Here is a 71934-nt window from a genome sequence, read left to right as displayed (position 1 = left end):
ACAGACAAATTCTATCAAATATTTAGAGATGAGCTAGCACCTATCCTTCTCAAACTCTTCCAAAAAATTGCAGAGGGAGAAACACTCCCAAATTCATTCTATGAAGCCACCATCACCCTGATACCAAAACGAGAAAAAGTTATCACAAAAAAAGAAAATTATAGACCAATATAACTGATGAACACAGATGCAAAAATCCTGAACAAAATACTAGCATACAGAGTCCAACAGCACATTAAAAGGATCATACAGGGCTTCTCTGGTGGCACAGTGGTTGAGAGCCCGCCTGCTGATGCAGGGGACACGGGTTCGTGCCCCGGTCCGGGAAGATCCCACATGCCACGGAGCGGCTGGCCCCGTGAGCCATGGCCGCTGAGCCTGCACGTCCAGAGCCTGTGCTTCGCAATGGGAGAGGCCACACCAGTGAGAGGCCCGCGTACCGCAAAAAAAAAAAAAAAAAAAGAGGATCATACAGCATGATCAAGTGGGATTTATCCCAGGGATGCAAGGATTCTTCAATATACAAAAATCAATCAATGTGATACACCACATTAACAAATTAAGGAATAAAAACTATATGATCATCTCAATAGATGCAGAAAAAGCTTCTGACAAAATTCAACACCCATTTATGATAAAAAAAAAAAACTCTCCAGAAAATGGGCATAGAGGGAATCTACCTCAACATAATAAAGGCCATATATGACAAACCCACAGCAAGCATCATACTCGATGGTGAAAAACTGAAAGTATCTCCACTAAGATCAGGAACAAGACAAGGATGTCCACTCTTATTCAACGTAGTTTTGGAAGTCCTAGCCACAGCAATCAGAAAAGAAAAAGAAATAAAAGGAATACAATTTGGAAAAGAAGAAGTAAAGCTGTCACTGTTTGCCGATGACATGATACTATACATAGAAAATCCTAAAGATGCCACAAGAAAACTACTAGAACTAATCAATGAATTTGGTAAGGTTGCAGGGTACAAAAGGAAGAAATCAGGAGCCTGCCTGCTCTGTTGGATGGTTCCAAATGAGACAGACACCTACACCTGGAAAATTCTAAGGAAGACATACACATGGTCAAGAGGCACATGAAAAGATGCTTAACATCACTAATTACTAAAGAAATGCAAATCAAAACTACAATGAGTATCACTTCACACTGGTCAGAATGGCCATTATCAAAAAATCTGGAAACAGTAAATGCTGGAAAGGGTGTGGTGAAAAGGGAACCCTCCTGCACTGTTGATGGGAATGTAAATTGATATAACCACTATGAAGAACAGTATGGAGGTTCCTTAAAAAACTAAAAATAGAGCTACCATATGACCCAGCAATCCCACTACTGGGCATATACCCTTAGAAAATCATAATTCAAAATGAGACATGTACCACAATGTTCATTGCAGCACTGTTTACAATAGCCAGGACATGGAACCAATGTAAATGTCCATTGACAGATGAATGGATAAAGAAGATGTGGCACATATATACAATGGAATATTACTCAGCCATGAAAAGAAACGAAAATGAGTTATTTGTAGTGAGGTGGATGGACTTAGAGTCTGTCATACAGAGTGAAGTAAGTCAGAAAGAGAAAAATAAATACTGTATGCTAACGCATATATGTGTAATCTAAAAAACAAACAAACAAAAAGGTGCTGATGAACCTAGTTGCAGGGCAGGAATAAAGAGGTAGACATAGAGAATGGACTTGAGGATGTGGGGTGGGAGGGTGAAGCTGGGGCAATGTGAGAATAGCCTTGACATATATACACTACCGACTGTAAAATAGTTGGCTGGTGGGAAGCAGCAGCATAGCACAGGGAGATCGGCTCAGTGCTTTGTGATGACTTGGCAGGGTGGGATAGGGAGGTTGGGAGGGAGTCTCAAGAAGGAGGGGATATGGGGACATGTGTATCCATATAGCTGATTCACTTTGTTGTGCGACGAAAACTAACACGGTATTGTGAAGCAATTATACTCCAATAAAGATCAATTAAAAAGAAATGAATTAGGAAGTTGGCTAAGTAAAGCAACATCATAGTCATCATCATCATCATCATGGGTATCACCTTAAAAATTATAGAATATATATTATGTAATGAAGCAAGAATCTCAAGGAGAAAAATCATTTGGGAGTTTTTTCAGAATGTGTGATAACATGAATCAGTATGCTAACACTGTCTAAAATAGCATGCATGCACTGAATGCACAGATCATTTAGTAGGAAGAAATGAATTTGATGTTTCCTCAAAATGGAAAAAAGTATGTCTTGGAAATTAAATTAATGGACACGGGCTTCCCTGGTGGCGCAGTGGTTGAGAGTCCACCTGCCGATGCGGGGGACACGGATTCGTGCCCCGGTCCGGGAGGATCCCACATGCCGCGGAGCGGCTGGGCCCGTGGCTGCTGAGCCTGCACGTCTGGAGCCTGTGCTCCGCAGCGGAAGAGGCCACAACAGTGAGAGGCCCACGTACCGGAAAAAAAAAAAAAAAAAATTAATGGACACAGCAAAATATCAGGATAAATTCAATCAACTCTAAATTGTTAGATCCAAAGGCGAAAGGAGAGCTTGGCCATTTTCAAGTCATAAATAATCCCCAAGTCTTATTTTAGGCCAGAAACTTACTAACCTTTTGTAAGTGCACAATTCTGTCCTTGGTCTAAGTTTCATACCCCAATCCTCTCCTCTCTCCCCTCTCCCTTACTCGCTCTTCCTACCTTCCCTCTCTCCTCCCCAACTATTAAGCTCTTACTCCAAAAGGAAGCTGACAAACTCATTAACTTTGAAATGTATGCAACTCACACTAGTATCTGGGATTCCTGCTTCCAAGGGGATTTAAGCTTTAATGGGAGCCAGGAACCACACTGTTTTTAGCATAGTATGGTGCTTTTTTTATATTGAAGTATAGTTGAGTTACAATATTATATTAGTTTCAGGTGTATAACATAGTGATTCAATATTCTAATAGATTACACTCCACTTAAAGTTATAGAATAATGGCTCTACATAAAAAAAGAGCGAAATAATGCCATTTGCAGCAACATGGATGCAAATAGAAATTATCATACTAAGTGAAGTAAGTCAGAAAGAGAAAGACAAATACCATATGATATCACTTCTATGTGGAATCTAAAATATGACACAAATGAACCTAACTAGGAAACAGAAACAGAATCACAGACATAGAGAACAGACTGGTGGGTGCCGGGGGGAGGGGGTTGGGGGAGGGATGGAGTGGGAGGTTAGGGTTAGTAGATGCAAGCTTTTATATATAGAATGGATAAACAACAAGGTCCTACTGTATATAGCACAGGGAACTATATTCAATATCCTATGATAAACCATAATGGAAAAGAATATTTAAAAAGAATGTATATATATATATATGTATAACTGTTTAACTTTGCTGTACAGCAGAAATTAATACAGCATTGTAAATCAACTATATTTCAATTTTTAAAAGTTAAAAAAATTTAGTGACTCTATTTCCTTGTGCTGTACAATATATCCTTGTTGCTAAGAACCACATTTGTAAGTGAGCATTTTCAAAGTATATCAAGTCAGGTAGGAGACCCATATTGCGGGTATATTTTCCCCTGTGTCCCTGAAATTGCTCCTACCCAACTCACATTCTTTGCAGGGTCCCCAGCCTCTCAGGAGAAACAGCACCAGCCAGGACCTGAGACCAAGCTGCCCCAGTGTCCTGCCCTGGAGACTGGCAGGCCCCGGTCTCTGACCTTTAACCTACTACCCCCAGTGCCCAGGGATCCAGATTCCAATGGGACCTTCCTCCTCCACGTTGTAAAGTTTTCAGGAAGGACAACAAACTTTGACTTGAGAAATGACTCTTGGTAAGAGCTAGCAGGACTTATCTCTGCCCACAGCTAATCATCTAACAGTGGGCAGAACATCAAAATGAACAGGAGGGCCGTCCGCCCATCCAACTTGCTGACACTTACTCTTTTCCAACATTTCTCCATCATTTCCTCACTTGGTCCTCCCAACAGCCATAAGTATCTTAAGCCCCAGTGTTCAGAGAAGAAGAACACTGGCCCAGAGAGGTCGTGTGACTAGCCTTAGACCACGCAGCCCAGGCATTGTAGACTGTGGCAGGGAGTGTGGGGCAGCCTCAGACTATCTGCCTGGAAGCCTGCCTGCTCTGTTGGATGGTTCCAAATGAGAGAGGCACCTACACCTGGAAAATTCTAAGCAGGTCAACAGCCCAACAATTTGCCCAGCTGGTTTGTAAAGGTTGCCCCAGCCTGGAACGTGGTGAATATCTACACACATATACACATCTCAGAAGTAGACTGTTGACCAGAGTAATCCAGGCACAAACCAGCACATGGCACTGCCTTATGTGTGGTTTTGAATTTCAAGAGGTTATTGTTCTTTGGTCCCATATAAATCAACATTGTTAATTAGATAAGATCTGAGGATGATTCTCGGACAGCTCAGATAAAGGTTAATTCAGGACGGCATGCCCAGACTGGATCTTCTCTCTTTTCCCATCCAAAGGCTCCTGATGACAGTGTTTTTACCTCATCAAAGTTTAAGCAAACAAGCAGTGAGGTAGAGATGGTGGAAACCAGTGTAGGTAAGCTACATGGAACCTGCCTTGGGAAGATCTGAATTCTAGCCCTAGTCCTGCCTTGAAACCACCAGTAAGACCTTGGGAAAGTCCTTCCTTTCTCCAGGCTTCAATCTCCCGAAGAATGAAGTAATAAAATTGGAGTTGATAACCCCTGAATTTCCTTCTGGCTCAGACATTTTGTGCTTCTGAGATCTGAAAAGGAGGAAACTGTAACCCAGCACACTGGGATGTACCCCAGGAACATGCTCTGGACTCCAGGTAAGAGGAGTCGTGAGTTCACTCACTGACTTGCTGTTGCCTTAGGCATGTCCCCTTCCCCCTGGTAATGTCACCCTCTGACCCAAATACAAACACCATCATAGGGTAAACCTCATCTCAAAGACTCCCTGGGATTCCCTAAGAGCTCTGAGAAGTAGGAAATAAACAGGCCTTCTCCAGACTAAGTAAATACCAGAGTTGAGGAAATTTCCTGGTAAGTTTCCCTGTGAAGAGAGCATCTGAGGGTTAACACACCCCCATGAATCTTCAGATCAGTCAGGAGCTGTGTTCAGGGCTGGAGAGAACAGACCAGAACTCGAAGACACGTCTCTGTTCTAATGGAGGCTACCGTTGATTAGAGAGAGGGAAATGACCTCCACCCACTTCCCAGTGAGACTTTATCAATAAATCTGCAGCAGCTGTAGCTGTTGAGAAGTTGTTGCATATGGGGACTGACATTCGGGATAACCGGGTCTACCAGATAGCTGAGGGGCAGCCCAGCGCCTGGTACAGTGCCTGACTCACAGTGGACCCTCAGTGATATCTGTGGAGTGAATGAATGAGTAAGCCCTTTAGGAAATATGATTTTAATTTAACACATTTTAATGCGGACTTTCCTATAGTGATACTTCTTTGCAGATAGCGTTTTATAGAAAGATCTGGCTCCAGGGAACACGGTAGCTTTTAGTCTATGACCTTGTGCAAGGTGCATGACTTCCTCTGCAGACCAAAGATATAATAATCTGTATCTCACAGGGTTGTGATGAGAAGGAAATGAGGCAATTATGCAGAAGCTCTTTGCAAACTGAAAAGTACTATGTACAGTTGCCATCCTATCCTCCTCTGTACAGGATCAACACAGAAGACAATCTGTTCCTGATCATTTAAGACCATTGTTGCAAGCATCAACCATCACAGTGTTCTTTCGCTACAGCTGCAAGTGGACATGTGGACAATGTCCTGTGTAGCAGAAATGCCCTAACCCCAAACCACTCACTCCACAGAGATTCAATGGGTCAGTGTGTTGGGGCACAACCCAGGCATCATCTGAGTAAAACACCCTGGGTGATTCTGATGTTTCAAGAAGCTATACTTATATAACGAAATCAAACATATTTCTCCCCTTGCCCAGGTGAGGAGCAGCATGGGCAGCTGTTCATCCCTCTTCTCTCCAAATCAGTGGAGTCAGGATGTTTTCTGTTTCATGATCACCATGTACCATCAACTTCACCTTGGGACTGTTTGCTGCTCACCACCCAAGCACCAGACTCCTTGCTGCTTCTGCTGATAACCTCAATTGTTCTCATCCCTCTGTGCTCACACCTTTGCCCCACCCTCTTTTTCTCTAGGTCCTGTGGCTTTTCCTTCACTCCATGACTTTTGTATGTGAAGATTGGCCTTTGGTAAATCTCACCAACCTATCTCAATGCCCTTCTGCTTCTGTCTGCTGAGCAACCCCATCTCAGCCTGGGCCAGTCTGGCTCAATGGATCTCCTTCCAGTACCTGGCGGGTGAGGTGTTGTTTGTTTGTGTCGTGGCCTGAATGTTTGTGTCCCCTGAAAATTCATGTGTTGAAATCCTAACCCCCAGTGTAATAGTATCAGAAGGTGGGGCTTTGGGAGGTGATAAGGTCATGAAGGCGGAGCCTTCATGAATGGGATTAGTGCCCTTATAAAAGGGAATCTCAGCCCTCCTACCGTGTGAGGACACACTGAGAAGTCAGCAGTGTGCCACCTGGAAGCAGGTTCTCACCAGATCTCAACCAGTCTGGCATGCCGACCTCAGATGCCCAGCCTCTGCTCTTGATAAGCTACTTGGTCAGTGATGTTCTGTCACAGCAGCCCGAGCTGACCAAGACTATTTGACAGGTTGGCTTTTTCTGGAAGGCTTTGAAACAAACAGTACATGAGTGCGAATGAGTGCCTGAGAGACCCAGAGGAAAGAACTGATTAATGTTTGTAGGCGTTTATCGAGAGAGAAGCCCGCTAGGGCTTCCACAGATGGAGCTTGAATGGTTAACCTGACAAATGTGGCCCCACTTCCTCAAGGAAAAATGCAAAAGGACTCCCAGCTGATGTCGACAACCCTCCACTAATTCATGATAAGAATAGAAGAGTCACGTTTACAGATGCAAACTTTGCTTCTTTCATAATTTAGCTGTCTTCTTCCTTCCCAGTTTTTGCCACAAAGACAAACAACCCAAAGCAGACAAAGCTGTTGTTAAGAGCAGAGCAGGTCCCAGAGAGCAAAGGCGAGAAGCACCCAGAGACGGGACAGAAAGCAGGCTTCCTAAGATGCAACTGCCCTGCTGCCCACTCCTGGTTTCCCTGTGGGGCTCCTGCTGGCGGTGGGGCACTGTGCCCTCTCAGTGCTGCCGCCCAAATCACTGGTGGCTTCACTGAGGGGGGACTTTCTTGCAGCAGGACTGTCTTGGGATACTTTGGACTTGCAGATCAGGTCAGTCACTGCTTCACGGAACACATGGAAAATGCAGTCTCTTTGTCTTCTAAATGTGTTAGTTTGCCACAGCTGCCATTTCAAAGCACCACAAACCGGGTGGCTTAAACAACAGAAGTGTAGTCTCTCATGGTTCTGGGAGCTACAAGTCTGAGATTGCCAGCAGGGCCGGTTACTTCTGAGGGCTGTGAGCGAAATTCTGTCCCGGGCCTCTCCTCTGGCTTCTGGTGGTTTGCTGGCTCTCTTTGCTGTTCCTTGGCTTGTGGAAGCATCACCCCGAAGTCTGCGTTCATCTTCACATGGCGTTCTCCCTGTGTACGGGTGTGCCTGTGTCCAAATGTCCCTTTTCTTTGTAACAACACCAGTCATATTAGGTTAGGGCCCCACTTACTGCAGTATGACCTCATCTTAATTGAACTACTTATATCTCTAATGATCATACTTCCAAATCAGGTCACATTTTGAGGTATTGGGGGTTAGGACTTCAATGTATGAATTGAGGAGGGGCACAGTTTAACCCGGAACACTATAGTATAGTTGATCTGGTCCTCTTCATGAACTCAAATTTTCTTCATAGTGTGTGGTGTGGAGGGGCAGGGGGATATTAGAGGCATATATATAGTGCAATCCAGTAAAAGAATTCAAACGACCTCTCCAGAAATGTGTACCTCTCTAGAAAAAAGAAAATGACTGTGTCTCTGAAGTCACTCCTCCCTGCCCCATCCTAAGGTGACAGATGGGTTTGTGGCAGAGGAAGGTGCTTAAGCCACCTTATGGCTGCAGGAAGAGTCACATCTTCTGGCATGATGGCCTAAGTTACTTTCCCTTCAAGGCAATGTCCCCCCTCTTCCTGATTCTGCTTGTCCGGCTGGCATCTGAGGCTTCGGGCAGCAGCTGGTAGAGCTCAGTGTCCGTCTCCTTAGCTCTCAGGGTCCAGGTGGTACACCCCACTCTCGTCTTCTCCGCCGTCTCTTCCTGGAGCTACAGATGCTCTAAGGTCGGGCTGCAGCTCCCTCTGGTACTTGACCCAGATGATCTATCCAGGGACCCAGACCTACAGGACCACTTGCCCATCCCCTTCTCCACCTGAACTTGTTTTTCAAAAATGTGTTCTTTTATTTTTAAATAATATTGAAAATCTTTATAATCAGGTCAGGAGCCATGTTTTTAGTTCACCACCCAGTCACATTCAAGGGGAGGATATATCAGACCCTGGAGGTTACAATACTCCAGGAAAGATCTAGTACTCTCCCCAAAACCTGGAGGAATTCTGAGAGAAAACTTACCAAGAGCTGGAAATGGCCTGTGCTTTCTTTGGGGGGCACTAAAGCAGCTCGGCCCTTCTCTTTCCCTTCTTCTTTCATCATTGAACCACTTTTGCTACCTGCTGCCCCTTCTGGTTCAGTTTACCTTCCCTATTACCCATGTGGCCAAGCTCATGTGGCCACTACTGGTTGCCGGGGAGGGGGGACAGCCAGAAAGGCAGGAAGAGAGGCAGAGATGAAGTTTCTGATCCTCAGGGCCCCACATTCACGTCTGCTATGGCCCCTGGTATCTCTAACTGGGGCAGTAACTGCAAAAAACCTAATGTTTGTTGAACCAAGGATTTACAGTATCAACCAGAAAATCAAAATATCATGTGTGCACGTGGCCTGAGGCACAAATGCAGCACTCCATCAAACTTCAAAGGGGGATTAATCAAGGCATCCAAGAGGCAGGAATGAAACCACAGAGGCAGGAGGGAACAAGTGTGTTCACTCACTGCTCATCTCCCACAATCCGGCTCTCTAGCCCCATCCACCAGCAGCCCGCAAAACTGTTGCCTAGGGACTTCCCTGGTGGTCCAGTGGTAAAGAATCCGCCTTCCAATGCAGGGGACGGGGGTTCAATCCCTGGTCAGGGAACTAAGATCCCACATGCCACGTGGCAGCTAAGCCCGCTTACCACAACTACTGAGCTCACGCGCGTCAACTAGAGCCTGCGTGCCGCAAACTACAGAGCCCACACGCCCTGGAGCCAGTGCGTCACAACTAGAGAAGAGAAAAAAACCCCGCACGCCACTAGAGAGAAGCCCGTGTGCTGCAACGAAGACTCTGTGTGTTGCAACAGAAGATCCCGCATGCCTCAACAATGATCCCACGTGCCACAGCTAAGACCTGACGCAGCCAAATAAATAAATAATAAATATTTTTTTAAAACTGCTGCCTAGGTTGGACCTGTATAGGACAAATCCCATGACCACATCTCCATTGTACTTTCCCTTGAATTCTTTGAAAGACTGAACGCTCTTGGTTACACTCATACTAGCTAACATTTATCCTAAGTTTATTACACTAGGCAGCCTTCCAAGGTCTTTTCAGTTTTTATCTCAATGTATCATCAAAAGAACCCTATGAGGAAGGTGCTGTTATTTGCCCAAACTTAACAAAGGAGGAAATGGAGGCACAGAGAGGCTGAGAATCTTGCCCAAGGGCACACAGGATGTGGTGGAGCTAGAAATTAGACTTGGGCATTTACCTCCAGAGAGGTATGTTCTCCTTGACCTTGACCTAAATGTTCTCCTTGACCTTCCCAGAAAGAGGGAAATGTATTTAGGTCTTTGATGCAGACTTTGAAAGGCAAGTTTTGTTGGGATTGACATATATACACTAATATGTATAAAATGGATAACTAATAAGAACCTGCTGTATAAAAAAATAAATAAAATCCTAAAATTAAAAAAAAAAAAGAAAGGCAAGTTTTTGGGGGGTGAGGGTGGCGTAATGTGTGTCCACATGTGCAAGGCTGATATTTTTTTAAAGAGTTTCTTGGTGGATCTTGGTTCATTTCATGGTGGGATGAAATGTATGACTCATGAGGCCATGTCCTCCCTTCTAGTAAAAAAAATCTTCATCCTGGAGTCCTGGTCTTCCCTTCCCTTTCTCAGTTCACTGAGAGTCCTTAGGACTCTATTTGCTAAGTATGGCTTTGGAGGCCACTATGGGCAAATGCTACTGTAATTCTCTTCTCCACTGAGACCCATGCTCTCTGAAGTCCTTGCTTCCCTAACACCTGAACCAGGGTGTCAGTGTCCCCTGCCTGATGTCATCATGTTGCTGTGCAGACAACCCCTGGGGCAGGGGTAAGGTGAGGCAAAGCTTTACTGCAAAGGACTTGAAAATCCATATGTAAACCTGGTTCTACTATTCAATGTATAAATCCTTGAACCATAATTCTTACAAACTAAATAAATAGTATATCTCACACATATATTTTAAATGTATAGAGATATTGCTGTCATCAAAAGGCAAATTCATTGAAAAACCTGGGTGATTTTTGGTGATAATAATATTTTCATAGCATTTACTCTTTACCGGGCTCTATCCTAAGCACTTTACATGTATCAACTCATTTAATCCTCACAATAGCCTAGGAGAAAAGGACAATTATTATAATTATCCCTATTTTATTTATGAGGAAACTGAGACACAGAGAGGCTAAGTAACTTGCCCAAGGCCACATAGTTAATGAGTGGCACAGTCAGGACTTGACCACAGTATATGTGCTCTGAACCATTGCACCATGCTGCTCTGTGCTCAACCAATGGATACTACAAACATTCATCTCATCCCATTATCATGTGGATGGGAAAAAGCCCCCAAACCTAAAAAGTTCCAAAACCTTAGCTCTATGGTAGATGTCCTATTTTTCTTAATAAAACGCTTTTGTTTGGGAATTGTATTAGATTTACAGAAGGGTGCAAAGATAGTACAAACAGTTCCTGCACACTCCTCATAGTTTTAGTTCTCCCTGGTGTTATCATCTTCCACGGATACATTTGTCAAAACTAAGAAACAAACATTGGTACGTTATTATTAACTAAACTCCAAATTTTGCTTGGAATCTTCCAGTTTTCCAATCAGTGTTCTTCTTTTGTGTTCCAGGACCCTATCCAAGACCTCACATTCCATTTAGTCCTCATGTCTCCTTAGCCTCCTCTGAGCTGAGACGGTTTCTCAGATTTTCCTTGTTTTTTGTGACCTTGACAGTCTTAAAGAGTGCTGTTCAGGTTTTTGGCAGAATGCCCTCAGTTTGGGATTTTGTCTGATGTTTTTTCATGATTAGACATGAGGTTACAGACCTTCTGAAAAGAATATCATGGAAATGAAGTGTCCTCATCACATATCAGGTGTGATGGTTAATTTTTTGCGTCAACTTGACTTGGCTCAGCGATGCTCAGATAGCTGGTAAAGCATTGCTTCTGTGTATTTCCAGAAGAGACAAGTATTTGAATCTGTGAGTAAAGCAGTTCGCCCTCACCAACGCGGGTGGGCATCACCCAATCCGTGAGAGCTCAAATGGAACAAAAAGTTGGAGGAAGGGTGCATTTGCCTTTTGCTTGAGCTGTGACATCTACCTTCCCCTGCTCTCAGACATCAGTGCATGTGGTTCTAGAGCTGTTGGAATCAGACTGGGACTTACAACATCTGCCCCCTATTCTCAGTCCTTCAGACTCGGACTGAATTATACCATCAGCTTCCCCGTTCTCCAACTTGTGGACTACAGACTGAGGGATTGCTCGGCCTCCATGACCATGTGAGTCAATTCCTGTAATAAATCTCCTCCTTCTCTCTCTATGTATCCTACTGGTTCTGTTTCTCTGGAGAACCCTGATTCATAGAAGGGGCTACATGACATCCATATCACCAGCCCTAATAACCTGGTTAAGATGGTGATTGCCAGATTCCCCACTGTGTGAGGCTACCACTCTCCCCTTTCTATGTCTGTCCTCTGGAGGGAAGTCTCTAAGTCTGGCCCACACATGGGGTAGGGACTCCAGTAGATTAAGGCCCCGTCTCCTGGAGGTGGGAATATTGACATATATTGTTTGAACTTCTGTAAGGAAGAAGTTCCCCTGCATTTATTCACTTATTTGATCATTTATTTATATCACTATGGAATCTTGTGTCAATGTCACTTTTAACATCCAGTTTTGCTGCTTCTCCAGAAAGTCCACGTGCAACTCTGGACACGCTGGCCTGGGTCTGAGCCTCCCCTCGCCCACGCAGGCCTGGTTCACCCCCCTCCATATTCTGGCTTTTGCATTATTTGCTAAGCCCGCAGTGTCTTACACATGTCTTTCCTCCAGCCAAGTCCTGCCTGTTTTCCAACGACCAGCTCAAGACTCATCTCTTCAATGAAGCATCCCCCACTCCACGTTCCTCTTTCTTTCTCTCTCTTTTTTTATAACTTCTATAACACCAAGTGACTGCATTATCCAAACTGACGCTTATGTTGCTGTTGACTGTTTCACTAGGGTAGCTCTTATAATTCTATCTGCTCCTTAAGGAAGGAGATCATCTTTTCTTCTTTTTTTCCCTTTCCAAATAACACATATCCAACAATTCAATTCATTGAACTGAACAGAATCAGAAGATCAAATTCAAACAGAACAGAAAAGAAATCCAGATAGATCTGGATCAATTCTTTAAACCATGCTATTTCCCAAGAGCAAATGAGCAATTTTATTTCATGACCAATATATAATTTTACTGTAATCAATGCACAAAACTGAAGGCTTCTGTCACTCTCTGGACCAAATGCTAAGTCTGTTCTTTTCACGACCAAAAATATCTAATCCCTATCTCTTCTTTGGCAGGTCTCACTAGCCAATTTGTCTGATCAATGTTCATAATCAAGGAATTAGCTGGCTAATTGTAAATTGTGTTAATATTTACAAAGCGGGCAGGGGACCTTTGTCCTGGTGGGCTATGTGTAGGGGGCAGAAGCATTTCCCTGGAGCTCCACGTGAAAAAACGGCCTTTGGAAGGTAACACTGCAGGACTGTAAATGCTGGTTTAAAGAGGAAAACAACGGCAGGTGGGCATGAGGGGTGCTCAGTACATCTCTGTTTCCACACATCATGTTAAAACAATCCCCTGGTTTTCAGGTCACCCTATCACTCTTGAAATATAACCCTGCCCCATAAATGCCTGATCAAATGGAACTGTCCATCAACGCAGGGGGCAGGTCTGCCCTTCATACCAGCCTTAAAGAAGGGCTTCCCAGTGGCCAGACCAAGTCTGTTTGGTGGGCTTTGGTGGAAGGGTTGGTGGAAGAGGGGTTGTTCCTTTCACTGCCTGGTGAATTTCAGGCTGAAGGACCCAGCTCAGAGCTGGGACTCTGTGGTCGTTTAAATGACCATTTGGTGAAACCATCAGCTTGACGCTGTCCTCTCAGCCACATGACCGGGTCTTGAAGTGATTGGATGTTTATTATGTCAGTGTCTCTCACATGCAGCTTTTACCCTTCTTGGGGGACTTTTTGATTAGCCAGGAACCTGCCCACTATGAAATTGTCTGCCCCACTCCTCAGAGCTCTCAGGCGACACTGGGAAGTCATTCCAAGCCTGATTTCAGGAGTTACAAGGTCATGAGAACCTGCTGAACAGTTCATATGGTGTTGCCATCTATTGACAACGTTTCCACCCTCAACCCTGTGAGTAGAATTGCTAAGACTGTTCCGCCACTTCTGCTCCAAAGAAGGGCTCCTTTTTCCATGCCTGGGGGATAGGCACTGGGCAGTCATAGCGCCAGGGCTTCTATTCATGAATTCATAACACTGCCCACATTGTTCACAGTTGGGCTGCACATAAGCATAAAATTATTGTCCAATGGTTGCCATGTGTTACACTGGCAAAGAAAGTCAGTTCCAAATACCTTGATATCAAGTGGCCAAGTTACCTCATTAGGACTGTACTTTCAAGCTCAGGCCAGAGATGGGAACTTTACAGACAACTTACTGAGCAAATTCAGGCTTCTTTTACCATCCTCAATCAAGAGGAAAGAATATGAACTTGGACATGCAAGAGGCAGACGAAGGAAATTGCTCCTATCTCCCACCCAGTGACAGGCTGAACACGAGGCCACCTGGAGTCCATCAGAGGCTACTCTCATGTTCCCAAGCCTTACACAGCCAATAGAGTCTTTCCACAGGCCGGTAGTGCATTTTCACTTTGTGGTGATTAATTTTATGTGGCAACTTGGCTGGGGCACAAAGTCCAGATAGTTTGTCAAACATTACTCTGGATGCTTCTGTGAAAGTGTGTTTTTTTTTAATGAGATTAACATTTAAACTGGTGGACTTTGAGTAAAGTAGATGACACTCCATAATGTGGGTGGGCCTCATCCAATCAGTTGAAGGCCTTACTTAATAGAAAGAGGCCTCACCTCCCCAGGCAAGCAGGAATTCTGCCAACAGATGGCCTTTGGGCTGCAGCTCTTCCTTGGGTCTCCAGCCTGCCGGCCTGCCCTGCGGATTTTGGACTCGCCAGCCTCCACAATTGCATGAGCCAATTCCTTAAAATAAATCTCTCTCAATAAAGATAGAGAGATAGATGATAGAAATAGATACAGACATAGACATCCTACGGGTCCTATTTCTCTGGAATACTCTGACTAATTTATTTAACTGCTGTTTTCATTGGAAGGCTCCCAGGTATTCTGTGGTGGTGGTTTTCCTAAAGAGTTATCTGAGCTCCTAAGTCCCCAAAGCCTCTGATTCACCCTTTAATTCAAAACCACTGCTCTGGTCTGATACGAAGTCTCTTTCACCCCAAATCCTGGCATCCCATGTACTTTTTCAGACCTCTGCTGGTTACAGAACGTAGGCTCTCCTTCGTTCACAGATCTTAGGTCAAGTGTAGGCTAGTCATGGACAAGACAAGAGGAGACACATAGTCTACAAATCTCCCCTTGGATCTTCAAGCCCTTGGTTCCCAGCCACTCCATGTTCCCACCACCCAAGGAGGTAGATGGTTTCATTCTGATTCCAGAATCCTCTTCCAAATCCTCTGTGTTCAAACCAGTTTTCTGGAAACTCTCCTCAATGAACGTACACACTTTTCCATTTTTTTAAAATGAAATATGTTCTTGGGTAAGGACCATTCTTTTGAACATGTGTTTGCATCCTGGCCTGTGACAGAGGGCTGCCCTCAGAGTTGATGACATGAACAAGGTGGTACCTTTCCCTATGCTGACTAGCCCAGCTCACTCTGCTTTTTTGGTTATTAGGCCTGTTTTCTTAGACTTGCTGCCACTGCCCCACTGTTGGGCTGTCTACCACTTTTCTCCTTACCATAAAACCTGCCCTCTCAGCATCACCCACCATCTGGTTTGCTGTAGGTTGGAGACCCAGTACCCAACTTCCAAGAGCCGTGGAAGCAGGTCCTGAGGGAGGTGGCGCTGTTGTGTAGGGGCGTCCCTGTAACTGTTATACACTTCATACTTGGCCTCTGGAAGGTCCATTTGTAACCTGGATTCAAGCCTTCATTTCCTCCCTTATAAATGATGATAATAATTACTACCTCATGGGCGGGAATTAAGGGAGATAATATGTGCAAAAAACCTGTCATATGTAAATATGTACTTACATATTTATATTATATGTATAGCACTTTACACATAAAAAGCATTTAGTAAATGGTAGCTTTAATCTTCTTATTTTGACTGCCGTAGAATTATTACTTTTTTTTCCCTTCATCTCTTCTGTAGTATTGAGGTTGTCAAAATAAGTTAACACCATGTGCAATCTGATCTCTGTATTATTCTAGCTACACTTTTAGTGTCACCATAAAAAAAAGTGCCTTTTTACATTTAGGGTCTCTTTTGACCCTGATGACCTTCTGAGGGTGCTCAGTCAGTCTGTCCTAATTTACCAGGAGTGGAAAGGGAGCTTGACATGCATCTCACAGCTCTTTTCTTTCTCCTATGTAGGGTGTATACATACATTACATGGATCCAGAAGACTGGGAGAAGAGCCAGACTGCAAAATCCTTTGGGCAATTTTGATAAGTATTGGTTGATGACGGTGATGCTGTTGGAAACTTAAGTGGCCTGACTCTTCCAATTGTAAAGAATGTAGTGAATTAGAGAAGTTAGGTAAAAATCAAATCCTTTTAAATGTTCACAGGGAAGTTGCCTTTAAAAACCTTTCAGTGACTCCTTTTTTTTCCTAGTAAAGATTAAATTGGGAAGTGAATACCTAGCCCAATTTTATCCATTTTGCCAATCTAGATTGCCCCATGCCCACGTGATCCAAGGGCATCACGAAGAGAAAAACCCAGATTGTTGAAGCCAAAGTGGACGCAGGGAATCACAAGGCCAGCTGACTTGGACAAATACCCAGATGGTTTTCCCGTCTACATCTGTCTCTCTTCAGTCTTGATCTCCCACAAATACTTCAGGTCGAGACTCACACTGGAGCAGGATGGGTCTTTCTAATCCATTCCTTCAAGCAGAAGTGGGAGGGCAGGGAAGGGGAAGGGATTTGTCCTCGGTGGGTGCTTTCCTTCCGAACTCTAACTTTAGGAGCAGAGAGTGGAAACACCCCCACATGGATGCCTAGCTCCTTAGAGGGCGACCTGCATGGGCTGATAGTGTTTGAATAGTTGCTTGTCTCATCCAGATCCTCCTTCATTTATTTAAACTATGACACGATCAGAAACCCTTCGAGTGCCTTGGCCTCCTTTCCCTTCTCTCCACTCCTGATCCAGTCTAACTGAAGGTTCTGATTCGATTTGGAAGGAGAATAGATTTCTTTAGTCAAGAGCCAAGTTCTTAATGGGAGACTCAGGAGTCGATCCAATTGCGTGGCATGAAGAGCTCCTGGGCTGACCCTCACTGCCGCCACAGATGCGATAGGCTACTCTCCCACACCAGCAGCAGCAGCAAGACTAGTTCTCTACTCCCACACTGTTGGTGGTGCAGCCACTATGGAAAACAGTATAGAGTGTCCTCAGAAAACTAAAAATAGAGTTGCCATATGACCCAGCAATCCCACTCCTGGGCATATATCCAGACAAAGCTGTAATTTGAAAAGATACGTACACCCCTGTGTTCATAGCAGCACTGTTTACAATAGCCAAGACATGGAAACAACCTAAATGTCCATCAACATGAATGGATAAAGAAGATGTGTGGGGGGGTGTATGTACACACACACACACACACACACACACACACACACACACACACGCAATGGAATATTACTCAGCCACTAAAAGGAATGAAATAATGCCAATAGCAGCAACATGGATGGACCTAGACATTATCATACTAAGTGATGTAAGTCAGAAAGAGAAAGACAAATACCATATGCTATCCCTTATATGTGGAATCTAAAATATAACACAAATGAACATATCTACGAAACAAAAACAGACTCGCAGACATAGGGAACAGACTTGGGGCTGCAGAGGTGGGGGAGGATTGGGAATTTGGGATTAGCAGATGCAAACTATTATATAGGGAATGGATAAACAACAAGGTCCTACTGTGTAGCACAGGGAGCTATATTCAATATCCTGTGATAAACCATAAAGGAAAAGAATATGAAAAAGAATATATATATGTATAACTGAATCACTGGGCCGTATAGCAGCAATTAAACACAGCATTGTAAATCAACTATACTTCAATAAAATTTTAAAAATATAGATTAGCTCTCCAGCAGGGTGACGCTGGGCAAGAAGCTGCCGGCTCTGCCCAAGGTGACAAGGACCAGAACACCTGCAAGGAAGGGGCATGAGCAAAGCCAGCACAGGACTGAAGCTACCCAGAAAGGGGGGTCCTATGACCCCCCCATCCTGTGTCTCCCCAGCCACACTTCTCCAGCCTGCCACCTTCCACTGCCATCTACTCACAGCTGAGAGGGCGCCCGGGGCGGAGCAGGCACAGAGCAGCTGGCCGTTTGGAGAGTGAACTCAGACTTCCCGAGAAAATCCCCGGAAGTCATGGACATGGGAGAGAAGGGAGGGGCTGGGTGGAGGAGAAAGGGGGGTTGGAGGCAGAGAGTTATCAGAAAGGCTCAGAGAGAAAGACCAGGGAACTTCCCACAGTGACTGAAAGGTAAATGAGCTTTACATCAGAGCTAGAAGGGATTCAGGGACAGTGGTTGAAGACTTTTGGGGGTCACAAACTGCCTTGGGATCCTGATAAAACTGGAGCTCTCCCCTGAGAAAAATGCATCTGAGCTCACTCACCTGTACCTCTCACACGTGCACGTGCGCACACACACACACAAAGTTCACATACCATTTCAGGAGGTTCACGGACCTCTCAACTTATCTTTGGGAACCCCAAGGTCTATAGATTCCTAGCTGAGGAACTCTGCCTCTAGTCCTGTGGTCCTGTGTCCTCAGCTGAGGGTAATTTTGCCCCTGCATCTAGTGGGCAGAGGCCAGGGGTGCTGTCAAACATCCTAAGTGCACAGGACCACGACCCACAGCAAAGTGTTATCTGGCCCCAAATGTCCATAGTGCCAGTGTTGAGAATCCTGCTGCGTCATCGTATCATAGACATGTCCAGTAATCCACCTAAGATCACACAAGTAATTATTAGCAAGGCCAGGACTACTACCTGATAATAAATAATGATAGCCCATCTACTGAGCACCTATTGTGTACCAGACACTGTTCCAAGTACTTTACATGAATGAATTCACTTATGTCTCACAACCATCCTCTGAATTGGGTATAGTTATACCCATTTTACAGATAAAGAAATTGAGACAGAGCAGCTGCGTCCCAACCAAAGTCATGTGGCTGATAAGGAGTGAAGCTGGGGTTTGAACCCAGACAGTCTGGCTCTAGGGTCTGTCCAGGCCGTTAACCCTTGCAACACTCTGCCTGGATCCTAATACCAACCCGTATTCCAACAGGTCAGCAAAAAGTAGCATCCTCCTGGGTGGGCAATACCGGTCCTCTAAAGTCCTTCTCTCTTTTCTCTATTGTTCAGACCCTGGTTTTAGTTTCCTATTAGACGCTATAGTTTTTCTTCTTGGAGTCGATTTCCCCTCTCCCTATGTAGATCTTATATTTCTGTAGTTATTTACAGTTTTCAAAATATATTTTCATCCACTATTTCATCTGATCTTTAAAACAACTCTATAATGCAAGAAGGGCACTTTGCAGATGAGAAAAATGGAGAACGAGGTCCCTGGCCAGGCAAGTGGTTAGAGCCAGAACTGGCAGCCTCGGAGTGCTGTGCACGCCAGCTCTGTCTGCTACCTCTGACCACCACTTAGCTCTTGTTCAGACCTCAGGGCCTCTGCAGCTTCTGTGATGACAGAATACTTATTCCCGAGCCTATTATATGAAACATTTTATTAACCTTCAACGGGAGGATAAATCTAGGTTCATAAGGCCAGACTTTAATGGAAACCTATTCACTTAACTTTTGCTACTAGAGTGAAGCAATCTAAAATTCCCAAGCATCGTCCGAGCTCCTGAATTGCTTCATCAGGCTCCTTCTGGCTCCTTGCTGCACTTCCTTGCTGAAGTTATGTTATGCTGTGGGCGACGCTGCTCTGTTTTGATTTTTCGAAAAAGTGAGCTGTGCTGGGCTGCCTGCCAGCTGGTGCTCTCACCTCTACCCAGAAACTGCACCCCTTTACATATCGCTGTGTGTCCTCAAACTCCACATTCCAGTCAACGGGTCCAATCTACAGTTCACATCTTCTCTTGGCAGAAATCTCAAGAAATGATTACCAGTACCTGGATAAGAACCAGTCTTTTAAGCAATGTTCAAAACAAGATCCCAGAACAGAAAAAAGAGTTCCAATTTCCCTTGCCTCTTCCCCACAGCGCACAGGCCTTGCCTCTTGAGCCTGTGTAGTGAACAGAATTGCCTCTAGTTAGAGATAAAGTGAACGAGGAGCTTTCCTTAATTTAATTGTGAATCTATTCATTGACTCACCGAACTGTATATACTTAGAGTCTATTAGATGTTACTTTTTATACCCCAGTGTGCTCTGAAAAGGAAGTAAGGCAGATGCAGGCTTTCTTTGTAAAGATCACTAGTTCATTTCAGTTTAATTCAATAGTTATGTCTTTATTGTTGGCTGACTACCCTGCCTCAAACCCAAGTCTCCTGCCTGTGAGACCTTTCACATTTCTTTGGACAAGGAAGATATTCACACACGAAGTAGCCTGAGGCTCATGAACAGTCCCCTCCCATTCACAATAGGTTAACTTGTGTTGATCAGGATTTTTTCAGATACCAAAGACACAACGTCTGCTGTGGCGGAAGGGAAGGAGATGTGTTGGTCTGGAGACAGGAAAGTAACTGTCTCAGGGATGGAGACTAGGGGCTCCAATGATGCACCAGGAGTCTCCCTCCTACTCTTGACTCAGCTTCCCAGCATCAACCCCCAGGTCAGCCTGATTCTCTCCTACTGTGGAAAGCTTTTTCTGAGTGGCGTGGGAAGCAGGACAGGGGTAAGACAAGACTGTCAACAGCCCATGTCACCCCTGCTCAGGAGCCCCCAGCAGAAGGAAAGAACCTTTCTCTATGCTTAAGTATGTCAAAATGTCCAGGTAGGACAGTGATTGGCCAGACTTTAAGGGTCATGGATCTCATGGACCAATCATTGTGTGAGTGGAGTGGGGTGACCACTATGATTGGCCAAGCCTGCGTCACATGTCCATCCCTGTGCCCTGGCAGTGGGATAATGCAATGGCAGCCCCAGCAGTATCACACGTTTGGAGTTGCGGAGGACCACTTCCTCAGAGGAGGAGGGGTGGGTGGTATTGTTATCAGAAGAAGGTGAAAAGGTCATTGGGCAGACCAAAAACAACAGATGGCCCCTACAATTATGTTCCAAGAATTCATTTGAAAGTGGTTGTTTGGAACTCAAATTATATTTCCCTATAAAAACCATCTTATAACAAGCTCTTGTATTTATGTGGTGTTTTGGGTTTTTTTGCGGTACGCGGGCCTCTCACTGTTGTGGCCTCTCCCGTTGCGGAGCACAGGCTCCGGACGCGCAGGCTCAGCGGCCATGGCTCACCAGCCCAGCCGCTCCGCGGCATGTGGGATCTTCCCGGACCGGGGCACGAACCCTTGTCCCCTGCATCGGCAAGAGGACTCTCAACCACTGCGCCACCAGGGAAGCCCTAAAAAAATATTTTTAATAAATAAATAAAGAAAATCCTGCAGCCAAAAAGAAAGAGAAGAAAAGTGAAGCCGAAGAAGAAGGTAGGAGTGATACTGTGGCTGTTCTGGCTGGGGTGGAGGTGGGATGGTGGTGGGGGCAGTGGAGACTGCCAGTCTTGTGACCCGAAGAGCTTCAGATTTAATGGCCATTAACAGAGACAGGAACAGGGCCTGAGGCCAGCATGCACTGGAACTATAATTCCCACATAGAGCCAAGCCCTTTTAAAGCTTTTACCCTCCATAAAACAATGACGGGGGTGGGGGGTGGGGAGTGAGGAATCTGCTCACTTACAAAGAGAGATAATAAGGTGGCTTGTCTATCTTGTCCAGAGCTCTGATAGAAAATATATCTCCCCTAATAATTTATAATGAGGGACCCACCTTTATCTAGATTAGGGATTCACATTTATACTATCTGTATGATTCAGTAAGCCCTCACCTCGCCCCAGGTAAGAGATTAACATCTCAGGCTGAAAGCACTGTGAGATTCAAATGCAATACTGCTCTCCAGAGACCACAGAGGAATTTCACAGATGAAACCCTGCAAAACATGAATTCACAATCCAAAATTCAAAATATGCAAGGAAATAAGCCACCATGAGTGAAAATCAGCAGACGAACTCCCAATCACTTCAGATAATAGAATTGTCACATATATACCATAGGGTTGTTTTAATTTCCAAGAAACATTTTGTTAATGGTAAAATGCCTCATTCTGTCAAAGACCAATTCCTGTCCAAAGCTTTTTAATCAAAGTCTTAGTGAAAGATACACATTTGTCAAATGTATAGATAATACATAACTTGAAGATATCACAGATCTTTCATATGCCAGAATTACATGTTCAGCAAGATTTTGGAAAGATAAAACGATGGGCTAAAACAAGATGAAATGTAACAGGGAAAAAATAAAATAAATTTCTGCCATATTAAAAATTATCAGCTGCAAAATACAGAACAGAAATACTTGGACTGAAGTAATCCAGGTGAAGAAAGACTAAGAAATGAGTGGAGAGGTGTGACAGGCAGGGAGAGAGAGGTGTCACTTGATAGCTACATTTTTTTTTTTTAGGTATAATTCACAAACCACAAAATTCACCCTTCTAAAGTGTACAATTCAGCAGTTTTTAGCTTATTCACCACGTTGTGCAACCATCACCACTCTCTAGTACCAGAACATTTTCATCAGCCCAGAAAAGAAATCCTATATGCATTGGCAGTCACTCCACATTCCCTCCTCTTCCCAGCTTCTGCCACCACTAAGCTACTTTCTGTCTGTGGACTGGCCTATTCTGGACATTACATATAAATGAAATCACACAATATGTGGCCTTTTGAGTCTGGCTTCTTACACTTAGCATGATGTTTTCAAGGTTCATCCACATTGTAGCATGGAACAATGTGTCATTCCATTTTCTGTGGGTGAAAAGCATCCCATTGTTTGCGTGGTCCATGTTTTGTTTATCCATCCATTCTTCAGCTGATGGGCATTTGGTTTATTTCTACTTTTTGGCTGTTATGAATAATCCCACTATGAATATTTGTGAACAAGTTCTTGAGTGAAAATATTTTCCCCTGGGCTTCCCTGGTGGCGCAGTGGTTGAGAGTCCGCCTGCCGATGCAGGGGACGCGGGTTCATGACCCGGTCCGGGAAGATCCCACATGCTGCGGAGCAGCTGGGCCCGTGAGCCATGGCCGCTGAGCCTGCGCGTCCGGAGCCTGTGCTCCGCGACGCGAGAGGCCACAACAGTGAGAGGCCCGCGTACCGCAAAAAAAAAATATATATATATATATTTTCTCCTTTTCAATGATTTGTCATTTTATTTTCTTGATAGTGTCCTTTGAAGCACAAAATTTTTTTAATTTGGATGATGTCCAATTTATCTATTTTTTCTTTTTTCAGTTGTGCTTTTGGTGTCATATCAAAGAAACCATTGTCTATTCCAAGGCCACAAAGATTTACTCCCATGTTTTCTTCTGTTTTACAGTTTTAGCTCATACATTTAGATCTCTGATCCATTTTGAGTTAATTTTTGTATATGGTGTGAGGTAGGGTCCAACTTAATTCTGTCGCATGTGATATTCAGTTGTCCCAGCACCATTTGTTGAAAAAACTATCCATTTCCTCCATTGAATTGTCTTGGCACTTGATAGTTACATTCAATATAACTGCCAGAAAGACCCCCCAAAAATGCTAAGAGCCAAGTGAAATGTAGGATTCATTAATAACCATGCCCACGGTACCAATACTTCTTCTCGGGGACTTACATATCCAGTGGTGTCCTATCATTGGGGTCATTTCTGTCTGTTCTCCAGACTTGATGTTTTTGAGTTGTACCTGGGTGTCAAAGACAATTATGGCTTTGTATTCACCAAGGTTGTCCAGAAATTTCAGGTTTTTTTCAGCACCAGGACCAAATATTATTTCTCTGAATCACTGGCCATTTGTTTCCCATAAACAATTAAAATGATCGAAAATTCCATCAGTTCAACACACCACTGACTTTACCCTGAAAGCAGCTGTTCCCAGCTCCGTAAGTCTGGAGTGACCTCAAGAGAACTTGGGCCCAGGCCATATTTGAGGAGCCAAGTTCCCCACTTCTGGGAGACAGCCCACAGGCTTGGGAAAAGCCACATAGGATGCTGGATAACTGGATTTACTTGGATATTCCTGGTTTCTGAGACTTGTTAAACCCGCAGAGATGCACACAGACAAGCCTCCCTGGATTGCTTTGGATAACATTCCTCACTTAGGCATTTCCAGCATTCTGCTGACATCTTTACTATGGTTTGATCACACTGTATTGTGATAAGATTAATAGCTAACACATACTGAGAATTTATTATATGGCAGGCATTGTTCTAAGAACATTACCCATCCTATGACTAGCTACTGGGATTAGGCCCATTTTATAGATGAAGAAACTAAGTGTTTAAATAACTTTAGAAAGATCACACAACCTGTAAGGATTCAGATGCTTGGAGCCTGGCCCCAAATCCTTAATGGTTTAAGGATTAAATGGTTCAAGCACCAGAATCAGAATCTGAACTCTTGGAGGACACCCTCTGCCTATACTGCTTTCTGCAGGCAGATGTCATCAGGAACTAGATAATGTCATAGCTCGAAGTAAACTTAGAGGTATCTAGTCCAGCTCTCTCACGTTACACATAATAAAAGCAAGACCCAGAAAGGGGAAGCAGCAAAGTTGGGACCAGAATTCCAGGTTCTTGACTCACAGTAAAGCACTTTTCCCTTCACTCTTGATCCATTTAAGGCAAGAATGTCTACAATGTAAGGAATGTCTACGTGAGCAAGGCCTGTCTGCGTCTTTGGAGGACACAGGATTTGCCTCTTGCCCATTTTCAATCCATGTCACATAGTCCCTCAACTCAAGAGAGCAGCAGGGCCCCAGCCAGCCTCCATGCTGGGCCGTACCTCATGAGGAAAGTGACCAAAAGCAGCTCACGAGGTCCAACCAAAGCTCTCCCCTTGCTTCCCACTCCCCAGGGGGTCAGAGGCAGGCTGAGAAACACAACTGTGGGATTCCGGGGATATTTCAAAGGTACGTGGGGACTGTGGGACAGAATATTTGAAATCAGGTTTCTCATGGAGATCTGTCTATATAGTCTCCATAAGTCTCTAGGCCAACAGCTTGACCCAATGGTGGTTCCAGCAGAAGGATAGTAAAAATGCGTAATGCTGGTCTTATCGCCATGCAAATTTCTCCAAAGAGCTCCCAGCTCTGGCTGGTATTTTATGGCCCTTATCTTCACCTGCACGGTTAGGAAAAGACTACTATTTTGCTGTATTGGGGGTTAGCACGTTGAAGGTTCCAGAAGGACAGCTAGCCTGCCCTAGCCTGTGGGACTAGTTCACTGTAGAGCTGGTCTCATCGTGCTCTGCTCGACACACAGTTTGCTAGACCCCGTCGCTGTTTCCTCATTCTGAATTGATCTTTAATCAAATTCAGGCCACTAGTTTGAACTCTGAGACGCTGACACATGGCATTAAAGGCTTTAAGGAGATCAGTGGTTCTCGGTTGGGGTGGTTTTGTTTCCCAGGAGATATTTGGCAATGCCGACAGATGTTTTTAGTTGTCACAACTCGGAGGTGCTAGTGGCGTGGGCATCTAGTGAGTAGTGGTCAGGGGTGCTGCTCAACAACTTACAAGGCACAGACAGCCCCACAGCAGAGTCATCCAGTAGTGGTGAGGGGAGTATTGGTGGGAGTAGTGGTGGGGCTCTAGCTTCTAGAGTATGTTGGGGGATTGAGGGTAAGAGGAGATATAGGGGGAGTTATTCCAGATTAATCCAAGAAAAAGATAAGCCCAAACTGCTGCCTTGGATCCAAGCCAGGGGGACAATTAGAAGCCCCAGATTGGGACTTCCCTGGTGGCGCAGTGGTTGAGAGTCCGCCTGCCAATGCAGGGGACACGGGTTCGTGCCCCGGTCCGGGAAGATCCCACATGCCACGGAGTGGCTGGGCCCGTGAGCCATGGCCGCTGAGCCTGCGCGTCTGGAGCCTGTGCTCCGCAACGGGAGAGACCACAACAGTGAGAGGCCCGCATACTGCAAAAAAGAAGAATCCGCCTGCCAATGCAGGGGACACGGGTTTGAGCCCTGGTCCGGGAAGATCCCACATGCCGCGGAGCAACTAAAGCCGTGCGCCACAACTACTGAGCCTGCTCTCTAGAGCCTGTGAGCCACAACTACTGAGCCCACGTTCTGCAACTACTGAAGCCCGCACGCCTAGAGCCCGTGCGCCTAGAGCCCGTGCTCTGCAACAAGAGAAGCCACAACAATAAGAAGCCCGCGCACCACAACGAAGTGTAGCCCCTGCTTGCATGCAGCAATGAAGACCCAACGCAGCCAAAAATCATCAATAAATAAAATTAAAAAACAAAAACAAAAACGGAATGTTTTGGTTTAAAAAAAAAAGAAGCCCCAGGTTTGGTTTGCTTGAGTGTTTGTGTAAAGGGGAGATTGTTTGCCTTCTTAAAGAGCCCTATGTAATCGACTCTGCCTATCAGTCTCAGGGAGGCCTGTGAGCCCCAGGCAAGCACATTTCTCTGGAAGGAAGTGAACCTTGGCTGCCGGCTGCCCCAGCCCCACCTGGGCTAATGAGTCATCCAAGTGAAAGTGTCTGCGCACCCAGGCTCCAGGAAACCGCACACCCAGGCACCCTCCCTCCCGCTTCTCAGGACACAGCTCTCCCCGATTAAGGTGCCGTCTCTCAAGCTCCCCTGGAGCGTGGCCCACACCTGTGGGGGAAGAGGAGGGGCCTCAGGTAGAAATTCCTGCTAGTGAAGCTCTCCTGCAAACACACCCTTCACTTTCTAGCTAACACCTCACACTCTTTCTTTCTGACCTGATTCCTCTACTTTTAACCTACTTCCTGAAGCTGAAAGAGACATGAAGATAGAAGCAAAGTGTCACATGGTAGGGAAAAACGTTTACGGCACACCTAATATTTCGGGCAAGCCTATAGCAAGGAAAATCATTAGCAGATTCATGGATTAGGACCAGATTATGATCTTAGAGTCAACTCCATTCTTTATCTCATGTGGATAAAGGTTTTATGCCTTTTTTCAGGCATCGGTTCCCATCAACATGTGGCAAAATATTTCCGCTGCCTTAGATGCGTTTACTTTTGACGTCATTTGTATTTCAGGACAAGAGCCCAGATCAGATATGAGTTTTCATTGGATAATCATACTTCACATGAGAATCTTAGAGGCACTGTTCTTCCTTGCTAAGGTTCTCACTCGGGGGCCTTTTTCTTTTTTCTTCCCACACCACGTGGCATGTAGGATCTTAGTTCCCTGACCAGGGATCCAGCCTGCGCCCCCTGCAGTGGAAGCACGGAGTCTTAACCACTGGACCACCAGGGAAGTCTCAACCCCTGGACCGCCAGGGAAGTCTCGAGGGCCTTTTTCTGCAATCAATCCACTCAGCAAACATTGGCAGAGCTCAGGTGGGGTCTTGGGTGTGGGATGGACCTAGAGACCCCCTTCTTATGAATAGAATACAGCAAAAATGAAGGAATGTCACTTTCATGATTAGGTTACTGGAGGAAGGGGCCGTGAGCCAAGGAATGCGGGCAGCTTCTAGCAGCTGGAAAAAGCAGGCGCACAGATTCTCCCCTACAGGTTCCAGGAAGGAACACAGCCCTGCTGACACCCTGATCTTAGCTCAGTGAGCCCCGTGTCAGATTTCTAACCTACAGAACCATAAGACAATAAATGTGTGTTGTTTTAAGCCATCAAGTTTATGGAAATTGTCTACAACAACAGGAAATGAATACACCTAATGACCTGATCCTGGAAACTACATGGCTTGTTTACTTTCTTGGCACCTCTAAGGTAGATACTATTCACTCACATATTTCAGATAAGGACATTCCATCTTGCCCACAGTCTCATTGCAGGTAAGTGGCCAGAGCCAGGATTTGAATCTGATCCACTTAGAGCAGTGAAGGAGTGAAGAAGCTGTGGGGTGCAGAGAATGGGGGTGCAGGTACGGCAAGAAATTGAAGGAGTTTTTTTTTTAAATAAATTTATTTATTTATTTTTGGCTGTTTTGGGTCTTCATTGCTGTGCGTGGGCTTTTCTCTAGTTGCGGTGAGCAGGGGCTACTCTTGGTTGCAGTGCACGGGCTTCTCATTGCGGTGTCTTCTCTTGTTGCAGAGCACGGGCTCTAGGCACGCGGGCTTCAGTAGTTGTGGCTCACGGGCTCCAGAGCACAGGCTCAGTAGTTGTGGCGCATGGGCTTAGTTGCTCTACGGCATGAGGGATCTTCCCGGATCAGGACTCGAACCCATGTCTCCTGCATTGGCAGGTGGATTCTTAACCATTGTGCCATCAGGGAAGCCCCTGAAGGAGTTTCTGAAAGCCCTCTTTTTGCCTGAGAAATAAGATGATGCAAATTCTGCTAAAATGACTTGGAAATAGTGGGTTGAGAGCTTGAGGAAAAGGTAAAGTTTGAGCTAAAATGTTTCCTTGATTCTAAGATGACACGAATTAGAAGAAATGCCATCAATCTAATAGCAAGTTATTGCCAGGGAGCACTGTCATATTAAAAATTTACACATAGGTTATAAGACACATCTTAATTAAGGTTCTTTAAAATATTTTTTAAGAGTGAGTCTTAGAATGAAGGAAATGATGCCCTTGTTTTAGGCAGTCAGAGGGGAGCTGACTAGGGTCACAGGGGAGGGCTGTATGTTTGCCTGGAGTCCACAAGGATGGACCCCATGGGTTGGAGTGCTTAGAGTACCACTGTGTGCCGACTCCCTTGCTGGGCACCAGGATATAAAGATGATACAACGTGGAATTCACTGTTAAACAAAGGACAGGCAGTGAAGTTCCAGAAGAGGTGATTAATTCAGAATGGAGGAATCCTCACTTGTGAGTCAGTTAGTCTTGGAGGCTTCATGGGAGCTCAACAAGCCAAGAACAGGAACATTCCAGAAGGAAGGAACAGGATGAGTGAGGCAACAGGCATTGGGAACTGCAGAGAGTTGGGTTGGCTGAGATGTCAGGGATGAGGTGGGAGCATCAGTAGATGATTTTGCAAAGGCAGGCAGAGAACTGTGGCCTTTTGCTCTGAGGAGCCACAGCACGATATCAGGCAAGGGAATAAAATGATCAGATTTGCTTTTTGGACTCCACACAGTCAAGGCTCTGCCTCCGCCCAGGGGCGAGACTGCACTCTGCCTGAAGCCCGTATGAGTGGGGCTCCCTTGGGAGACTGTGGACCCAGCTGCTCCCGGCTTCCTCATCAGGGCGGACGGGAAGGGTGTCAGCTGGGAGCAGCCAGGCCAGTTCAGAGGCTACCACATTAATTCAGGCCAAAGGAAAGAAGCAAGTCTTGGGTGGGGAGGGGGTTGGGGGGTGGGGTGGGGGGGAGTTTTCAATTTGCAAGTCATTGAGGAGAAAATATCCCAGGAGCAAGATGGATGGTTGGAGGAGGGGCTCAAGGAAGGGGAAGCTGGGACGGAGTGAGAGAGTGGCATGGACATATATACACTACCACATGTAAAATAGATAGCTAGTGGGAAGCAGCCACATAGCACAGGGAGATCAGCTCGGTGTTTTGTGACCACCTAGAGGGGTGGGATAGGGAGGGTAGGAGGGAGACGCAAGAGGGAGGAGATCTGGGGATATATGTATACGTATAGCTGATTCACTTTGTTATAAAGCAGAAACTAACACACCGTTGTAAAGCAATTATTATACTCCAATAAAGATGTTAAAAAAAGAAAAAAAAGATCTCCCCTTTCCTGACTCCGGGAAGTGATGGGAGGGACTGGGATGTTGTCCCCACTGAAACACGCAGGAACAGCATTTTTGGAAAAGAAGGGGGTCAGGTCAATCAGGGTCCTATGAAACAGTCAGGATGCCATGAAGGAGGCACCGGGCTAGACGGCTCAGCTTCCTGCCCAGAATCCAGGACCTGGCTGGAGAGGAGGAAGTGAGAGTCGGACCACCAGGGTTCCACCCGCAGCCCACCATCCCCAGCTGTGCCACAGCTCTGGGCCTCATGCCCATCATCTCTGAAATGGGCTTAACACTAAGACCTCCTGCCCAGGGTGGTGCTGAGGGTTAAAGGATAACACACGGGGGAGCTTTCAGTGCCCAGCCTGGCACAAGCTGGTGCCCAGTGAACAGCAGCTGGGGTTATTTCTGTAGGCGACTAATAGATATTGGATGAGACCAGGACTGAATAAACGTAACTAAAACCAACAGGAAGAGCTGATGAGACAAAAAGGAAAAATACTGTATAATTTCACTTATATAAGGTACCTGGAATTGTCAAATTCATAGAGATAGAAAGTGGAATGGTAGTTGCCTGGGGCTGGGGGGAAGGTGGGAATGTGGAGTTATTGTTTAATGGATGTAGAATTTCCCTTTGGGAAGATAAAAATGTTCTGCAGATGCAACACTCTTTGACATAAATTGTAGCAATATTTTTTTGGATTCTTCTCCTAAAGCAAAGGAAATAAAAGTAAAAATAAACAAATGGAGGACTTCTCTGGTGGTCCAGTGGCTAAGACTCTGCATTCCCAAAGCAGGGGGCCCAGGGTTGACCCCTGGTAAGGGAACTAGATCCCACATGCCGCAACTGAGTTCACATGTCACAACTGAAGATCCTGCATGCCATAACGAAGATCCTGCACGCTGCAGTGAAGATCCTGTGTGCCGCAACTAAGACCCAGCACAGCCAAATAAATAAATAAATATATAAATATTTTTAAAAAAGAGTGGGACCTAATTAAGCTTAAAAGCTTTTGCATTGCAGAGGAAACCATCAACAAAATAAGAAGATAACCTACTGAATGCGAGAAAATATTTGCAAATGATATGACTAACAAGGGGTTAATATCCAAAATATATAAATAGCTCATACAACTCAACATCAGAAAACCAAACAACCCAATTTAAAAACAGGCAGAAGAACTGAATACACATTTTCCCAAAGAGGAAATGCAGATGGCCAACAGGCACATGAAAAAAACCTCAACATCACTAATTATCAGGGAAATGCAAATCAAAACCGCAATGAGATATCACCTCACACCTGTCAGAATGGCTATCATCAAAAAGAGCAAAAATAACAAATGTTGGTGAAGACACAGAGAAAAGGGAGCCCTCGTGCACTTTGGTAGGGATGTACATTGGTGCAGCCACTGTGGAAAATAGTATGGAGGTTCCTCAAAAAACTAAAAATAGAACTACCACATGACCCAGCAATTCCACTCTGAGTATATACCTGAAAAAAACAAAAACATTAATTTGAAAAGGTACATGCACCCCAATGTTCATAGCAGCATTATTTACAATTGCCAAGATATGGAAGCAACTCAGATGTCCATCAACAGATGAATGGGTAAAGTAGATGTGTATATATATATGTATATATATATATACACATTTATATATACGTGTATATATATATATATATATATATAAAATGTGTATGTGTATACACACAGACACACACACAATGGAATACTACTCAGCCATAAAAAAGAACAAAATTTTTCCATTTACAGCAACATGGATGGACTTGGAGGGCACCATGCCAAGTGAAATAAGTCAGAGAAAGACAAATGCTGTGTGATATCACTTATGTGTGGAATCTAAAAAATACTACTAGTGAATATAACAGAAAACAAGCAAACTGACAGAGAAAACAAACTAGTGGTTACCAGTAGGGAGGGGGAAGCAGGGAGGGGCAACATAGGGGTAGGGGATTAAGAGATACAAATAATTATGTATAAAATAAGCTACAAGACGTATTGTACAACACAGAGAATGTAATCAATATTTTATAATAACTATAAATGGAGTACAACCTTTAAAAATTGTGAATCACTGTACTGTATACCTGTAACTGATATAATATTATACATCAACTATACCTCAGTTTTTTAAAATGTTCTGAATCAATATCTTGTAACAACCTATAATTGTAAAGAATCTGAAAAAGAATATATATATATATATATATATATATATATATATATACATATAAAACTGAATCACTTTGCTGTATACCTGAGACTAACACAACATTGTAAATCAACTATACATCAATTTTTAAAAATGTTCTGGAGATGGCTGGTAGCGATGGTGATGCAACAATGTGAATGTTCCTCATGCCACAAAAGCATACACTTAAAACAGCTAAAATTATAAATTTTGTATTATGTATATGTTATCACAGTAAAAATCAATTAAAAATGCAAAAAAAAAAAAAAAAAGAATAAACAAGACAACCCTGGGAAAACGAATGGGACGAGAACAGAAGAGATGACTGAGATAAAGGTGCTTTAAAAACACTCTAACTTTATCTGTTTAGATAAAATTTATAGTGAAGAATGTGGCCTGGTTCTTAGGCATTTCAAACACCTCTGGGGTCCCTGGCTTCACACACCTGGGGTTTATCACACTGGGAGCTAATATTCACACAGCTCTGGGCCGACACTCTGTTAAGTGTGTCAGCAACTTTAAGGCTCCTAAGAACAGAGCTGGGGCACCCGCTTTCCTAAGAACGCAGCTGGGGCGTGTGGGGGAAAAAGAGGTGGGTGACATTGGTGGGGTTGCCAAGGTAGAGCCATCAATTAGGTCTAAAGAAAATCTGAAGGAAAAAAAAAACCCACATCAGATCATTTCTGTAGCTATGACCAAAACCTGGGGAGCCAGGTCAGGGAATGGTGAAAGAGTGTCACTAAATTCCCGACCCAGGAAGCCAGGCCCCAGCCTGGACATGGCAGCTTGGCAACTCCACATGCTTCTCACCAGGGCCTGCAGGCAAGGGAGGCCAAGACCCCAGCACCAGCCCTGCCTCCTGCCCTGGAGGCCCCACTGCAATCTTTCCCAGACTCTGAATTGGATCCTCCATTTGGCCTCCCATCCATGGGGCCTCAGACCAGTCCCAGCAGAAGCACATGTGGCTCCAGTCTCCTCGTGTCAGAGAAGTCCCAACCCCATCATTCCCCCTCCTTGGCCTCCCTCCTGTTCTCCACTCCTGCACTAAGCCAACGTGACTATGTGCACTGCTGCTGCTGCAAAAAAAGATGTTCCAGACCACGCTGGCAGCCCTGATGCCAGTCGTGGAAAGGACCAAGAGGGAGAAGAGACAGGGTGTGCGCCTGGCCCCAGCCACACCCCAGGACATCAGCTGGAGGGCTGCACATGCCCTCCACACAGGAGAACACACCAAAACATAACACAGCCCCGTACCTTTGCAAATGACCAGAGTCTGGAGCCAAACATGACAGAGCCTTCCCAGCTGCCCGGCAGATGGAAGCATCGGCCAAGCTTGCCAAGCTTGAGTTCTGTCAAAAAGACTCTGGAGGGGGCCTGAACCACAGACTGTGCTCTCAGCGCAAGAGCAGAGCCAAAACAGCCTGTCATATCCATCCAAGGAGCAATGGAGTAGAGAAAGTGGAGGATCTACGGGGCTCTGTCCTCAGGGCAGCCCCAGACGTGCCTCTTAGAAGGAGTGGGCCTTGAGGACTTGATAACTTGTCTGAACCTCGTTTGCCATATCTGCAAAATGAGGCTAATAAAACCCCACAGGCTGACTGTACTAAAAGAGAAAATAAACAAGTGCTCCCTGATCTTAGTTATGATTATGCCAGTGATTATCCAGTGGCTTGGTTAATCAACATGAGTTTATTGATCACCTACTATACGCCAAGGACATTCTACACATTGCCTCATCTTATCTTCACAACAACCCTAAGAGGAAGGTATTGTTATTCCCGTTTTATGGACAAGGAAATGGAGGCTGGGCAGGGAGGTTAATCATTTGCTCAGAGTTATGTTGCCAATAAGTGACAATTCTTGCAGACGGGCGGCCTCCAAAGCCCATGCTCTTTGCACTGTAGGACTCTAACCCAGCTCTCCAGGGCAGAAAACGTGCACAAGAGACAGGACGCACGTGGGTGGAACAATTAGGGTAAGGTGTAGACTCAGGCTGAAGGAGTTCAGCCTCCAGGGAGAGACAGGTGAGCAGAAACCAGGGCCCAGTGTCAGGTGAGCCTGGAGCCCCCTAGGGCCAAGGTGAGGGCTGGGTGAGAGAGAGGAGCTGCGAAAGGGCTCCTCTTGGAGAGGGGGGGTGAAGGGGGCTGGGTAGGTGCAATGGTTTACAGAGGCCCAGGGGGCAAGTCTCTGAGAATATTCTCCTTCTAGAAGCTGTGACAGCCCTTCTCCCCACCCCCAACTCTGGGCACAATTACAGCTCAGCCAAGTTTGCCTTTCATCTCCTGCAGCTTCCCCATCTTCACCCTTTATCCCCTTGTGGGTTCCCTTCTATCTAAGCTCTCAAGACTCCGAGGTGCCCTTGTCCATCCACTGATTCTCAACCCCTCCTGAGCACTAGAATCTCCTAAGGGACCCTTAAAAACAGACGTGGACCCTCCTCTAGAAATTCCATTTCAGTTAGTCTGGAAGGGGTGAAGAAGGCCGACAATGGCCTGAGAGATGAAAGGACTTTTCTGGGTCACAAAGCCGCTAGCAGGGAGGCCTGGGTTCCCCTAAGTCTTCCTAACTTGGAGCTCAGTTCCTCCCCGTAGCACCCGTGTGCCTGTGGAGGACGGGCGCCCAAGCACTTGCCCATGCGTGTCTCCTAGTGTTGGGGTCCCAGGCTGGCGTTCCTCCCTCGGCCTCGCTCTGCCCCAGTCCACCCCCAGCAATGACCACTGCCGTTTCCCACTTGATGTCAGAAGCACGTTCCTCGGCAAAGTCTGAGTTTTGGACTTTGGACAGTGAAAAATACAGCTTTGACAGCCAGGCCGTGTAGAGCCCAAAATAAGTTTCCAAACTCCTGTTGGCTACAAGGCCTGTAAACAGACTTTGATGCCCCTCAGGCCAGCCCCTGGAGGCCCTTAGCCTTGGTTTCCATGTCTTGAATAGAGAATAAATACTAGCACTATTTAACTCACAAGGCTTTTGCAAAGGTAGCTGGAAATGATACCCACAGAGAATAATGCCTGACAGAGGAACTGGCCCTCAGTCCTCCCACAAATGCTTGCTCAGAATCTGCTGCAGACTAGGCATTATCTGAGCGTGAGGGGAGAACGTTTGTGTCCCTGAGATGCCCCTGTCTCAGGGCTCCCAGTAGAGGAAGGATTCAGGCAAGTAGAGAGGCAGTTAGTACGCAGAGAGCCGTGTGCTCTGGGGACACAGAAGGGACACAAGTAACCCATCTGAGAACACACATCAAGACGTTCCCATGAGTCAGGCTGAAGGGGAAGGGAGTCAGGGCAGCCCTGAAGGAAAGGCGAGTACAAGGAAATCCAAGTAACCGCGTTACAGCTGAAACAGAAGTCGTGCTTTGGTTTCCTAGGGCTGCCATAACAAACTACCATAAACATGGTGGATTAAAATGACAGAAATTCCCAGTCCCGCCCGCCCCGGCGGGCGAGCAGACAAGCCTCTCGGCTGGTGAGTTCCGGTCGGCCCGATCCTCTGCGCTGGAATCTGTGCGCTTTGCCCTCCGCACCCCTGTTGCTGTGCTCTCCTCCGCGGCTCCCAAGCTCCCCCACTCCGCCTCCCGAAGTCTCCACCCGCGAAGGGGCTTCCTAGTGTGTGGACACTTTTCCTCCTTCACAGCTCTCTCCCGCTGGTGCAGGACCCGTCCCTATCCTTTTGTCTCTGTTTAGTTTTTTCTTTTGCCCTAACCAGGTACGTGGGGGGTTCCTTGCCTTTTGGGAGGTCTGAGGTCTTCTGCCAGCGTTCAGTAGGTGCTCCGTAGGAGTTGTTCCACGCGTAGATGTATTTCTGGTGTATCTGTGGGGAGGAAGGTGATCTCCGCGTCTTACTCTTCCGCCATCTTCCCGGAAGTCCTTCAAAAAGAGTCATGTACCAAAATGTTCATTGCAGCTCTATTTACAATAGCCCAGAGATGGAAACAACCTAAGTGTCCATCATCGGATGAATGGATAAAGAAGATGTGGCACATATATACAATGGAATATTACTCAGCCATAAAGAGAGACGAAATTGAGCTATTTGTAATGAGGTGGACAGACCTAGAGTCTGTCATACAGAGTGAAGTAAGTCAGAAAGAGAGAGACAAATACCGTATGCTAACACATATATATGGAATTTAAGAAAAAAAAAATGTCATGAAAAACCTAGGGGTGAAACAGGAATAAAGACACAGACTTACTAGAGAATGGACTTGAGGCTATGGGGAGGGGGAAGGGTAAACGGTGACAAAGCGAGAGAGAGGCATGGACATATATACACTGCCAAACGTAAGGTAGATAGCTAGTGGGAAGCAGCCGCATAGCACAGGGAGATCAGCTCGGTGCTTTGTGACCGCCTGGAGGGGTGGGATAGGGAGGGTGGGAGGGAGGGAGACGCAAGCGGGAAGAGATATGGGAACATATGTATATGTATAACTGATTCATTTTGTTGTGAAGCTGAAACTAACATACCATTGTAAAGCAAAAAAATAAAATAAAATAAAATGACAGAAATTTATCCTCTCACAGTTCTGCCAGCTATAAGTCCAAATCAAGGTATCATCAGAGCCAAACTCCCCTCTGAAGGCTCTCGGGGAGAAGCCTTCCTTGCTTCTTCCTAGCTTCTGTGGGGTCCTGGCAATCCTTGATGTCTGTAGCTACATGACTCCAATCTCTGCCTCTTCTCTCTGTGTCTCTTCTTCCCATGAGGACACATCATTGGATTTAGGGCCCACCTAACCCAGAATGAGCTCATCTCCATCTTTAATTACATTTGCAAAGACCCTAGCTCCAAATAAAGTCACACGCTGAGGTTCCCTGGGATGGGAATTTGGGGGTCATGATTCAACCCACCACAGAGGGCAAGGGTGGAAGTGGAGAGAGATGAGATTCCCAGAGGTAGGCTGAGGACACACACAGACTTCATCCAGGGACACTGGTGAGAGGTGGAGGCGTTTTAGAATGTAAGCTTTCGAAAGATATGCTGCCTTTGGGATGGAGGGCAGATAGAGAAGAACAAAGTCGGATGCTTTACAGTAATTCAGTGAGATGTATCTCTTGACAGTCAATAGGTATTTGGGAGACAGAACTGACAAGGTGTGGTGGTGATTTGGAAGTAGGGAGAAGGAAAGGAGCCACATTGTGTTCTCAGGTTTCTGAGTAAGGGAACTGAATGAGGGCACGTGGCAAGGTGGGAAGGAAGGAGATAGGAGACCCAAGCAGAGATGCTAAGGAGACTCTGGACTCGATGCAGGTGGCTCAAGCTCAGGGGAGCTCTCAAGGCTGGAGAGCGAGCCCATGGAAGGACCTGGCACCATGGGAGGAGAGTGATGTGTAGTGTGGGGGGAAACAGAGGCTCAGAACAGACCAGAGGAGCACCAATATTAAGGGCTCGGGCAGACGAAGAGCTCACGACAAAGACTAAGGAGCAGGGACGAGAGGCCAGGGGAGCAGACAACGGGCAATCACACAAAGAGACAGTGCCCAGCGCTTTCCCTGTCCCCGTCCTCGCCTCCTGTCCACTTCCCTTTCCAGTTTGCTACAGTGAAAGTACTTGACCTTTCTTGGGGTGATGGGAGGACAGCCTCACAGGGCAAACGGTAAAGCTCCCTATTTATTTACTCAAGCATGTTCTGTGCTTCTGTTACCTCATCACAGCCTGGACTGGGCAACCCTGGTTTCACTTCCATCACCGTCCTCCAGCCCCACACCCCTGGGTAATCTAGAGCCTCCTGTCCAGTCATCTCTGGCAAAGAGCCCACACCCTCCATCTGCTGTCTCCAAAAGGCAGCTGTCAGACCCATGTGGGCTAATGTTGATCACCCGAGATGGGGCTGGTCGGAATGGAGATGTGCAGTAAGTGTAAATTACATGTGGATTTCAAAGACTCACTCGGAAAATAAATGTAAAATATCCCAGGAATAATTGTATATTGATTACATGCAAAAATTACATTTCAATATATGTAATTATTAATTAAATTAATTAAATATATTAAGTATATATTAAATTAATTAAATGCAGATGCAGGTTAATTGAAGTATATTATTTTAATTAAATTATATTAATATTAATTATATTAATATATTAATATTAAATTTGATTTAATATTAATTCAATTAAATGCAGGTTAATTAAAATATATTATTAAGATTAATGTCACCTGTTTCTTTGTAGTTTTTTTAAACCTAAAATTACATTAGGTGACTTGCATTATATTTCTTTTGGGTAGTACTGCCCTAAGACCTTCTTTGATATCAAAACTTACCTGAAACACAGAACAGTTTTGCATTTCCCCGGAGTCTGGCTGGCACAGGTCATGGGAAGGGAGAACGGCATGCTGTATGTTGCACCTGGTTTTTCACATTCGCATTTTATTTCTCATAACTCATGTGATTCCCCGTCTCTCCCCTAACTTTTTTTTTTTTTGCGGTACGCGGGCCTCTCACTGTTGTGGCCTCTCCCGCTGCAGAGCACAGGCTCCAGACGCACAGGCTCAGCGGCCATGGCTCACGGGCCCAGCCGCTCCGCAGTATGTGGGATCTTCCCAGACCGGGGCACGAACCCGTGTCCCCTGCATCAGCAGGCGGACTCTCAACCACTGCGCCACCAGGGAAGCCCTCCCCTAACTTTTTAAATGAGAAAACCAGAGGGCAAATTTAACTCATGTCTACTCAATTCCTAAACCCATAATTTGTCCAATACACAATGTTGTCAAGTCTAATAGTGGTAATAGTTTCTAAGGAACCCCCTTAGATATAATAATAATAATCCCTTTATGCACATAAAGTGTCTTATATCACTTACATCATCCCATCTGCTCCAAAAGAAAACCTTAAGACTTCCAACGTAAGATATTCTCATTTAAAAATTTTGTTTATACACGGCAGAAAATTAAAAGGTACAAAGAAATAGAAAGTCAACTTCCCACCTACCCCTGACTTGCTCCCTCCTGCCACCCTCCACCCCTGCCGACAGCATGCTCTGTATATCCCCCTAGTGATGGTGATGCACAAACAGTCAAACATGCGTGTGGATATATGGCCATTTTTCAAAAAACTCAAATAGCAGTAGGTTGCACCCATATTCCACATGTTACTCTTTGTACTTAGCACCTTATCTTGGAGACCCTTCATATCAGTACATAAAGGTCTGCCTTTAACTATGTCATATTTAACTGAACAGACTTTCATAAATTACAAAATACATTTAAATCAGGAAACTAAGTTCAAGGAAGGAGTCATTTGTTCTCCTTGACGGCAACAGTGACAGACTGAGGCCAACTGATTCCAGTCCGAGCCTCCTTGCTTCCTCTCCTTGATCCTCCCCGTGCCCCCATCTGTGAAAGAGTAGAAACAATTCCTGGCCCACCTACTGTGAAGCTGACATGGAGACTGAAAGAGCTAATGAAACCTGGAAAGCACAATTCAAACAAGAAGCATCGTCATTACTGTTACTGTAACTGTACTGTTACTGTAACTGTACTGTTACTGTAACTGTAATCGGAGTCACATTTTGGTAGAAATCTAAGCAACGTAGGGGAGGGCAAATGTATTTGGGCAGGACGATTCTACCACCCTTTGAATCACATCATCACTGGGCCCATAGTATTGGCCCCCACCCAGCACTGATCTAGCCCAAGGGGACAGATCCTGGCTGCCTCCTTAAAAAGGGTTGGAATGTTCTGAAGGGCTCAGGTGTGACTGTCCAGCCCCTCATCTTGCGGGGAGTAGGTGGTCGCAGGTTCTGGCCCCCAGGGACAGGCTTTCTCAGGAAGGAGACTTCACTCACAAGGCTGAGACATAAACACACACAGACACAGGCCCTGGAAATCTGGAGCAAGGTGAGTGGAAAACTGTCCTCGGCCCAGGAGCGGCTGGCTGTTTATGTGCAGTAGGTCACGGGCTGACATTTTCCAGGCCCAGGCTCAGCATGGGAAGCTGACTGCACCCACCAGCACAGCTCCAGCCCAGACACGGGAGCAATGTGACTGAGGGAACTGCAGCCAAATTAGGCTGGCCGAGGGGTCTGGCTGGCAGGGCCCAAGCGAGTGAGCGACTGCTTAAAGGGACGCCGCCTCATTTCATCTGGCGGCCCTGCCCACCGCCTTGGTGTCTGGGGCTTGCTTTTCCTTGCTTGTTCCCAGCTCTCCCCTGTGTCTTGGGGAAGAACAAGGGGGAGCGGGAGGAGACAAATCTCCAGGGAAGAAAAAGTAAACCCAGGCTTAGCCAGCATGTACCCCACATGTCTTCCCAGCTCCTCCAAGTTGGCCCCAGGGTCCCCAGATGCGCAGGAGAAGTGTGCTTAAGCTGTGTGATCACAAAGATTGAGCTTCCCCAGGAAATTTCTAGAGCCCATTAGAAGGGCTCACAAGGCACAGAGCCTCCAGAAAACGTGCCTTCCCTTACCTTGGTTCCTCACCTTGGCAAAGCTTCCCACTGTCTCCACCCAGACAGGTGGAAGGCCAGTCCACTCATCCTGTTTATAGAAGAAGGGTGGGGAGAGCGAAAGGACAAGTTCCAGCCTCTCACAGGGCTTCTCACCAACCTGCCCTGTCTGAGCAGTTACTCTCCGAGCTCAGTCGCCCATCCACTCTTCCTAAAGTCAGCCGGTCAGTGCTCTACACAGTTGGTCCTAAGAAAGAAAAAGTATTCAAAGCTGGCTGTTCAAAGCACATTGCCGACAGTCCTCCACTTAACAAAAGAATTAATTATGGAACTTTTTGAAGAGACAACTTTCCTAGGGCGTATAAGGTACAATTTTTACTTAGCATCAATGTATTCACAATTTTGGGGGGTATAAACCTAAAAAGGCACGTATGTTTGGCTATAAATGTATTTGCGTTATTTTTCAATTCTCAGTATAAAAACTTGATTTAGGCAGGGCTGGTATCATTATTTCTACCTTTCAGGTGAGGAAAGGGAGACTCAGAGAGATTCTAAGCAAAAATGGGCGTTCCCACTGCTGCACAATGACCCGCTGAGGGTCGCATTTCTCAGCCTGCCCAAATCCCACTGTTACACCTGCGCTGTTTACAGAAAGTGGAGTAGAGGGTACCAGGGACTGGGGAGAGGGTGGGGAAGGTATTATTTAATTGGTGCAGAGTCTCTATTCTGGATGATGAGAATGTTCTGGAAATGGAAAGTGGTGATGGTTGCATGACATTATGAATGTCCTTAGTATATGCTGAATGTACACTTAAAATGGTTAAAAGGGTACATTGTGTATTAATTTTTTAACATAGAAAAAGAATTACCTAGCTGAAATTCTGCATCGCAGCAGGATTACGTTAGCTCACTTCCCCTCTGCCCTTTCCTTCCACCTCCCACTTCCCCCATATAATAAAGAGAACTAATCAAGAGAAAATAATTAAAATTGAAGTAACACCGAGAAATCACTTCTACCCCAGGAGATTGGCAAAAAATAAAGTATGATAATACTCTTTGCTAGTAAAGACGCAGAAGAAGGACACTCTCGCACACTGTTGTTGAAAAAATAAACTGGGCAGACTGGAAAACAATCTAGCAATATACTATAAACATGTTTATTAAAATTAAAAATACACATACGTGGTATTGGAGACAGGGAAAATACACAGATCAATTAAAGAGAATAGAGTTTGAGGAGAGGGATATTTCCTAGACTAAAACCAGGGGTGGGGTGTGGTCTATGGGTCACAAGATCAATGGGAACTTGCAACTTGCTCACTAATGGCACCCCATAATGAGAGACCCTCAGAAGGAATAGTGGTTTGGGGTATCCTGGGCTCTGGGATCACCATAGAAGCCCATGACCCAAAGGTGATTAGCAAGATGAAAAACCTGCAGAGACCACACCTGGGGTAGGGGCTTCTCCCCTGTGATCAATATGGACCCATGGCAAGGAGGCCTAGACACTTTACCCAATCCAGTGGCGGATCAGGTAGTGACCAGAGAAAGATTTCGGTTGAATTTCCTGACATCCCAGTAGGACGGGGATGTGAAGTCAACATTAAGTTGTGTTTGGTCAGGGTTCCCCAGAAAAACATAACCAGTAGGAGACAGATAGATAGACAGATAGATAAGTAGATAAAGATTTATTATAGGAATTGGCTCATACAATTGTGGAGGCCAAGAAGTCCCGGGATTTGCCGTCTGTAAGCTGGAGAAATAAGAAAGCTGGTTGTGCAATTCAGTTCAGATATGAAGCCCAGAGAACCAGGAGTGTCTATTCAAGCAGAGAGAGTGAACTCATGTTTCCTCCACCTTTCCGTTCTATTCAAGCCCTCAGTGGATTGGATGGTGCCCCGCAAATTGGCGAGGGGCATCATCTTTACTTGACCTATTGATTCAAATGCTAATCTCTTCCAGCACCACCTCAGACACACCCAGAAATAATATTTTACCAGCTTTCTGAGCGTCCCTTAGCCCAGTCAAGTTGACATATATAATTCACCGTCACAAACAGTTTTGCAGAAAGTAAAGAACTATGCTATTACCTGCATACGTGAGTTGGCGAACTGAGAGTCTTCCCACTTATATGAGATTTAGAGGTAGGTATTATGGATGAGGTGGGGTTCAATCTCACCTTGAGAACAACAGGTAGGGGTTGGGGTGAGCACAGGTGTGACAGCCCAGGTGAGCAGGGAGTGGGCGGCAGACAGTGAAGAAACGGGCTTGGCTGGAGTATATGGTCCCAATTAGAGAGTGGAAAGAACCCACTTTTAGTGTCTGTCCTCCTCATTATCAAAACACATCTGTCACTGAACACCTCCATGTACAAGGTTCCGGGCTGTATGCTGTGAGGTATGGAAAGGTGAGAAATGCAGGGTCAGCGCTTTCTGTGAGCTCATAAATTAGCTTGATAATGTGCGTCCACGAAGAAAAACACTCAGAAGGTGGAGTGCCCGATTCCTGACATACATCATCCGTGCACTTGTTTCCTCAGCTAAATCTTACTGTGTTTAATCCTCACACCGGGCTAAGTATTAGGGATGCAGAGATGAACGATACAGTGCACCATTCCTAGGAAATACATAGAAATCACCTCCGGCTGAGGAAGGTCTCCCAGAGCTGGACCTGGGTGGGCTGGTAGGATGTGATAGGTGTCTGAGGAGGAAGCGGGTACACCTGTGGCAAGATCGGCACCTGGGACTGATGGCCTGTGGAACACCCAGGTGAGCTGGGGGCAGGGGCCGGGGGGTAGGGGAGGTGGGCAGAGAGTGGCAGAGAGTGGGCAGAAGATCCAAGTGAGGGCAAAGAGGCAGATGAGGCTGGACAGGACATCTGGGCACAGATGACAGAGTGTTCTGCACTCTAGACTTTGGACTGTGGGAACCTGGAGTTAGTGAGGATTTCTGATCTGCTGTGAGGTCCTACTGTGCCCACCAAGCTCCTGCCACCTCCAAAGTGAGTGGTAGATGGGGCCAAGCAGGAATGTGCCCAGCAAAGATCGTCTGTGGCCCACTTAGCTAGTGCCCGTCCCCGAGTCACTTCTCTCCCGGGGCGCCTGCCAGCCCCGGACACTCACCAGAGCCCACGGGAGCCCTCAGCCTCTCCAGCCTGACCCGGAGGCCTGGAGGGCCCACGTGCTCTCGAAGAGCTGAGCTCCAGCCTTCCTTGTTCCTCCCACTCAGACAGCAGGGAGTCCCTGTTACATCAACCTCTGCCCCCCATCCCCAGCTGAAAGGGGAAGGGGAGGAAGCCCTGAGGCTTACAGCAAAACCTCAGGGTGCCCCTGAGTCCCAGGTGTGCTCAGATGTGGTCTGGGCCAGCCAAGCCTGCTGGGCCATCAACTTGGATGCAGGATACACAGAATGTACCTGCACCTCCTCCGGCAGGTAGGGGTGTGTGTGTGTGTGTGTGCGCGTGCACACGCGCGCACGTGAGGCTCCCGGGCACAGGGTGTTGGGTAACCTACATCTAATGTTGCAGCCCAACACGCAGCCAAAGGATTGGGACAGGCTTTGCCTTTGAGGATGCCGACAAGCAAATCTCCTTGTGAGAAGATCATTGTCTCCACGAACCCTGACGTCACAAACCCATTGCAGCCTGTCCTCCCTCTTCTCACGGACAGTTGTGTCCAGCTGAAAGCAAGCACCAACCCTCAACTTGAAGCTGTGTGCCTAAGTTTTCACCAACACCAAGGGATGCAATAAGTGTGTGCTGATTTGATGGTAAAGGGGTCATAGAAAGACCAACCCCATGGGGTTTTAGCATATGGAAGTGAAGAGGGCTTTTCTATCCCTTTCCTTTAGGGTGGTGGGGATGGAGGCAGAGGTGATGGGATTGATGGGGAAGGAGAGAAGCTACGGATTTGCTACAGCAGAATCTCTGGGGCATTAGTAATCATGTATTAATATTTCCTAAAGCTCCCCAGATGAAGAAAAAGATTGAGAACCAGCTGCCCCAAGGAGAGAGGTATGAAGAGGAGTCTTCTTTCAGATTGAATCGGGTGGCCAGAATAAATCAGTCCACCACTGCTGTAGAATCCACCTGCTGACGCTCACTGTGACCCAGATTCTTGTCTCATTCCATCAGCCCCGTTCCACGTCTCCCCCGCCCCCGCCCCCGCCCCCAGCCTTATTCCAGTTCAGCCCCTTTAATATCCCTGCTACCCATTGACTGCCATTCCCTTAGGACTTCCTTCCAGCCCCAGTTAAGAAAAACATATGATCACCGGCTTCCAGACCCCACCGCTTCCATTCTGCACACTCCAGGACCCTCTCCCAGACTGGAAGGAGTGAGAAGAGTTTGGGGTCTTTCTTCCCCCCCCCCCAAGCGAGTGGGCATCCAGATATGGGCAAAATCAGAGCGTGCTCAGCATGTGACCTCCGGGTGTTGGGATGAACGTGCAGGCCAGGCTGCAGCCCTGCCAGGGTGTCCGGCGCTTGGAATCTTTCCATGCAAATTTCCCTTGTGGCAGCCCTGGCCTCTTCTGCAGGGGTGGCAGCCGCCCTGGGAGGAAAGATGAGATTTAAATTGGTAATCAAGCACTGTACCAAACTGGACTTTGACCTTGTTCAGAATTCCACTGGCCCGTGTTCCCTGACCCACCACCGCCCTTTCTGCCCAATTGTTCCCTTGAGTAGCTGCCTGCTATCTATGGCAATAAGGCAGGCTGCCACCAGCTGCTGCTTCCCTGGCTGCCCTCCACCTGGCTGGATCGGAAGGCCTTGGAAATCAGAGAGCTTTGCCTTTCCAGCCACTTTGCTACCTCTGCTCCTGGAGCGAGACAAGAATAGTCTGGATGAGGTCTCTGGTCCTGGCTGTGCCTGCTGGTAGGGCCTGGGAGAGGTGAAGGCAGCCCCGGCAAACTCCTTTTATGCACTCTTCGTTACCAAAGCGATTCCCAGACGAGGCCTGGAATGGCCAGTGTGGGCCCACACGCCTGCTATGTCCACGGAAGCAGCATGGATCCAGCATCCGTTCTCTCCAGCTCCTTCCACTGCCCCAGAACACCCCCGCTTGCTGCAAAACACCACGTTTTTGCTCATTTCTTCTGCCGAGAAGGTCTTCCACATTCTCTTCTACATGTCTAAACTCTGCCCTTCCTTCCATGGCCTGGGGGACCACTCTCCCCGGTAGGGTGCCTACTCACTCCCCTGCAACCCTACCATGCTTTTTCTCTGACCTCCTCAATTCATGACTCAAACCAAATATCTGGGGCATTTAGTCACATGCTGATTTGCCATGTTGTCTCATTGTTTCAACTGTTATCTCCCCAACAAGATGGTAGGCTCCCAGGGACTATGCATTACCTAGAATTGGCACTTAGTAGGTCTACTGGGAATCAGTGAATGTGAAAGGACAAATGAATGAATATAGACGTTGCTTTATTCAGAGCTCTGTTTTCTTTACACGCCTAGAATTCTTCCCAACAAGAGAGCCCTTCTTTCCATTGGCTGTCGTCACAACGAAGCTGCTGGTGGAAACTTTGCTTCCCATGCCTCCCAGAGCACAGGAGAACCAAGAATGTTTCACCAGGAGGAGTCAGTTGCCAGAACAGTTGGATTTCCACCAGCGTGCAGGGCACTAGTGGCTGCTGGGAGCAGATGTCTGCCCTCTTTGATCTAACTGGGATGCTAGAATGTGCCCACACGAAGCTTTGTTTCCGTTAATGCACACAGTATGTGAGAGCTAAGAATGGCTGGGTGCAGAAAGCACCCAGTCTAGGCTGTCCTAATCAGAGAGCATGTGAAGGATACAGAAAATAGGGCTGTTGAATGGAGGTAGCGGGGAGACTGGGTGTCCAAGGAAGGCATGAAAGAGTGCCCCTACTCTCTCTTCCCCAGCCAGACTCCACCTGTCCATGTCTGCTCCCCCACCCAGGTAAGAAAGAGCCAAAGATGGGGCGAGGACAAGGGACAAGATTGGGGGTGGGGTGGTGGATGGATAGTTAACTCAGGGGTTTCATCTGAGAGGAAACACCTTGGGAATGCAAGGCAGCTCTCACACATGCACTATCCATCCGATGGGGAGGCATAGAGGAGGCTCAAAAAGCCAGGAGGGGCTTCCCTGGTGGCGCAGTGGTTGAGAGTCCGCCTGCCGATGCAGGGGACGCGGGCTCGTGCCCCGGTCCGGGAGGATCCCACATGCCGCGGAGCGGCTGGACCCGTGAGCCATGGCCGCTGAGCCTGCGCGTCTGGAGCCTGTGTTCCACAATGGGAGAGGCCACAACAGTGAGAGGCCCGCGTACCGCAAAACAAAACAAAACAAAAAAAGCCAGGCGAAGACCAGACAGGCAAGAAAGAAGATCTGGAAAGACAGGTGAAGTGTGAGCTGCCACATCTTTGTACACAGAAGGCCCAAGGTTGGGGCAGGGGGTCGTTGATGAGCTCTGTCCATGGGGCTTCCACCTATTGTCTCAGAAGTAAGTCAGGAGCCGGGGGCCAAGCACGGAGCAGCCTATGTGTGGCCCCTGGGTGCCATTGCGCTCCTGCGTCCTTCGCTGTGGTTAGGGCAGAGAGACCCTCTGACAGAAAGACATAGGGTGCTTGTCTTCTGGGCAGAGGAGAGGCTCAGAGACAAGAACATGAGTGAAGGGGAGGTGGCAGCATCTGACCTACAGGCAAGTGGACCGAGTGTGGTGGGGTGAGCCTGGGTGTCGAGGAGTCATTCTGGGGCTCCCCAAGGAGCAGAAATGCCCACATGAGGTTTCCTAGCAGCGCCCTCCCCCAGGCCCTTCCCCTCTGGCCTCGGGCCTCTTGCCCACCAGTGCATGCAGTCCCATCACCGATGACAGTGAGCAGAGTTTGCCAATTCCATTCCTTTTATTACTCATGCCTTTCCCAGGGAAAGGAACAGACTCGAAGGAGAAGGCAGTTGCCATGGACTGGAACTTGCTGACGCATCTCTCAGCTAACTCGACCCCTTTCTTTCAAGAGGAATTTTACACAGCCCATTTTATTGGTACCTACTGACATCAAAACTGTTAGGTCAGAGGGCAGGCATCGAGGTCAGAGAACGCCCCACCCCTGGGGCGTATTTCCTCCTTCTGCTCCACAATGTCCCCCAGGATCACGGGAGGATGGGCGGGCAAAAAAGAAGATTTCATACGCCCAGGTGTGTGTGCAGGGGAACTTTCTCTCCCACTCTAGCCAGAGACATAGAATTTAATAAATCCTCAGAACTGGGGAGGCAGGGGTGTGTGAGGATGTCTTTCATTGCGGGGAGGGTGGGTCAAACACCTAGAGCGTCTGCTAACCGCATGCTCCTGAGAGCACGCCCATACACATGGTGTACTGCTAAGGCCCAGAAACAGGGAAGAGAAAGGGGGCCAATCTGGAAGCCAGGGCTCCATCCCCAGTCACTCCACGCTGGTTAGGACTGTGGTTCCCATACCTGGATGGATGGCAGAATCACCTGGCCAGCTCAGCGAACGTGCAGATTCTTGGGGTCCCACCGCAGTCCCACCAAGTCAGAGCCACGTGGGGTGGGGAAATTGGGGTATGCGTGTGTTCAACAAGCTCCCCTGGGATTCTCATGCCACATTCCCCTTCCTGAGTTTAGAGTTGCCGGATCCACGTGGGGTTCCTTGAAAATTGATGCTACTCTTGTTCAAGACCACAGGCAGACCTCCAAAGACAGACCCCAGAGCCAGCACATGGAATGGGAGAGCCAGATCTACTCCCAGAGAAGCACCCTGCAGCCTGAGTATCCTCATGGCACACTCGGCCACTGCAGGTGATCACCTGGGATGCATTGATTTCCGTTATCCCATAGGACCTCTTTTGTAGCACTTTGTTGTTTGTTTTCACAAAATCAACTATTACAGATATTTGATGATGGACTTGAATGCTATTCTTCTCCCTGTTTAACACGTTTGCCAACCAACCTTACCTGCCAAAGGTAATGTGGAAACCCATCACCCACTGGCTTGTTCAAGATGAGCCCAGGGTCACTAAACCATTATCCTATTTTCTTTGGAGCTTCTGTTTCCCTGAACAACAGGCTGCAAAGTGATTTGGAAAATCAAGGTTAGACCCATACCCTGGGCAAAATGCCTGAGAAGAAAAGACAGTTTCTTATCTTTTTTTTTTTCTACTTTTTTTTCCAACCTAAGGTATATATAAGGTCACAGAAAAAAGAGTGTTGATTCCACGTGGCTGGGGCTGAACCCTTGCAATTTACCAATGACGTTTCACTCACTCATGAGTTTTCCCGGCTCTGAGTCACACACAGGCTTTTAAGCAGAGAAAAGAAAATTCCTGAAATGAATGAGTTACATTCTGGCCCGGGAGGCAATACCACAGAAGCACTCACTCTCACCCACACAATCAGGCCTGAGAGCTGATGGAAATTTGTGGGAAAGGTTGTGAAATTGGGGATTACAGAAACAAAGTCTAAGGCAGTGGAAGGAATTCTACTGGCAGACTGCCTTTGAACTTGAACTCTTCCTTGGGTTGCCAGCCTGCTGGCCTGCCCTGCAGATTTTGGACTCCCCCGTCTCTGCGATCACATGAGCCAACTCCTTAAAATAAATCCCTCTTTATATGCGCACATCCTATTGACAAATGCACAGTCCAAGAGACAAAAACACCCACACACGCCCACAACCAGCCCAGCAGGGAGATCTTTAGTCCCTACGATGGGCCAGACTGTTACAATAACAAAATCAACACTGACCTAGACTGCAGTTTCTACGTGGCTTCTGTCAGGAACACAAAGGTGTATATGGAACAGAGTTCCTGTCCTCCAGTGACTTTCCAACTCGTCACCAAGTTAAAGAACCTCAACACTGAAAGGGGCCCCAGTGAACCTCACCTAGTCCAACCCCTCGATTTTACGGACGGGGAAACTGAGGTTCTGAGAGGGGACAGGACCTGGTCCAGGCAGCACAGCCTGATGGAAAAGTCGGGATGAGGTCCCAAGGAAAACATTCCAGACAAGAAGAGCACGAGTATGAGTGATTGTGTGTGTGTGTGACACACACACTGAAGAAGGTGGGAAGGTGAGCAGCTGGAGTAATTATGGGCTGCAGACAAGGTGGAAATGGGGGAAGGTGACCGTGGAGAGTGTCAGACACCTGAGTGTGAAGTTTAGAATGGGTCCACCAGATTGGAGAAGCTTCCAAACACTTTGGGTGTGGGGAGCAACACGATGAAAGAGTTCTTACAAGAGTGCTGCTGTTACAGGAATATTGTAAAAGAGAAAAATGTTGAAGAAAACCTTCTTTTTTTTTTTTGCCGCACCACACATCTTGGGGGATCTTATTTCTCTGACCAGGAATCGAACCTGTGTCCCCCGCAGTGGAAGCACAGAGTCCTAACAACTGGACCGCCAGGGAATTCCCAAAGAACACCTCCTTAAAGCCAAACCTTATGACAGATATCTGTCTCTTGAGAGATTAGGAGGCCCGATACAGATTAGAACTGGAGTAGAAGAATTACCCAGTTAGAAGAATGTCAAGGGAAAAGCAGAATGAGACAGAATGAACTAGAAGGGACTTCCCTGGTGACACAGTGGTTAAGAATCCGCCTGCTAATGCAGGGGACACAGGTTTGAGCCCTGGTCCGGGAAGATCCCACATGCTGTGGAGCAGCTAAGCCCGTGCGCCACAACTACTGAGCCTGCACTCTAGAGCCCATGAGCCACAACTACTGAGCCCACGCGCCACAACTACTGAAGCCCACGTGCCTAGAGCCCGTGCTCTGCAACAAGAGAAGCCACCACAATGAGAAGGTCCCACACCACAACGAAGAGTAGCCCCCGCTCGCCGCAACTAGAGAAAGCCCGTGCACAGCAATGAAGACCCAACACAGCCAAAAATAAATAAAAATTAAAAAAAAAAAAAAAAAAAAGAATGAACCAGAAGAGTAGAGATCATGAGCCAGTCTTCCAAGGGGCTATCCAGGCTGTTCAAAACCAAGAACAGCAAGGAGATGCTGGGCTTTTTGCTCATAGCCTGTGAGGAGGTACGAGAACCTCTCCACCAAAAGCTGGATGGTCGAGCCCCACTGAAGGCTCAGGCACACCCTTGGCCTCTGGTCTCCCCACTGGAGGTGAAGAGGGCTGGCTCGTATCATCTTCGGAGTCTCCCTGCGGCCTCTTCCTCCCATAATGTGCCCCCCACCCTCCCAGGCCTCCAGGGTCTGTTTGCCTGAAGCTGAGTCCCTGGGAGATGGTGGGTGTCCCTTCTTCCCTCCAGTGATGCCAGGCTCCTTCACCAGCGCTCAGCAGCCCCTCCCTGGTTGTAATGTCAGGACGGTGGCACCGTCTGCACGTCCAGCCTTTCCTCCCTCCCTGCCCCCACCCCACCCCACTCCCAGCCCTCTCCTAGTCACTGCTTCTTGTCTGGGGACTTCAGCTTTTGGATCAATGCTCTGCTGAGGTGCCTGACCCAGACCCAAGCTCAAGAAAAGATCAGGACTATTTTCTTGTTTGGGTTCATCTTCAAGGGCATTCTCTGAAGTGTCCTCTGATGAGGAATCTGCCAGAATCCTGCATTGACAACTTTTCACCGTTAACGTGCTGTAAACATGGATAAAACATGTCACAGATGCTCAGCCTTAGAAAAGAGATCATACGCTATCTCATGCCTCTATCTCTCTCTCTCTCTGTCTCCTTCTTCCTCTCCTTCCCCACCTTCTCTCTCTCCTTCCAGAACCTACTTTCCTGGGGTGGTGGGAGAAACTGTGGGCTCAAGGGAAATGTTCTTGTACTCACCATTCACCCCACACCTTACTCACAAAGCCAGGTTTCTGACTGAGTAACAGAGTTACTAACCATGCTGCTCACTGGAGCACAGCACAGGGAGGGAGCCGGCTCACGTACTTACTGTGGGTGTCCAGAGACATCAAAACAGAGCTCAGGAAATCTGCCTAGGCCGGAATCTGAGACAGGTGGTGAATTTTGCCTTGTATAACTGGATGAAATAGGTGAGGGTGAGTGTAAAAAGAAAGAAAGAGAAGAGAGCTCAGGACACAAGAACAGAAACTGGTGAGAGGAGACAGGGCAGGAGAAACTGGAGACCCAGGAAAAGCAGGAACATGTGTGGTGTCAGGGGATTTAAGGAAAGAGTGGGGGGTTTTCTCTTGTTAGGAAAAAAGAGGTCCAAAGAATCAAATCTGCTGAGAAAAGGCACACTGGCTCTACAGACGGGCCTTTGGTACCACACTGAGAGCAGTCTTGGCCCAGTGGTAGATGGACAAGCCAGAGAGCAGTGAGATCAGGCGTGAACACGAGGGGGGAAAGTGGTGGAGAGGGCAAGTATAGAAAACACCTTCCAGACGGTGTGAGAAACAGAGTGGCAGGGCATGTGAAGACAGGAGGGAGGCTTTTATTTTTTTGAATGAATGAGACTTGATTGTGTTAAATGCAGGTGGAAGGCAGACTAGCCCAGGGAGAAGGGATAAAGACCTGGGAGAGAGGAGACATTTAACGAGATCAGTGCGTTGTGAAATTGGGGGTGCTGGTGTAGGAGGTGGACAGGAGGAGATCACAGACACAACTTCCACTGTGATCCAGAGAAGGATCAAAGGGTGCAAACAAATAAAGGAAAGTTTGGTGACCAGGAAGGGGAAGAGGCTGCTTCTGATGGTTTCTATTTTTCTTTTCTTTTTCTAAATAGGAGGGCCCTCATCTTTGGGACACAGGCTAGTTCAAGTCAGAGGAGGCATCATAGGGTGACAGGCTTAGAGTCCCTGGGCAACTGTCTTCCAGGGCAGGTAGTCATCCCTGGGCACGCATCTGATATGGCCTATGAAATAGCTACTTGTTTGCCTCAGAAGAGACTGGCTTCAAACCCAGACTGATGAAATGATGCTCTCAGGCTACCAGCTCATGGTGGCCGAAATGTGAGGCTCTGTGGAGACACATGGCCATGGCCATGGGTGTGGTTGTGCAGCTACCCACCAACCATCAGACTCCTGGGACTCTCCTGACAATACCTGTCTTAGTCCATCTGGACTGCTATAATGCAGTGCCAGAGACTGGATAGCTTATAAACGACAGACATTTATTTCTCAAGGTTCTGAAGGCTGGACGTCCAAATCAGGGTGCCAGCATGGTCAGGTGAGGGCCCTTTTCTGGTTTTCTCATTGTACCCTTGCATAGTAGAAGGGGCTGGGGAGCTCTCTGAGATCTCTTTTATAAGGGCACTAATCTCGTTCATGAGGGCTCCACCCTCATGACATTAGGGGCCACTTCCCAAAGACCCCATCTACTAATACCATCACATTGAGGATTAGGCTTCAACATAGGAATTTTGGGGGACACACATTAAGACTATAGCAAAACTCTAAATCCCCCTTCACACAGTGTTGGTACCTCCCTAGTAGTGGTCACCACAGTCCCCCCGGGTCATAACCGTATGTGGCTATATTCGATATCCTTTCCTGTAGTTTCCGGAAGAGTCGGAATCCTAAGTTATTGATCCTTGCTTCCCTATTCAAAGTTGCTCTCTGCATGAAATTGATCTGTTCCTGGCTAAATTCCACAGTCCTGATGCCGACATTTTGGCTCAGCCACCACTCAGAGATGGTCCCCAGAAAGCCCCTCTTCTGGCACTGGCCTGCTTCATATAAGAGAGTTTTAACAAGATGATGCCCAGAGACTTACAAGCCCCCTGCCCCACTCCCAGCAGCCAGATCAGAAAGAATTCCAGATCTTCGACCCTTCCTAGCACAGCTGCCTCCCGACCAAAAGAGAATTGCTGGGAGTTTGTAAAGTCCCAGGCTCACAGCTTTCATTGTCCAGCACATGATTCCTTCTCCTTCCCCCTTATTAATCTGACACCGGCAAGTACTACAAAGACATGGGCTGAATTCCAGCCATGTCATCACTGGGGAAACAATAAAATGCCTGACTGACTATAAAGGGTCTAACTGTCACAGAGATAAAGACCAGTCTCCGATCTTCTCCAGCAAGGCGGGGCTCGACGTACAGCCTGGGAAAGCTTGGTTTTCTCGTGGCAGAAACTGTGAAAACATTTCCTGCTTTGAAGCCCTCACTGGCTCTTCTGTAGGACAAAATGAGCAAGAGACACAAGGCAGCAGACTGTGCTGCCAGCTGGAGGACCCCAAACTGGGCTGAAAGAGCCCCACACCCACATATACCCGTGTGGACCACACCCTGTGGGCCCATGTGTTCTGATTGAGCGAATATCTGGAGGAGGGAAAGTCCAGCTGATTTGTAATCAAAAGTACCATCCCTTACCGCAAGGGCTCTTTCACATTTTTAGCTCACTTGATCCTCAAGACTAGCCCGTGAGGGCCTAAGACAGGTACTCTTATTCCCATTTTAGAGACGCGAAAACTGACACCCAGGTTGTGAAGGGTTCTTGGCTCTTAAGTGGAAGAATCACTCAGGCCTTCTGACTTCTAGTTCACGTTCTTTTCCTGTGAAAGCGCACTACCTCCCCTTTTTAGAGAGTGGTTATTGCACTGAAAGTTACAAACAGACTCTGAAGATCCTGTAATTTCTTCATCCTCTGGAGCCCAATTGGCAACAAAGCATCAGGGATGGTCTCCTCAATTTGAGATGTGATAACCACTCCTTACAGCGAGCTCTGACCGAGTCACAGCATACGCTCTCGCCACCTGATCAGAACCAGAGGGTGAAGAAAGCTCTCGCAGAATCTCTGCTCTATCCACCAACTGAGACTCCAAACCAGGCCTTCGTGGGGTAGCGTCTTCATGGCATCAAGGGCAGACAGAGGTTCCTTCAGTGCTTTCTCTGTAGAACAGCGAGATTGCCTTTCCTCCCGATGGGCTGGGTCTGATCTGGCCCTGGATTACCTTGAGAGGTTGGTTACAGCACAGGACAGAATTAGAGGCTGTCCAAGCCAGAGCAGATCCAGTGAGCCGATCCCAGAGAGAACGGTCCCAGGAGTTCTGAGACCACCTCATGGGCCTTTGGGTTACTTTCAGGGCAGGTCTGAACAGATCTGGTCCAAATTTCCACTTCCCATTGGAGCCCGTGTATATGACTTCACATGAACTTGGATCACCAAGAACGTGCTTTGATTGTTAGGCTGTCTCACGGCTGTGGTCATCCTGACTCCTCAATTGTGTGGGAAGTGACGTGAGGGTAGGGAAGTGGGCAAGTGTTTCCCAGAGCCGTAACCTCCCATTTCTCAGTCCCTCACCCTCCACAGAAGCCCTTCTTCCCTCTCAGGTACATAACATCCTTCCAGGCTCTTCCTATCAAAACCTAATCTCAAGAAAAGATCTAAAAATTAAGCAGAATCCAAGCCGACTGGAGCTGGAATGACGCCTTGACTTTCCAGATGAGGAGAGTGAGGTTACGGCAGGTGCAACTTACCTGCCGTACAGGTAAGGTACAACTCACACCCTCAGAGATCAAGAGAATTCCAGGATCAGTGAGGAGGGAACATCATCTGTGAGTGGTCAGAGCCTTTCACTTACAGCCCCTGTTTACAAAATCATCACTGATGACTCCTCTTCCTTTGAAGACTGTGTGACCTAGTAGGGATAAGACTTAGCACACCCTTGGCACCCACAGACAACAGTTCCAGGAACACAGGTGAGCCACTCTGGGTCCACATACCTCATATGGACATGCTTGAACTTGCACTTAGACATTTATTCCCAAAGCATTGGCTCCGGGTTGACAAGCAGGGAAACCTCAAAGCCCTCAGCTCTTCACCATTTTTCTTGATCACACGAGAGTCACCAGATGCTCTGTGGCTCCAACACCAGGACAATCACAGTTCACTCCACTTGGGTCTCCCCAGGTAGGCAGTGGCTGGAAGCAGGAGCCCTCATCTACCATCTCATTCACACAAGCTGGTTCAAGGCACATTTTTTGAGCATCTACATTGTGCCAGGCACTGGGATAGGTTCTGGGAACCCCTAGCTACATGGGCTCAGTTCTTGTGCTCCTCACAGTCAAGAGGAGGACACGGGGCTTCCCTGGTGGAGCAATGGTTGAGAATCCGCCTGCCAATGCAGGGAACACGGGTTCCAGCCCTGGTCCAGGAAGACCCCACACGCTATGGAGCAACTAAGCCCATGAGCCACAACTACTGCGCCTGTGCTCTAGAGCCTGCGGGCCACAACTACTGAGCCTGTATGCCACAACTGCTGAAGCCCGCATGCCTAGAGCCTGTGCTCCGCAACAGAAGCCACTGCAGTGAGAAGCCTGTGCACCGCAACAAAGAGTAGCCCCCGCTCGCTGCAACTAGAGAAAGGCTGCACGCAGCAACAAAGACCCAACGCAGCCAAAAATAAATAAAATAAATTTATTAAAAAAGAAAAAAAAGAGGAAGACACGTAAGAAACTGACAACCCAGTTCACCACCTGTGTGCTTTGCCAGAGCTCTTCACAGGGCTGGGGCTCTGAGAGAGGAGCAGCCCCTAACCCAGACTGGGATGCGTGGGATGCTGGGGTGGTCAGAGAGGCAGGCATGCACCCGCACAGAAAATTTCAGTGAAACTGGGAAAGTGAAACGATAGAGATACATACAAAATCTGTCTTAAAAAGAAGTCTTCCCTACCCCTGCTCCCCTTTCGCTTCATTTTATCATCTCCCACCCTTCAAAGCAAAGCTTTTTGAAAGTATCTTCCACTTATTCCCCGCTCCACTGAAACTGCTCTTAAATCATCAGTAACCTCATGATTGATAATCCAACACGCCCATCTTCATCTCATAAACCCCTGTGGTACCTGGTCTCTCGGCCCCTGCCTCCTCCTTTCTCAGTCTCCCTGATCCCACCCTCCTGATGCCTCCCTAGTCTCCCCTTCCAGGTCATCCCCCACAGTCTGCCCTCCGCACTGTGGCCCTCTCTTTCTAAAACTCTGACCACACTACCCCCTTATTCAAATCCTTCACTTGTTGCACAGTGCCCTCAAGTCAACCTCCAAACTCTTTGACTTGGAAGGTAAAACCTTCTAGGACCCAGCCACCTGCCTCTCCAGTTCGCCTCTGCCACCTGTGACCCCAGAAAAGCCCAAAACTCTGTCCCACCAGGTGACTTTGTACATGCTTTTTCTTCTGTCTGTAACCCCCATGTGGTAGACCCTACTCATCCTTAATCTTGTTCAAATGTCACCTCTTCCAGGAAGCCCTCCATTGCTCCTCCTTTCACTCCTTCCCAGGCACATTTCTGTAACCCCCTTCAATCTTCCCAGAGCATCCTCTATTCACCACTGGCATGTAACTGATCACTTGGCTATGTACCCCTGCCCCCCTAACTAAGTTGTACAGGCCTCGTTGCAGATGGTGCCTTACTGATCTTTGCACGGCGCTTGGCAAAAAAAGCTTTCTTTAACGAACATTGATTGATTGTTTGGTTGATTCATTAATTAAGTATAAAACAAGGTCCCCTGTGAAGAAACCACAGTCCAGATGGGAAGGAAAGCCAATCATGGGTGAGCTGATGGAAGATACTCATGCCAAGAGTAAGCATATTTTCCTGACCACAGAGGACTGGGGAAACCTGGAGGAGGAAGATACTGAGAGAGCTTGAAGGACTGGAGCAGCAGGTTTCCTGGTTGGGAAGCAGGTTAATCAATGCACAAGCCCGGGCTGTGGCTTCACCTACACCTGGTTCATTTCCAGCAGCAGCAACATTGCGGCGAGGATTTGGTGCCAACGGGCACCCAGGGTCCCTTCCACGTAATTAACATGTCTCTGGGGGAGGCCTGAATCCCACAGTCTGGAATGTAGACAAAGAGGATCTGTTCCAGTTATGCTAATTGCTGCCTCTCTCCCACAGAGGATAGGGCGGTGAGAGATTCCAGGAGGCAGCTGGGCAGAGTGGGAATTCCTCAGCTCCTGCAGCCTGGCCCGAACCCAGGGAGGGGCCCCGCCAGCCCTCACCGGGGAAAGCTGGAGGCAGAGCCGCATTCATCTGTCCCATAGGCTGTCTCTGAGAGGTGTGATTTGAAGACCAGGCAGCTTCCTAGCCAGGCACCCTAAACCTTAAAACTGCACTTTAGAAACATTGCTTTCCCCTGAAAGCCATTTTTTAATGCAAATGACCCAGGAAGAAGTAGCACATTAAGTTCCTAACACCTTCCGTATAAGTGGGTGGCTGTGCAGCTTTCCCAAGGGGTCTGGGGACCTGGGAAGGCAGGTACCTGAGCTGTAGAAGGGACACAGTGAAGACAGGAGGCCCTGGGTCACAGATTCACTTCTGCCACGAATGTACCCCCCCACCCTGACCGTTGTTGCCCCACGGCCCGGTTCTGTGCTGGCCTTTCCTTCTGCCACCATCCTGGGCTGAAGACCTCGTTAGTCCTCAGGGGTGCCCACCACCCCACTCTAACACCTCCTTCTCTACGGCTTCCTTTGCTCAGAATCAGTGGCCCCCTGAGGCCACTGGCACCTCTGAGTTTACAGCCCTCAGCTCCCTTATTGGGATGCTGGTCCAGGCTTTTGTGCGAGGCATTTCTGGGGGGTAAGAGCACTTGCTGTACATCTGCAGTGGTTCTGACCCCAGCCTGCAGCAGAATTACTACGAGGGCTTGTTGAAACAGATCAGCTACAGAGCTTCTGTACGTCTGAAGTAGAGCCTGAGAATCTGCATCTCTAATGAGTTCCCAGCTGATGCTAATGCCGGCCCAGAGAACCCACTCCGAGAACCACAGCTTTATAACCTTGCGACTCAAACTGTGGTCTGCAGACCAGTATCCCTGGCATCATCTGAGAGCTGGTTAGAAATGCTGAACCAGAAGCTGCATTTTAACAAGGTCCTGAGTGACTTGTATGCACATTAAATTTTGACATCCCTTCCCCAAAGCAGTGTTCTCAAAGTGTGGTGGAGACCACCTGCATCAGCATCACCGGGGAGCTTGTTAATCAAAGGCTCGCCTACGTTCATAGCAGCACTATTTACAATAGCCAAGACATGGATACAACCTAAATGTCCATTGACAGACGAATGGATAAAGAAGATGGAATACTACTCAGCCATAAAAAAGAATGAAATAATGCCATTTGCAGCAACATGGATGGACCTGGAGATGATCATACTAAGTGAAGTCAGAAGAGAAAGACAAATACCATATGATATCATTTATATGTGGAATCTAAAATATGACACAAATGAACTTTTCTATGAAACAGAAACAGACTCACAGACATAGAGAACAGACTTGCAGTTACCAAGGGGAAGAAGAGGTGGAGGACGGATGGATTGGGAGTCTGGGATTAGCAGATGCAAACTATTATATGGAGAATGGATAAACAAGGTCCTACTGTATAGCACAGGGAACTCTATTCAATATCCTGTGATAAACCATAGTGGAAAAGAATATAAAAAAGAATGTAGAGCACTGGAGCCTACCTGGGCTCTTTGGTGGGGCTAATGGCGGACTCTGGGAGGGCTCACGCCAAGGAGTGCTTCCCAGAACTGCTGCTGCCAGTGTCCTTGTCCCCACGGTGAGCCACAACCACCCCACGACTCCGCAGGAGACCCTCCAATACTAGCAGGTCTCAAGATTCTGCCTCCAGGAAAATCTTGCCATGATTGGATAGGACCCCCAGATAAATATTCAAATCTTCGACCTGTTCACTTCTACATCCCTGAAAATGAATCACCATTGGAACAAAAGTTAAGAGAATTAAGACAAGAAACACAAGAATGGAACCAACAGTTCTGGGAGAACCAGAATTTGACTTTTCTTAAGGAAAAAGAAAAATTTATTGACTCAAGACTGAAAGCCAAAGGCCTGGAACTGAGAGCTGAGTCAGGTCAAAAAGCAACATTGAATGCAGAAGAAATGGCTGACTTTTACAAGGAATTTTTAAGTAAAAATTTTCAGAAGCACATGTATTACAACAGGTAGAAGTCGCTATCAACTTAGTTTTTGCACTTTTAAATAAAATCGACAGATTAAAGTTACTTGCATGGCAGCCCTAAAGCAGCTTGCACCCCTAGTGCATAGACAGTGGGTTCTACACAGGGGAAACTAATATTATAGAATAAAAGAGACTTCATGCCGTGTGTAGACATTGCTTGGATCCTAATACAGACAGACCACCTATAGAAAGGGACTGGCACAAGCGTAATTTTGCCATCCCCTTCTTCATGGGAAAAGTGGCCCTGGAGAGGATTTGGAACAAGCTTAGACTGAAACGAAAGAAGACCAGCAATTAGGAGCCCACCCTGACCCACCCGCCAGCGTCTAAGTTTCCACGAGAAGCAGCTGCTTACAGGAGCTCGTTTTATGAGGGCTCTAAGAGCTGTGTGTGCAGGGCAGGCTGGGAGGACGCGGGTCCTGGTGCGCTGTGGCCCGCGTGGCTCCACCCTGACTGTGGATTCCAAGCTGGCTCTTGGTCATGGAAGTGACCAAGCACTGTGAAAAAAAAAAAAGAATGTATATATATGTATAACTGAATAACTTTGCTGTACAGCAGAAATTAACACATTATAAATGAACTATACTTCAATAAAATAAAATTTTTTAAAGAGTTCCCAGTGCCCCCTTCCTCCTCCAGGCCTCTGGTGATCACTGTGACCCTCATGTTTAGGAAGTTGTGCCTCACAGTCTCCACTTTGGCTACTGTTAGAATTCCCTGAGGAGATTGTCCAGGCCGCCCCTCTAGAACAATCAAATCAGATTTGGGGAGTGGAGACCCAGACATGGGCATTTTTAACAGTCCCCAGGTCATGGCAATGTGCATTTAAAGCTGAGACCTTCAGTTTAACACCATCCTCTTCTCACTAGCAAATGTTGGAGCATGTACCCCAGGTTACCTTACACCGAGGTTCTCAAACTTGGCTACAAATCAGAATCCCCAGAAAGTTTTTAACTTTTTATTTTTGAGATGAAATTCACATAACATAAAATACATCATTTGACCATCTTAAAGTGGACAATTCAATGGCTCTTAGAACATTTTAGAACATTCTTCACAATGTTGTGCAACTATCACTACCATCTAGTTCTAAAACATTACCATCACCCTGAAAAGAAATCCCGTGCCTCCCGATGCCTCCCTCCCCCAGCCCCTGGCAGTTACTAGTCTACTTTCTGTCTCTCTGGATTTGCCCATTCTGGACATTTCATGTAAATGGAATCATACAATATGTGGCCTTTAGCTTGTATCGCTTAGCGCGATGTTTTTGAAGTTCATCTATGCATGCATCAGTACTTCATTCCTTTTTATGGCGAGTGATGTTTCATTGTATGGATTTACCACATTTTATTTATTTATTCATCCGTTGATGGACATTTGGGTCATTTCCACTTTGGGGCTAACGTGAATAATGCTGTTAGGTCCATTGATGTACAAGTTTTTGTGAGAACATATGTCTTCAGTTCTCTTGGGGACATACCTGGGAATGGAATTGCTGGATCATATGGTAACTCCATACTTAACTTTTTGAGGAACAGCCAAACTGTTTTCCAAAGCAACTGCACCATTTTAGATTCCCATCAGCGGTGGATACATGTTCTGATTTCTCCGCATCTTCACCAACACTTCTTTTGTTTTTTTCTTTTTTACTTTTTATTATAGCTACCTTATCAGGTGTGAAGTTGTATCTCGAGGCTTTGATTTGCCTTTCCCTAATGACTAATGATTTTGCACATCTCTTCATGTACATATTGGCCACTTGTATGTCTTCTCTGGAGAAATATCTCTCCAAATCTTTTGACCATTTTTCAGTTGGTTTATTTGTCTTTTTATTGTTGAGTTGTAAGACCCTGGAAGGCTTCTAAAATCATCCCTACATAAGCCCCAAAACAGCTCAATTGAATCAGATGCCCAGGAGTGTACCTGGGCATTGATTATTTCTTAAATTCCCCTAATCTGCAGTTGGGGTTGAAAAGCACTGGTTTACACCACATGGCCAAGCAGGAACAGGGATACCATGTAAGAGCTCTCAGAGTTCATGATTTTATCCGACCACCTGGAGGCGGAGGTGAGTAAGACACAGCCACTGCTGTGTGAGAGCTCTCAGTGTAATAGAGATGCTGGCCCCTAAACAAATAATTATAACACAATGTGTTAAGTGCTCTAATGAAAGGATGTACAACTTGTCGAGGGGACTCCAAGAAAGAGTAGCTCAACTTCCTGCGTGCATTAGTATTGCTGAATGTAGGGTGGTGGTCACTAAGGACCCTCAAAAGGTGGTCCCTACTAGCCATGTTAGCACCCCATGGGAGCTTGATAGAAATGCAGACTCTCAGGCCCCACCCCAGATCTACTGAGTTAGAGCCAAGTTTAACGAGAGTCTCAGGTGGTTCATGTGTCCATTAAAGTTGGGGATACGCTGATCTGAGGTCAATTAAGAAGCATCCAGAAAGCCCAGCCACCTAAAACAAATACAAAACAAAAAATTCCACTGTCATGAGGTATGGGTTCATTAAATTGTTCCTTAAGGTAACTGACTTCCTTTCTTAAATTGCAACACATTAAATAACTCTTAGTCACACATATCTTAGCATGAATTTGTTTATCAGAAGGTTTTAGCCTAAGCCATTCTCTTCCTGAAGCTTCTCTACCAGCCAGCTTAATAAGAGACAGGGGGAGGGACTAGATTGGGGTAACACTGGCACTTGGGCATCAGCACAGTTGAATTGAAGTACAGGGGTGATGGGGAAAGCACAGGATGGCTTCACCATTTCTTTCAAAACCAGTCCTTGCGCAGAGTTTTATACCAGATTTGTAGATGCAAGTGTCTTGCCCTAGCATAACCCAACAAATTAATGTAGCAAGAGCCGGTTTAAAACTTGAGTGAAATGACCCATTGGACTGTGTTCATCCCACTAGACCACACGTAAACTTGATCCCTCAGCAGGTGAAATTGCAGCCTCCATTGACCGCGGGCTTTCCAGAGGCCAAATAATCCATGTCCCAGTCTCATAATGCATTGTATCTAATTCCCATGTGTCCTCATACATAAAGGTTTCCACATCTTCCCAGAGATGACTCATTTCAGTGTTTGGTGAGCTTTGCTGCTGGAGAAATCTCACGTTTAACTTATAATGCCACACGCTACAATGGGAGATGACATTTCTCAGGGCAGCTGGTTTCCCGTTCCAGGTTTCCATGTTGGGTACCAAATGAAGGCCTCCCCCTCTCAACCCCTCAGCACCAAGACCTCGAATGAGGCCCCAGAGGCAGTACTCTCTGAGGAGTAAGAGATGTGTGAATATACAGTAGTGTTGGTTCTATTAAAACCTTACTTCAAAATTGCTTTGGGCCACCCTCAGAAATGCTTCCCAGCTCCAAATCCTAAGACTTAAGCCAAACTCTTTACTCTCCCTCCTCACTGATTGGGCCTTAACAAAGAGGCAGGAATTTCAATACTTGTTCATTCAGTTATTGAATGCCTACTGGCTTCAGCCTCCAGTGTGTCCAGTCCAGGCTCTCTCCTTCACCCCTTGCACTGGCACTCAGCTCTGGTCCCAGGACTATGCCGAGAAGTCCAAAAAAAACTGAGGCTTCCCATCGACAACACCCCACATCTTACTAATCGTCTTTCCTTACTTGTTTTTAACCATTTTGTTGAGATATAGTTAACATACAATTCACCCACTGAAAGTGTACAATTCAATGATTTTTAGTATTTTCACAGAGCTGCAAAACCATCAGCACAGTCAATTTTAGAACATTTTCATCATTTCAGAAAGAAATCCTGGGGACTTCCCTGTGGCGCAGTGGTTAAGAATCCACCTGCCAATGCAGGGGACACAGTTTCGAGCCCTGATCCGGGAAGATCCCACATGCCATGGAGCAACTAAGCCCGTGCCTCACAACTACTGAGCCTGCGCTCTAGAGCCCGCAAGCCACAACTACTGAGCCCGTGCTCTAGAGCCCACGAGCCACGACTACTGAAGCCCGCACGCCTAGAGCCCGTGCTCCGCAACAAGAGAAGCCGCCACAATGAGAAGCCCACACACCACAACGAAGAGTAGCCCCGCTCGCCACAACTAGAGAAAGCCCGCGCACAGCAACAAAGACCCAACACGGCCAACAATAAATTAATTAATTTTAAAAAAAGTAACCCTGGGCTTCCCTGGTGGCGCAGTGGTTGAGAATCCGCCTGCCGATGCAGGGGATATGGGTTCGTGCCCGGTCTGGGAAGATCCCATGTGCCACGGAGCAGCTGGGCCTGTGAGCCATGGCCGCTGAGCCTGCGCATCCGGAGCCTGTGCTCCGCAACGGGAGAGGCCACAACAGTGAGAGGCCCGCGTACCACAAAAAAAAAAAAAAAAAAAAGTAACCCTGTATCACCCCCTCACCCCTAAGTTCCTCAGCCCAAGGCAACCAATAATCAACTTTCTGTTTCTATAGATTTGCCTATTCTGGACATTTCCATATAGATTCTACTCTATTCCATACAGATGGATTCATACAAATGTGGTCTTTTGGACTGACTTCTTTATCTTAGCATAATGTTTTCAAAATTCATCCATATTGTAGTATGTATCAGACCTTAATTCATTTTTATGACTGAATGATATTGCATTGTATGATATCCACTTTTTGTTCAACTATCCTTCAGTTGACAGACATTTAGATTGTTTCCACTTTGGGCTATTACGTATAATGCTACTATGAACATTTGTGTACAAAAAATTGCCCTTTGCTTTCTTAAAGGACCAGAAAAAAAACAAGAATCCTGCTGGTCACCCCAACATTTTGAGTGGAAAGAAGCTGATACAGGGAGAGAAGACATCAGGATACATTCCTTTGGTCCATTTACTAAGTCAAAAATCTCAAGTCAGGTGTCACTGAGCTGTGAGATCTTAGCTAATCCACTTGTTTTTTCTTTCCTTCATTTTCCCTCTTTAATTAACGAATTTAATTTCTCTTTCCTAAGGAAATTGGAAAACCATTAATTAAATCATTATTAGAGTATCGACTTGTTATGCATGAGAGACTTATTCCAGAACAAGGTAAGGGAAAATCGACATCATGATGGATAACACTGTAGAATTCAGATGTTACATTCACAGTCAGATGTTCCAAACCTTCCTGCCTGCCACTGTGGTGGCCAGACCCACTGCACCAGCATCTTCCCCTGGCCTTCATGACACTCCTTTATAGTGTTAGCTGATTTATATCTTCATGGGATTTGTTCAAACCCACCAGTAGGCATTGGGAAGTTATGTACACATCTGCAGGCTGGGCTGGTCCAACTTCCACCAGGAAGTTCAAACTCTGCCAGCACCAGCCGAGTGTTCTTCCAGAGTCTCTCATTCATGGAATAACCTGCACATCTTTAGAGCTCAGATGAATCTTGTGAATACCAGGTGATCACCCTTCCTGCTTTACATAGATTAGGACAGGCTCCTCGACACCTCTAGGCTGGCTTACCTCCTAGACAGAATATTCATCTTTTGTGTTTCCTTTCTCCCAATAATTACCAGCCTTCTGATAAGCACATCATAGCAGATGCAGGCTTTTCCTGAGTCTTCCTTCCTTGCCAGTCACCTCTGGTCATCTTTTCCCATTTCTCTTCTTTATTCCCACATACCCACATCACCTGTGCACAATCTTTTAGCTTAGCTTTTCCTAAATGTTGAAATTGGCTTGGGTCCAGTAAGATTGGCACCATTGTGAACTGAATTCTGGTAGAATACTAATTCCCTGATGAAAAACTGTCTGAATGACTGTATAAAATTATAGTTTTAAAAAATATTCAGTTCATGGACTTCCCTGGCGGTCCAGTGGTTAAAACTCAGTGCATTCACCACCGAGGGTCCAGGTTCGATCCCTGGTCAGGGAACTAAGATCCTGCAAGCTGCATGGTGAGGCCAAAAGTAAATAAACAAATAATATAAAATAAAAAATATTCAGTTCAAGTTTATTCAACAAAATTCCATGGACTTCAGCCTCAATAAAATATGTAGATGATTACAGACAGTAAATCAAATGAAGGGAATAGGCCATTGGTTATTTACCATGTTGTGCAAATCCTGGGGCACACTTCCTGGAAGATGGTCCCCCTATAATCCAAACTTCTTACAGATTAAGGTGGATAGATGCAGGATGTCCTTTGATTTCCTGGGGCTCTTGGCATTCTGAGGAGAAGCAGGGGATGTCTCCTGGGAGGAAGCCACCCAAGAAGGTAGCAAGCACCAGGTCCCCTCAGCTCCTGTTCTCCTGGCAGAGAGGAGGGTTCCTGCACCCCTGCTGTGGAACAGGAGTGGCCCGGCCAGATGGAGGAGGACCAGGTGGAGCCAGCACTCCCAGGCGGGCTGCCAGCCCTGAGCAGAGCCTAGGAGCAGGCCGTAAGGAACGAAGCCAGGGGCTTCCCTGGTGGCGCAGTGGTTGAGAGTCCGCCTGCCGATGCAGGGGACATGGGTTCGTGCCCCGGTCTGGGAAGATCCCACGTGCCGCGGAGCTGCTGGGCCCATGAGCCAAGGCGGCTGGGCCTGCGCGTCCGGAGCCTGTACTCCGTAGCGGGAGAGGCCACAACAGTGAGAGGCCCGCGTACTGCAAAAAAAAAAAAAAAAAAAGAACGAAGCCAGGAGACAGAATGTGAGACTTCTCCAGAGTGTCCATGGATGTGGTCTGCGGTAACCACATGGGGAGCAGCGGCAGCGCCTGGGATCCAGCCTTCAGCACCGCCACGTTCCTGGCGGTGCTGTTTATGAAGCCGCCACTCAGGCACTGAGCGGCTTGTTTTTATAAGGGATACTCTGATGGGCTAATTAGGATGGAGAAGACATACCTCCCAACTCAGGGGAGCTCAGCGGAGCTCAGGGGAGCACAGTGCTGCCCCCGACTGCCTCACAAGGAGGGAGGGGATGCTGCCTGCAGGAATTTGTCTGCTGAGGGAAGTATCCACGCTGGGTGCTGCCCCCTCATCAACCTGTCCCTCTCAGCCTGGACCTTTCCACTGAGTAAATGTTGGAGAAATATTTTAAATATGCAGTGCAGTTCATTATCCTTCCTACCTCCAGATTCAATAGAACCGAGTGATTAAAAACAGCAGATTTGGAGTCAGAGACCTGGGCTCAAATATCACTTATTGTTCTGACCTGTGACAACTCAGCCTCTCCAAGCCTCGGGTTCCATGTTTGAAACAAAAGGAAAACTCATCTCATAGCAGCGGAGTGAGGATTAAATGAAGTGGGGCTGGATAGGGCCTGGTTTCACACTGGCTCCTCTATTCTTCCAGAACCCTCTGGGCCTGCCTCACTAATAGCTGGAGTGTCCAGGCCTCCCTTGCAGCCCCTCCTCTACGGCAGCTCCTGTCCCCCAGCTGCTTCTCTCCTCGGGGAGCATCCCCTCCCACCGTGTGTGTTGGTTCTGCGGTAAAACATCTCTAGGACATTTCTTCAGGAATGTAGGCAATTCTGGTGTCCCACAGCAAGCCAGTTAGGCAAGTATGGAAATCTCAGTGAATGCCAATCTCCCACTCACCTGAGCGCCACAGAGATTGTTTCTTCATTGGTCGTTTTCTTTTTTTTCTTTTTTCTTTTTTTTTTTTGCGGTACGCGGGCCTCTCCCTGCTGTGGCCTCTCCCGTTGCGGAGCACAGGCTCCGGAGGCGCAGGCCCAGCGACCATGGCTCACGGGCCCAGCCGCTCCGCGGCATGTGGGATCCTCCCGGAACGGGGCACAAACCCGTGTCCCCTGCATCGGCAGGCAGACTCTCAACCACTGCACCACCAGGGAAGCCCCATTGGTCGTTTTCTTACGAGAAAGTTTTGCAATGGGTGTTCCTTCAGAGAAAGCAGGTGCCCCCCACCTTGTAACAGGTGAACATCCAGATTTATACAGAGAACAAACAGACTCATAGAGGAGTCTTCTGGAAGGTAAATACTTCTAGTGCTATTTTAAGGGAAGGAAATAACACAGGCTTATTGCCTGTAGACCCAAGTTTAAGTCCAAGTTCATCCACTTACTGAGAGGCCCGGGACCACCTACTGACATCTTTGAACTTCAGTTTTCTCCCCTGCCGTATATTGTTGTAAAGGGTAAATGAGGGAACATAGATGAAAGGACTTTATAATGCCTTTAATTAGTCACTTTACATAACTAAATTTACATAAATATATCTGTTGTGCAATGTGAAACTCATTTACATGGGCTAACCCAAGGTTGTTTTTAAAGGCCCTATTCTAACTTTTTTTAAAAATGTGGGGTGATTCTGTGAGGAATCGGAGTAGGACAGGATTTATGTCAAAATGGAAGGCTGAATGCTGGCTAATATCTGTAGCAAAGAGCGATGAGGAAATCCATTCCTGAGGCTCCTGGTTGCCCACCTTTCAGTTCTGATCGCTCTGGGTTTCATTAGCATCGATAAGTGACTAAAAATACATTTGAGTATCACGATGCTTAATATTATAGTTGTTTTTGGTACTATTTCCTCCTACTTCCCATCTCACACTCATGCTCCCATCAAACAAGAGTTGAGAAAAGTTACAAAGTGAGTCTTCACCTTCCATCGGCTCCCCTCCAGCTGTGATACCCTGTTCCCAGAGGCCGAGCTTCTCCATTCAGCTTCAGTTGGCCTCCGGCTTTCAAGGGACGAAAAGTCTTCTTTCCCTCTCTCTCCCATGTGTCATCCGTGTCCCTGCCACAATGAGGAGGCAGAAGCCTGCCAGGTGCTTTCTCCTCCTCCCAAAGTCAGGGTGATGTGTGAAGGGGAAGCCCTTCTGAGTGAGAGATGTGACTTTGACCGTAAGCCAACAGGCATAAGAGGCCAGTGATTATTGGCTTCCTGTTTTCTCCATATCTCACCTCTGGGTCCTACGGGCTGACCCTGAGTCTCTGTCGCCACTCCTTGAAGCTCTTGCATCAGCTGCAAGCTGATTAGGAAATTCTCATCTGTCTTCACTTGGATTCCCTGGGAGACAGACTGTCTGAGATGGAGGTTTGAGGGCAGGACTTCTACTGGGCAGGGGAGAGGTGAATTATGATGTCACAAAGGCCCTGGCTGATCCCACCAGGAGCTGTGCAGCTTCTACAGTCCTCCAGAGTTGTCCTGTCTTCAGGCAAGGAGGTCACTGGTTGTGGACTGCCTCTGGGGAGGGTCTGTGACCATAAGCCCCTTTGTTGACTGAGGGTAATTCCTGCAGACAGACTCAGATGAGAGCCCTCAACTGCCGACGCTCCCAGTAGCCAGGGGGGTGAGTGCCTCAGTTCCGAAGGGGGCTTCTAGTTGGCCCTCCACACACCCACTACACCATCTGAGTGGTATCTTGGCATTTTTTAATGTTCAAAATTTTGTTTAAAAATAAAAATGCCATTGTAAATAAGTAATTGTGTGTTTACTTAAAGTTGTTCTATCCAAAACATAGGTTTTGGGAGTTCCCTGGTGGTCTAGTGGTTGGGATTCAGCGCTTTCCCTGCCGTGGCCTGAGTGCAAGCCCAGGCTGAGGAACTGAGATCCCCTACGCTGTGTGGTGCGGCCAAAATGATAAAAAAAAAAAAAAAAAAAAAAGAAGTTTTGTATATGTGGAAAGAGCAGTTCTGCAGCAGTGCAATTGGGTCACCAGGGAAACGAACTGCAGGGTCTGTGAAGCCACGTTGCTGAGGGTTTCTTTTTGATTGGCCAAAAAGAAGCCTGTGTAGAGAGTTTGGGGCAGCCTAATCAGAAAGAAGATGAGCGTGTCTTAAAAAAGGACACAGGACCCACAGGAGGACAGATATCTCCGACAGAATACAGGCAATGAGTTGAGGTCGTGATGGAATATGCTCCTTCGCAGTGACTGGTTGAAGCTCTAGCTTCACAGCAATCCCGCTGAAGTTGTCCTGGGATAATGACCAGGGCAGAAGCAAAAATATGTTTACTTCTATAGTATACTCTTAGTTTCTCCATTCTGATAATCTCCATTCAGATAATCCCACCCTCTGCTCCCGGCCTCAACGCTTCCAAGTTTGTATGTGGCATCTGACTATGATCACCCACTTCCTGTGAAATGATAAACAAAGTTGAGTGTGAATACCGCTGGGCTGAGATAATTAGCGCTGGTCCAGATAACTGCTCCTTGCTGCTACAGCTGACCTCTGGTCCTAAACCCTTGCCTGCTTAGACCTGTCCTAGCTTCCAGACTCTTCCCACTGTTACCAACCAGAGTTCTTGGCCTTCCCCAATCAGTAGAGGGGAAGACAATTTCCTGTCTCTAGAGGCCAGACAAGAAATTTAGGTGAGGCTTTATTGGGGCCCCTGCTGCAGCACGGGGGAGCGAGAACAAACAACAGGTTCCATTGCTTGCTCACTCCCCGCTCCCCGAGGGGGGTGAACTTGTTCTTTATAGGGGGTGAAGATAGGGATTGTCCAGGGGTTGGGCCGGAGGCGTAGCTTAGGTGGTTTGCCCACCTCTTAGGTGGTGCTGCACACAGGGGCCATGCTCAGTACCCTGCTTTTGCTCCCAACACGCCTGTTTTTGCTCCAGGCTCTTAGAAAGTGGCAGCTGGATTTTTTGGTCTCTTTGTATATTTTGGGTCCAGAATTTGCCCCACCTGCTCATGCATGCAGTTATTTTTAGTCCCATATATTTTCTTTATGTTTTGTTGCTCAAGGAGAGGTGTGTCCAGGTGCAAGCATGGCGGCACTGCAGCAAATGGTCCGAGGTCCCAGCCTGTCTCACCACCACAATACATACATGCGCTGATATTACATAAGGAAAGTCAAAGTTACACTGTATTGCCAACCACAGACGTTTAGGAAGACAAATGACTTGAACCCTAGTTTATAGTTGTTTTACTCTTATTCCTTTTATTTGTTTATTAAGCTTTTTTTTTTTAGGAAAAACCACTCCCAATTTATAGATAAACCCACAGTTAGCAAAGACAGCTTTGACACCTTTCTTCCCCTCTCAAGGCAACTACTGCTGCCATGGAAATCATTGGGTAGGAGGGGGATGGAAAAACAAATGCTGGTGCTTAGAGGCTCTGCAGCATCAGGAGTGGAGGAATGAAATCAACTGCGGAAACCCAGCAATATTTTAGGGGACTTGACTAGAGGAAAGATTCCCAAAGAGGACTAGCCTATTTGTAAGGTGACCGCCCTGACCCAGTGATCTCCTACCCTAACAGGAAATTTTCCTTTTGATGTGCTTGGCTGCCTCAAGGCAAAGATTAATTTGGATAACAAGCATCTTCTTTTAACAATGTTTATAACTCTGAACTGGTTAGAGGTCTACTAGCCATTGATACATGAGCAGGACTGAGTTCATTTCAAAGCTTCCAACGGATCCCTTGCAGACGTCAGCTACTCTGAATAAACAAGAGCCTGGGTTGAAAGGTAGAAAGTAGCGCTGAAAACAGAGGTGAAAACTGAGAAAAGTACATTTGGTAACAGTGGCTGTTCTAGTACCTACTTGGCATCCATCCTTCCAAGGAGTTCAGTGTTTCAGTTTGTTCATGTAGTCAAAGGAGGCCCCATGGAAGCCCCTTGACTCTAATTTGTAGAGGGGGCGCCACTGAACCCCCAAGTCAGACAAGACACAATGGAGGCACCCAGACTATACTTCTACCTTTCGGCAATTTCAAAAAGTTCCTTTAGTCGGCCAGAAAGAAGGCTTCAGCCCTTTCCTCTGTCACCTGAATTAGGTTAAGAATATATTTCTAACTCTCTAACCCAGTCCCCCCACCATGTCCATGATTAAGCCTGGTATTTCAGAATGTCTTGGGTGGAACTGAAGACCAGCCACTTCCCACCATCATGAAGGCCCCTTGCAGAGAGTTTTCTTCTCATTTTAAAACGTTTTAACATTTAAGACTAGAAATAAAGTCAAATGTATGTACTTCATCAAACTTCATAGTGATAGATCAGTTTAAATTTACTAAAAGTTGACTACAAGATGGAATGATTTAAAGGACAACTTAAAGGGAATAAAAATGAATTCCTGGGACTTCCCTGGTGGTCCAGTGGTTAAGAATCCGCCTTCCAATGCAGGAGACGTGGGTTCAGTCCCTGATCAGGGAACTAAGACCCCATGTGCCTCGGGGCAACTAAGCCCGCGCACCACAGCTAGAGAGAAGCGCGAGCGCCGCAAGGAAAAGCCCGCATGCCACAACTAAGACCCGACACAGCCAAATAAATATTTATTTGCATTTTCAGCTGGGCCCCTGGGCACCCTGAAGAAAGACAGTATTTTTCAGCTTCTGGTGTGATCATCCGACTGATTTCTGGCCATATAATGTGGGCAACTCCTCATTGATGCTCTTAAAAGGTAACATTTCCCCCCATTTCCACCCTCCCACGGGCTAGAAGTGGACCTAATGGGGGACACTTTGGACTGCGGGGGTGAGGGGAACATCCTATGAATGTCAGAGCAAAAACTAAGAGCCTGGCTTTATGGAACAGAACCTCAATACCAGCTGAGACTAACACAATAGAGAATTCATCTTCTATCTGGTTTAAGTCACTGTTATCTAGATCCCATGGGACCAAACCTATATCCTCACCAATGTTACCCGGTCCTCCTCCCCAGTCCTCCCAAACATCCACCTTCAGGACTTTCTACTGCGATTCGAATAATTTCTCCTCTTGTTCTTCAGTGAAAGGAGTTGTTGTCTGCTTCTTACCAACAATTAGTATCAAATAGAGAATATATCCTATATTAAAGTAACTTCTTGTCAAAACCTAGGCTTAGGCAGGATAATTCTTTCAAATTTTGAGAACTGAGTTGCTAGACCATGAAGAATTTTGTAGATTTTTATTATTTTACTATTAAAATGTTAAATCTTGAAATCGGTTAATCATAAAGTAAAAACTAACCATATATTTATTTTTATACATTATATACACTTGAGAAATAAATAGTATTCTAAGCATTTAAAAAAGCATCATTATATACAAA

At 46.7% G+C, this 71934-nt stretch overlaps 1 protein-coding gene and 1 long non-coding RNA gene across 2 annotated transcripts; both read left to right on the top strand.

Moving 5' to 3' along the window:
* The first annotated feature begins 40345 nt into the window (after nt 1–40345).
* Nucleotides 40346–46296, top strand: LOC113626743 (uncharacterized). Its single transcript, XR_003435234.1, has 3 exons — nt 40346–42925; nt 43683–43924; nt 44120–46296. It is a non-coding gene; the product is annotated as an uncharacterized LOC113626743 (long non-coding RNA).
* A 3778-nt stretch (nt 46297–50074) lies between these two features.
* Nucleotides 50075–59489, top strand: LOC113626693 (apoptogenic protein 1, mitochondrial-like). Its single transcript, XM_027118391.1, has 5 exons — nt 50075–50164; nt 53752–53873; nt 57640–57709; nt 58586–58998; nt 59208–59489. Exons 1-5 carry the CDS (start codon nt 50075–50077, stop codon nt 59311–59313), a joined length of 801 nt encoding a protein of 266 aa, XP_026974192.1. The 3' UTR covers nt 59314–59489.
* The last annotated feature ends 12445 nt before the right edge of the window (nt 59490–71934 follow it).

Source organism: Aethalodelphis obliquidens, unplaced genomic scaffold (genome assembly GCF_003676395.1).
Source record: "Aethalodelphis obliquidens isolate GAN/ISIS:26980383/991018 unplaced genomic scaffold, ASM367639v1 scaffold19, whole genome shotgun sequence".
In the NCBI taxonomy this organism is placed as follows: domain Eukaryota; kingdom Metazoa; phylum Chordata; class Mammalia; order Artiodactyla; family Delphinidae; genus Aethalodelphis; species Aethalodelphis obliquidens.
The sequence above is the reverse complement of the archived record's forward strand: the minus strand, read 5'-3'. Positions and strand labels throughout refer to the sequence as shown.

Bases quoted from the DNA above. Each gene is read 5' to 3' on its own strand.
- LOC113626693 (XM_027118391.1), top strand. From the start codon at position 50,075: ATGAGCCAGTCTTCCAAGGGGCTATCCAGGCTGTTCAAAACCAAGAAC. The intron at 53,874-57,639 runs GTAGCGTCTTCA...GTACATCTGCAG, and splicing joins CCAAACCAGGCCTTCGTGGG to TGGTTCTGACCCCAGCCTGC. The intron at 58,999-59,207 runs GTAGAAGTCGCT...ACCTATAGAAAG, and splicing joins AAGCACATGTATTACAACAG to GGACTGGCACAAGCGTAATT.